The following is a 72,089-nucleotide window of genomic DNA, read 5'->3' on the forward strand; positions in this document are numbered from 1 at the left end:
CGGAGATGATAATGACATGCTAGTTCCTCCTCACCGGCATGCTGGAGCACACGCTCGTCCTCCTCTTCGTACGCTACGTGCATAGACGCGGCTCCACCAGCTGCTCGCGTCCTTGGCAGCGCAACGGCATCACGAGGAGGGGCTGCAGACGATGTGAGCGGGCGAGCCTTCGGCTTCATGGCACAGGGATGACGGCGACACGGCGGTGATGGCCGAGAAATTGTTGGCCGGAGCAGGCGGGCGCCGGCATGTACAACAGCGGCGGCGGCATATTGATGAGTGCGCGTGTGGGAGCTTTCTTTAGTTATATATATATATATATATAAGGTTGGTCAAACTTAAAAGAAAACCGTACTAGTACATGTAAACATTCGACTTAGGCAGCGCTTTAATTAGTTAGTACCACAGCCACGATACGGAATCCTGTGCAAGCGCGTGAACTACGACCGCGCGGTCGATCGAACGGTGCGTCACCGTGTCGCGCTCGAAGGACATCCACCGAACCTTTGTGTGTGTGTGTGAAAACAATCCTCGAATATTACTCAACTTTTTTTCCTGTGAAAGTTCTTGACGCTGCAATATTTCCATATATTTGAATTTAGCTCCAGTTCGTGTTTATTTGGATTTGGACATTTTAGGTGTGCCCTAGTTTTTTTAATACTGATTTTGTGTGTGTGACTAAGAGAGAACGTGTGTATGTGTCCATATGCATGTGTGTTGTGGCGGAAGGGCAATGTGGAGACAGTGTGCGTGTGATACAGACATAGAGAGGTGTGAATGTGCAAATGATCATGCATGAGTGAGACATAGACAGATGCCGATACGTTGTGTATACATGAGAGAATAGTTTTCTAGTTTACTTGTGTGTGTGTGTGTGAGAGAGAGAGAGAGAGGGAGAGAGAGACAGAGAGAGGAGCATTCGTAACACAACAACCATCTCTCTCGATTCGTCCGTCCCTTGCACGGTCGCATGCAACACATGCATCAACGCGCACATTTTGACACCCTCACCCGGCCCCTGCCCACCTCAAGGCCCACACAATCTCTTCGTGAATACCCATTTCTCTCCTTAGGTTTGTTTTCTCTCAATATCTGACACACACACACACACACACAGAGACACACGCAACACAACACACACACACACTCCCCCGAGCACACAATTCATCCCCATCCAAGGTTATACGGTGACCACTCTCGCTTGTGCTTCTTTGCACCCCAATATGCACAACACCTCAATCTTCAAAGAGGGCATCAAGCAGATCGAAGACGGCGACCACACCGCGCTAGAGAATGTGGGGTCATTTGGAAGCAGGGTGATGTGACGACGGCTGACTGACTCCTCCCCCACCCTCTCTCTCTCTCTTGCACAAAATTACCAATCCCTCTCTCCCCCGCACAAAATTGTCAATCCCTCAACCCACGAGATCCTTCCCCTCTCGTCCATGTTTTTCCAGCTCTCTCATCAAACATGTTGTCTCTTCTCCTTCCACGTATACAGAATCCAGATGCACACGCATCTCATGTATATTACATGTATCCATCTTTCTCATAGACCTAACTTCTTCCTCTCTCTTTCTCTCTCTATCTCTCTCTTTGTCTCGTTAGGTTTGTCTCCTACTCTCTTGTCCACATACATACAATCTTTCCCGCCCTATCTACTCCATCTTCAAAAGCTCTCTCTGCACGTTTCATTCACACATTGGGATATGTCAAAATGTTGCTTCTATAATGGCTGATGTAGAGTTATGGTTGTTTTTGTTGCATCCTACAAAGTAATAACTATGAAATGCATTTAGATTCTCATTTGACTGGGATTATGTGAGTTTGAGCATGTTGTGAAGTACTATAGACCTTGTATACATCTTGGGATTCGACAATGATTGTAACTATTGAATTGTATAGAGCATTACATTCGAAGTCAATAGCCTAATATATTTATTTCACAATTTCAAGAAATGATTAGTTCACTACAAACTAAAAAAACAAATGTGTACTCCCTCCGTTTTTATTTAAGTCCGCGTATTAGCATTGGTCAAAGTCAAGTTTTGTAAACTCTCAGAAAGCTTATAACAAAAAATATTAACATATACAATAACAAATAAATACCATTAGATTCATTATTGAATGTACTTTCACATCATACATATTTGTTATGGTAAATGTTTATATTTTTCTATAAACTTGGTCAAACTTTAGGAAGTTTGACTTCGGTCAAACCTAATATGCAGAGTTTACTACTACTACTCGCTAGTTGCTTAGCCGAATCACTCAACACGCCACACGGGGAGTCCAGTGTCACAAAATTTTGAGGTCGGCGGGAAAATCTCCCGCGACCCTGATTCGAGCAGTGGGAGGTTACCATCATAGCCTTCGGAACAGGCCTACGGATGACGCTTGGTAGGGGGCTGTTTTCGTAACTTCAGGTTCACTCTACCCAGCCAACCCCACCCCGGCACCCAGAGTAGTACACCTGAATACTCCCCAATTTCTATCCCCACCGCAAAATAGACTTCTCCACGGCACCACAGCCTTCGTGCTCCTCCCCTTTACACCGACGCACTCGTCCACCGCAGCGCATCTGCCTCATCGACGACCTCGTACGCCGCACTAGAGTCGGTCCACCGTCATCGTCGTACACAGAGCCTCTTCCCCGGCATCGTCTTCCACGGTCTCGGATCTGCTTCCCGGAAGCCGATGCCAAGCGCAGAAGTACCACTGTCATGGATAATGAACTGACTCCCGTTGCCGACCATGACTCACATAGGCCGCCGCGACCATCGTTCTCCTCCTCGATTGGTAATGTGTGTATTGAATCACTTAGTAGTACATGTGCAGTTCCAATTTTTTTCATACCTACCCTTCAAATTTCCTGGGTGCTACTGTTCCCATAAAAGTTATTGGTTATAGCCTCCATTGTCCAACAGAATATCAGCTTGTAATTGTGCGTCGCTCATGTATCGCGCTGTGCTTGGGTAGGTTTTTCATCTGCAACCAGTAGTGTGGCAAATGATGGAAAGGTTTTTAGAACTAGCAAGATGCCCATGCTTTGCACGCATCAAGATGCATTTGTATGAGTAGTTTATCTTGTGGGAGAAAATGATGAACGAGGGAAGACCTTATTTGCAAATCTGGAGAGGGGTATGATACGTCTCCAACGTATCTATAATTTTTGATTGCTCCATGCTATATTATCTACTGTTTTGGACTATATTGGGCTTTATTTTCCACTTTTATATTAATTTTGGGACTAACCTATTAACCGCAGGCCCAGCCCAGAATTGCTGTTTTTTTTGCCTATTTCAGTGTCTCGAAGAAACGGAATATCAAACGCAGTCCAAACGGAATGAAACCTTCGGGAATGTGATTTTCTCATCAGATAAGATCCAGGAGGCTTGGACCCTCCATCAAGAAAGCCACGAGGCGATCATGAGGGTGGAGGGTGCCTCCCCCCCTAGGGCGCGCCCCCTGCTTCGTGGGCCCCTCTAAGCTCCACCGACGTACTCCTTCCTCCTATATATACCTACGTACCCCCAAACGATCAGATACGGAGCCAAAAACCTCATTCCACTGCCACAACCTTCTGTACCCACGAGATCCCATCTTGGGGCCTGTTCCGGAGCTCTGCCGGAGGGGGCATCCATCACGGGGGGCTTCTACATCATCATCATAGCCTCTCCGATGAAGTGTGAGTAGTTTACCTCAGACCTTCGGGTCCATAGTTAGTAGCTAGATGGCTTCTTATCTCTTTTTGGATCTCAATACAATGTTCTCCCCCTCTCTCGTGGAGATCTATTCGATGTAATCTTCTTTTTGCGGTGTGTTTGTTGAGACCGATGAATTGTGGGTTTATGATCAAGATTATCTATGAACAATATTTGAATCTTCTCTGAATTCTTTTATGTATGATTGGTTTTCTTTGCAAGGTTCTTCGAATTATCAGTTGGTTTGGCCTACTAGATTGGTTTTTCTTGCAATGGGAGAAGTGCTTAGCTTTGGGTTCAATCTTGCGGTGTCCTTACCCAGTGACAGAAGGGGCGGCAAGGCACGTATTGTATTGTTGCCATCGAGGATAACAAGATGGGGTTTATATCATATTGCATGAATTTATTCCTCTACATCATGTCATCTTGCTTAAGGTGTTACTCTGTTTTCATTAACTTAATACTCTAGATGCATGCTGGATAGCGGTCGATGAGTGGAGTAATAGTAGTAGATGCAGGCAGGAGTCGGTCTACTTGTCTCGGACGTGATGCCTATATACATGATCATACCTAGATATTCTCATAACTATGCTCAATTCTGTCAATTGCTCAACAGTAATTTGTTCACCCACCGTAGAAATACTTATGCTCTTGAGAGAAGCCACTAGTAAAACCTATGGCCCCCAGGTCTATTCTCATCATATCAATCTTCCATCACTTTATTATTGCTTTGCCTTTTACTTTCCATTTTATTCTACCTTGCATCTTTATACCAAAAATACCAAAAATATTATCTATCATCTCTATCAGATCTCACTCTCGTAAGTGATCGTGAAGGGATTGACAACCCCTAATCGCGTTGGTTGCGTTGAGCTACTGTTTTGTGTAGGTACGAGGGACTCGCGCATAGCCTCCTACTGGATTGATACCTTGGTTCTCAAAAACTAAGGGAAATACTTACGCTACTTTGCTGCATCATCCTCTCCTCTTCGAGGAAATCCAACGCAAGCTCAAGAGGTAGCAGGGTATGGGTACCTTGTTTCCTTCCTATCTGTCAGATATAAATCGGACGGCCTATATTGCAAGAAAAAAATATAGAGAACAAAAGTAGAGAGTAAAGGAAGTAGAGATAAATATTAAATATTAAATATTAAATAAATATAACATTAGAGAAGAGAGTAGAGATAGCAGAGACGTCGGGAAAGGATCGCGCGCGCGGCAAAAAGCAGCTGGGCGTGCGCTAGTTTTGGCGCGCAGCATCCGGCGCGCTTTATAAAATCCAACGCCTCCCACCACTCTGTGCCTTGCCACCGCTCTCTCCCCGCTCTGTGCCTCACGACCGCTCTCTCCCCGCTCTTTTTCGCCTCGCCGCCGCCACGCCACCGTGCCGCCGCGTCACCGGGAAACTTGGGGATACCGCGGCGTCCGCGTGCGCCCCTTCGGCGGCTTCTCCACCGAGATCCGGTTCCGCGGGATGCGCCTCGGCCTCGACAGTTTCGACACCGCCAACGAGGCCGCCCACGCGTACGACGCGGCGGTGTGGTTCCTCCGGTGGCCTCATAGAACATTGAACTTCCCCAACGTGCCGACGCGGGAGCGGGCGCAGGAGCTCGCGCCTCTGCCGCGGCTTAGCACCGACGACGATCGCCGCGACAACCGGAGGTGGGAGCACCGTCTCGGCATCGCCGAGATGGACGAGGAAGCCATGGCGCTGTGGCGCCAACACTTCCCGCAGGACATCATCAACGAGCGCGAGTTCTACACGCAAAGGAGGGCGGAGAGGGATAAGAGGAGGGCGGAGCGAGCCGCCTATCGTGAGGACAAGCGTAGGCGAAAAGCGGACGCTCAATTCAACATGACACTAGGAGTAGTGTTGCCCTGGGAATCTGACGACGATTGGTATCTTCACGCCTACAGTCAGACGTCTGAGGAGGACATCACCGAGGAGGAGTCGGACGACGAGGAGTAGTTGAATTATCTTTTTTTATCTATCTATGCTGAGAACTATCCTCTACTCTCTAGTATCTACTTCTAGATCTCAACACTGTAAACGCTTTTTTAAAGCGCCGCGCGTTGTGATTCTATTGGAGATGCTCTAACATGGAAGACAAGTGCTTTAATGTTGCCCACAAGATGCGCGAGTATTACTAGTAGTATATTTTTCTTGCCATGTTGAGATTTTAAAACCACGAGTGCAAACATGCAGAGGAGCAATGAAGACCAAACACGGGATATTCGGGATGTCTTCAAGGAGCGTGGCAAGTTAAAGAGGAGCTGCACCAAACCTGTAAAACGAGCTTTGGTAAGTACACCCTTTCAATTACTTTCGTATAGCCTCGTGTTCTTCGATGTGTATATGTTGTAGTTTCTGTTTCTCTTAAGCGTGGTGTTCTTTGATGTGTAATAAGAAAAGTCTTAATCGTCCTAATGCTTTCGTTTTTAGCTTGATGTAGGAAGTGGGTGTTCTCACCTTGTAGTCTGTTTTTATTTATTTATTCCTTTTGAATTCACTTCTCCGAGTTCTGTTTATCTGACTTCTACTAAATGGATCTAGGTTGCTCTGAGTATTGATCTAAAAAAGAAGTAACTTCATGTCAGGATGCAGTTCCTGTGAGGAGGGAAGTATGGTCAACCTCGAGATCATGTTTCCAAAATGAGGCTGGATTACACACAAGGTGCCTGTTCCCTAATGATGCTGGATTAGACACAAGGTGCAAATTCCCAGATGATGTTGGATTACACACAAGCCAGGTGGAGTCGTCAGCTGTTCGTGTCCTCGTGGCATTAGTAAAGGCTGAAAGAAAGCGTGCAGCAGCCCTTGAGAATGTAGCTGAGTTCCTGAAGAAGCGAAAAGAGCAATCAGATGCTCTCTTCACCCAAGACAAAGAAGAGATGGAAGAAGCCAGAAATAAGCTAGCAGAGGCAGAGTAGGCTAGGTGTCTCCTGCTATCTAAAACTGTTGTCAATACAAAATTTCCTTCATAATAGCTAGGTTCAAATGTTTATCCGGTCAGCATGCCTGTTGTGATGTCCATGCATCTACTGATGTGGCATAAAATGTTTTTTTGGGTCATGTAATAACAGCAATTACTTTCCAAACAATAACAGACGAAGCATTGGACATGGTATAGTTCACGTGCAAGCCCGACATTCCAAGTTCAACTTCCACATCAAACTCATGTTCACAAATATCTGCACATTCATACATAATGTCCACAACCATGATTCACTTCAAAGCCAAAAAAATGTGAGGAGAGTTATAAATAAAGAAAATCCTCTACTAGTTCCTGCTACCAGTGCGAGCACAACAAGTCAAGACCATGCGTATATTAATTATATTTTAGTCATTTTTGTGTTCTAAAATGCCTGTCGGCTCGCAGAAGGACGTGTTGCCGGCACACACGCGGATTCAATGAAGGCAGATGGGGTAGTCTTAAGCTGGTTGCACGCGGCGAGGAGGCGTGCTCAGCCGGGCCTGCAGCGAGTGCGGCCCTCTTGGCCGGCGCGCCGGTTCAATGCCTGCGCTATGAGAGGTCGCGTCCGTGTCAGAGCAATCACTCCCTCCAGTCCTTTTTTGTTTGGGTATAACAAAATCTCGTTTTCCATTCACATTTTACAAGTAAAATTCGTGGACAAACTTTGACCCAAAGTACGATGGGGACTAGTAAACCAGAATGGAGGTAGTAGTTTTTTTAATAAAAGAAGGGTTTCCCCTTCCGATTTTCATTACTGAAAACCAGCATCTAAATCTAAACCATAGTATTTGCCCTAGAACTACCAGGTTCAACATCTCGCAACATAAACCCATACAACCTCCATCGCAAAAAAAACCATACAACCATACGCCAAGGAGGTACATAGTACTATGAATTCCATTTTCGCTCAATACCAATCGTTCTAAAAACTACTTACTACTTATAACGCGCCATTGAAAATCGAAACTCTTAACCCCGCTAAAAAATGATATTTCAAACGTGGCTACTCGATCTGTGGCAACTGGTGAGCCAACGCACTCCAAGTCGTTCACCTGTGGTCCCGACCATCAACTCCTACGGATCAAATTATCACGCGAGCTTACTATTCCTACAAAGGTGCTCCACCACGTACCCGGTACCCGCGAATGCAGCAATCGTGCACCTAGGGTTTTAGGGTTTATTTGTTAACGTCGCCTTTACGTAACACTCATTTGTGCGGGACAGTGAGAGGCCGACTGCTTGCGTGCGCCTCTTCTCTTCGTATATGTACTCCACCGTTTGTCTGGTGTCCAAAAAATTATAATAACTACTAGCAATGTGCCAATGCGTTGCCACACGATCAAAGTAGATTAATACAGTGGCAGAGCTAGATGCAGATTACGCCTGGGGCTGTGCTATGTTGAATGATATACCTCTATGATTTTCTATGCTTTGCATGAGGAAATTACAAAGGAAGTTGTTTCTAGGCCTGGGGCTATAGCCCTAGCTGCCCCAGGCATGTCTCCGCCACTGGATTAATACATATTCACCGATTTGATAGAAAAAAGTCTAGTTTTGAAATACGTATATCACTAAAAATATGTTATGTTTCACTCAAAATATATTCCTTTGGCGGTTTTGATGAGATAAGGGAGGAATGTTGTTGGTTTCAAGATTCGAGAAGTGGTATATATCTAATTTCTACTCTTACTAGCAAGATGCCCGTGCGTTGCACGGAACATCAAGATCTTCTGGGAGAAAAGGATGAACGAGGGAAGGCCTTATCTGCAAATGTGGTGAAGAGTGCGGGTAATTGCCATATTTTCCTTCCTATCCGTCAGATATAAATCAGACGACCTACATTGCAGGATGGCAGGCCCACCATCATCACCAACTCTATTTTTTATCCCTACTCTTATAATAAGCATTGTCGGTGATGATCGTGTGTCTGCCATCCTGCAATATAGGTCGTCCGATCTATATCTGACGGATAGGAAGGAAACTATGGCAATTTTGCAAAAAGATACCCACACCCCTCTCCACATTTGCAAATAAGGCCTTCCCTCATTCATCCTTTTCCCCCACAAGATAAACTACTCATACAAATGCATCTTGATGTTCCGTGCAACGCATAGGCATCTTGCTAGTTGTTGCAAAAAGCCCATGTGTGTGTGAGAGAGAGGGAGAGTGGAGGAGGACGGAGTGCATGTGTGACAAAGACACAAGGCGTGTGTGTGCGATAGGTATCAACTTAAAATGAGGCGATAGTGTGTGTGTGCACGATCGAGAGGGCGTGTCTCAACAAGGGAAGAAAAATCTACATAGATACAAGGAGCGGGAGAGAGACATGTATGCGATGGTGGAAGCACGAGTGTGCGGGTGTATAAACCTATCTAGAGGCTAGCTAGTCGATAAATGTTTGTGAGAGAAAGACGAGTCGGGGTGCGAAAGCGAGAGTTTTGTGTGTGTGAGAGAGAGACGATGGTCGGGAAGGGGAGTGGAAGCAGGAGTTGTGTGTGTATCTGAGAGAGAGAGAGAGAGAGGAGACTGTACTCGGGGTTGTCTGATCGGTAAACAAATGAATAATGTTAGTCTGGGATGGAGACGAAAAGGAGACCGCAACAATTGTTGTGTCTACAGGAGAGATAGAGAGAGAGTAATTTTAGTGGTATGAGTCATATGTAGAGACATATAGGGTGTGTAAGAGAATCCCATAGAGAGAGAGACAAAGTGAAAGGCGAGTGGAGACTGTGTGTTTGGCGGTGAAAAAGAAAGCTTAGGTACCGAGTGATACCAGAGAACAGTAGAGACGTGAGAGATAATGAAAACCGTGTAGTGTATAATGATAGGGAGAGTGTGACACTTCTCAAGGGAGATGTCGAGAGACCATGTTTGCGAGGATAGGAGAAACATGAAGTGAGCGTGCGGGTGAGCTGGAGAAAAGAGAGTGATAGCTACCTGAAGGAGCATGCATGCGAGAGAGATGGGCATGAAAGGAGTGAACAAAAAAGGGATTCAAATATTTGAATTCGAGATGATGATACATGTAATCCATACTCGAACCAAAATTGATCTATCAAACATGCATACTCATATGAATTCACGCACATCTATGTTATTTAATATGTAGATATTACTGATCCATACATTTTAGTAGAACATAATTTGGTTAAAAAATTTCTAATTCAACCTTAAGATTTCGAGATTGTTCTATTTGTAAATCATATTATACATATAAAGGAGCAGAATTCTTTGTTGTGCTTTTGAAAGTATATATAAAAAAATGATGTATATAGAATGTAATTCCAATTGAAAATGGATCCCGCCCGACAAAAGTTAGAATACAAATGGGATTCGAATTGAGTTGGCACGGTAAACGTGCACTCTGCAAAATTTGAACGAAGCAGGGAAAGTCGCAGTAACCGCCGGAAACAAAAATCTGCGAGATGGAAATCACTACTGCCTATCCCTGCCACGCAACGCCTATCTGCTGGATTTCTATAGGTTTCGATAGGGGTAGGTTTGTAAATTCACCCAAACGTGACGTAACCGCCTCTCACCCGGATTCATACATGGTGGGCGCCAAAACATAGTGTGTCCTCGGCCGAAATCGACTCCCTCCCCGGTTCATATTCATACACGGTGGGCGCCAAAAACAAACTCTCGTCGGCAAATATTCGGTGGATGCGAGATTACCGTCCTATCCCCAACTGACTAGTGTTGCTGTGATGTAGTAGAAATTTGAAACGGGGACTAAGTTTGTAAATTTCCTCGCATTTGAGACAAGCGCGCCCTGAATACATGGTTCCCCCCTTCCTCTCTACCCCCCTTTTCCCCATTCATACTCCGTGGGCGCCAAAACACCCTCTCCACCCCACCCTCCTCCGTCCGCCGCCGTCCGCCACCCCATCCACCGCCGTCCTCCTCCACCATGCCGGAGCTGATAACCCGACGCCGCCGTCCATTACAAGAGATCGACCTCTCTCATCCACGGCTTCGGACCAGGATCCTTGCATCCCGTCCTCTCGCTTCATCCCCGCCGTCGTCCACCTTGCCGGCGCCGCTCCTTTGATCGTCTCGTCCACCGTGACCTGCCGCCACCGTCTACCCTCCTAGATCTGCTTCCACGCCGCCGACAGCCATCGCTATCGCAGCACCGTTAAATTCTCAGCAGATGCATACACGGCGCCGCACCAGAGGCGATACTCTTTCGTATCTGCTCAACTTATTTATCGCAGCAAGAAAATAGATCGCCACTGCTTTACTCTGATTTCTTATCTTGGTTGCGAAGTTGCCTTTGTCCGGTTTGCACCTTCAGATCCGCCATGGCACGCTCAACACCATATTCGCAATGCTTATGGTTTTCCCCTTTTATATTCCACACTAGTTAAATCACAGTAGACTAAATTTCAAAATTGGGCCAGTCGATTTTTGAGAGCTCGCCGGAGTTCGCCGGTGAGAAGGAAGGGGCTCGGGTGGGGACGGTAGTTGTGGGGGGCGGTGGTGGGGCCTCGTCGAACAAAGAAAACTCGACGCGGGTGGGGGCGGGGGTAGGGGTGGCGGAGGAACACAAGCGGTGGGGCCGGTGGTTCGGCCGGCGGCCCGTGCAGTTTTCTGTATGAGAAGCATAGTATGTTCCTTGTCAGGAAGGGGAGCAGGGACATCTGCAGTCAACAGCTGATAGAGCTGGCCTGTACGTGATCGATAGGCTTTCAATTAGTAGCGGCAATACAATACCGTAATTTCCAGCCAGTTCCACTTTCCTGATTTATATATCTTGGTTATGGTGTACCCCTGTTATGTACACTATGATCTGCCTAGTTGCTGTGTGCTCTTGTTATCATGGTTTGGCAATAAACTCTCTATACAGTATATTATGAACCTATCATCTGCCAGCTATCCTTACTTCTGGAGCCTATTTTTTGTGTACTTGTGCCAGATTATATAAATGCACGCACCATATTACAGCACACATGAGCTCTCTCATCAGAATCCAGTGATAGCACACAAGTGTTTACAGGGGTGCCCCTATATTAGAATATCATCTTCATTTCAAAGATAATCTCACAGCTATTTATGTTTTCATGGTTCTCAGATATTATAAGCAATTACAGTGAATATCAGAATCTGCGCATCCGAAGAATATTGTGGAACACTCCAATGACTTACAAAATTGGCAGCAAGGCATTGAGTGCCATTCTGGAAGCTATGAAACTCGTACGCTCCCCACCTGTTGATTCTTGTTCAGAATATCATCCTAATGACTATTCTAACCTCGAGGAGTCAAAGGCAGATGGCCTGTCCTGTTCACCCATCAAGGTGCCTGTTCTAATTTGGCAAGGTTTTATTGATTGCGCGTATCTTGCATATGTTGTCTTACATTTCTTCTACTTTGTTGCACCGCCATCTGCTTAGTTTACTCATCATATAACTTGAGATGACATGCCCATCCATTATCAAAACATATTCCATCTGTCATCATACCATGTTTTTCCACTCAAATGTTGTTCTTGTGCATCAGACATCAAAAAGGAAGAGGGTGATTGCCGAACCTGAAGGAGCACCAGCAAAGTCCTTGAAAAACGTGGTGGTGCCGAAGAAATCAGACAGCGCCCCACTTATATTGGTTGTACAACCAGTGACACAAAATGTAGGACCGACTCCAGCTGACTATACCCATACTTCACTGGCCACACCACTAGCCCCACCACACAGGACCTACACTCCAGCAAAAGGTATACCGATTTCATTTGCCATAGCACCAGCCGTACCATAGAAAAATCCCACTCCAGCAAAAAGTACAACAAGTCCACCGGCTGAAGACCTATCCCAACTGCAGAGATGGCCAATTCCTGCAGATTGGAACCCCATTCCATTTATTCCTAGTTTAAAAGACAACGCTTTCAATGTTGTTAGGGACTACGTGCATATATTCCCATCATGGGAAGATTATAGTGAAGACAAACACCATTTTCACATCTTCCTGTCCCACTTACGTGTAAGTGCTATAATTCACGGTGATTATTTTCCTATTTTCTGCTGATTGAACACATCAGTGATTTACATTACATTGTTGTAAGTAGGTGAGAGTCAATATGGATAGTCATGACGAGCAAAGCTTACTTGCGCTTTTCAAGGAAGCATTGCAGCAGTATCGATGTTACCTGAGGAAATCACACTTCGATGGCAAGTCTATAAACGAATTTTCGGTGAAGTCTCCTGTGCTAAATTCAGAAGACATTGAATGGAAAAACCTTGTTATGCACTGGTCTCATTCCCAGGATGAGGTACTGACTATGAAATCACATGACAATTTGAACTTCTACTTTTCCGCATGTGCCTTACGGATCTTTTTTGCAGGAAATCTGCTCGAAGAAGAATTCCAGTTTGACAAGAACGACAGGATATCGCAAATATGCTGCCCGCTGCTTTGCTCTTGTTAGTACCTGTTGTCCTATATCACTGTACTTGCATACATACCTGGTTCATTATGTGACAGCAGTATGCATGATAGCTTGCTTATCAATTGTTCGCTCCAAATTATCTGATCTGTATGAATGGTTACATTAGTGTAGAATATATCCAATGCCAATGTTTTTTAGCTCTGCATTGTTCTTGTAAGTACATGTTGTCCTTTATCAGTGTACTTATAATGACAAGTAGTTGTTCATGTACCATCACTCTGCAGCTTATTTTCCTTTGCCATCCATTTTGTACACATCAGATCTATATTTACTCTTACCATAAGGTTGGTATTGAAGAAGTTTTGCTGTGCATTGCTCTTGGCTGTACCTTTTGCCTGTATCGCTGCACTTACATTTATAGCTACTTGGTTATGTAGCATCACTCTTCATCTTATCTTAAATATTCTCCATTTTTTCGTATATTATCACATCTATATTTACTCTTAACAAAATGTAGAATAAAGGCAATGCTTTTGAAGAAGATTCTGTGGTAAACTTCTTGAATTGCCCCCCCCCCCATCAGCACGGACAAGGCCTTTATAGAGCCTGTCTTCACCAATAATGTAAGTTTGTCCATCTCAAGCCTTCAAACTTTGTTGTATATATTTGGTTAGGCATGAGTGCAACAGCTATTTATTTTTGGTGTTTGCATCAAATTGCTTGTTTAAAGTTTATTATGTAGTTCATAAACAAAAGTTTGTCCTTTCTCAATTTAAGTTTTCAGTTGTACAACCAAGTTCCTTCTTCATACCATGTAAATTAAACTATACAGAGCAAGTGATCTTCTTTTGCACTGCATGTATGTGTCTGTTCTTCATCCGTAATCCAGTGGTGTGGTGAACCTACCCACTACAGCACAATGTCATATTCTGCAATGTCTTAACTACGAACAATGTCATATCATTCTACTATTATTTAAACCGTCTCTTTATTTGCCAATCTGAAATGGTATAAATTGACAGCACACTAACCATTGATACTTATGAGTTCTTGATCTGTAATCCAGTGGTGTCGTGAAGCTGCCAACTCCTTCACAATGTCATTTCCTGCCATGTCTTGACCTGAACAATACCATATTGTGTTAATGCAATTTTAAACTGTGTCACTTTATTCATCAGTAAGAAATGTGATGAATTGTCAGCACTGATACTTTTTTGTGCAAAACCTGTCGTCTGTCTGCTTGTTTATCTTTCAGAGTGAGGAAGATATAAGTGTTGAACAAGCGCAGTCTCATCATCTTGCTCAATTGCTTGCGCTGCAGCTCCCCAGTAGGGCTAACCTTTCTTGAACTCTATTGAAGTGCTGTCGGTTTTGTATATTATTTTGTCGGCGTGTTTATTTGCACTGGTGGTGATCTTTGATGCCCAGTGTATGTAATCTGCTATCTGCTTGTGCTTTATTATCATAGTGGCGAACTTTGATGCCGAGTGGATGTAATATGCCGTAATTTCTTTATTGTATAGTCTAGGTTTTTTCTTATTCACGATGCTGCAGTTATTTTACTGTATATATATCATGTCTTCGCAGTAAACCGGCCAAACCGTAAAATTACGATACATAATCGGGCCGTCATGCAATCACGATGTAGGTTGGGCCTGAAACGTGCCGAACAGCCCATGGGCCGACAGCAGCCCGAAATGAACCCCGGCCCATGATTGTGTGAATCAAATCACGGGCTTTTAACATGCCAAAATTGTCTCGGTCCTTGTTTGGCCCAATCAGATATCGGCTGCGAGCAGGCCGGATGCAAACCGGGCCGTAGTTAGGCCCAACTATATGACGGGCTTTTAACAGGCCGAAATTAATATAGGGCCGAAATGTTAAACGGGCCCTTAACATGCCAAAAGTAATATCAGGCCGAATTACTAAGTGGGCCTTTAGCAAGTGGGCCCAAAAGCATAGTGTCTAGTTGATGGGCCGAATCTGATATGGGCCATAATTGAGCCCAAAGCCTCTTAAAGGGCCGGACCTGTTCTGGGCCGTAATTTGGCCCAGAACATGGTAGGCTTTTAACGGGTCGGATCTCATATGGGCCACTATTAGGCCCGGAGCGTGGCAGGCCATTAATGGACCGGATCAAATATGTGCCGGCATTTGGCCCAAAACATGGCAGCCAGTTAATGGGCCGGCCTACTAGGGTCCTCAAAATCTTGTGGGCCTACAGCTGGGCTGGCCCATTAATGTCGGCAAAATCTCGTGGGCCTTTAGCTGGGCCGGCCCATTATGACCCGCAATAATCTTGTGGGCCTTTACCTGGGCCGTCCCATTATGGCACACAAAAATCTTGTGGGCCTTTACCTGGGTCGGCCCATTATGGCCCGCAAAATCTTGTGGGCCTTTAGCTGGGCCAGCCAATTATGGTCCGCAAAATCCCGTGGGCCTTTAGCTGGGCCGGCCCATTATGGTCCGCAAAATCTTGTGGGCCTTCAGTTGGGCCGGCCCATTTAAACTTAATGGGCCGGTCCACGTGTCAATATATCATAGGCGCGTCTCACCCATTAGATGAGTGACACCTGTGCCAACGCGGACCTGACACGTGTCTCCTCCAGCCAATGATGATTTTACACGTGGAAAATCCCCATTGGTCGGGGCTGTTAACGGGTTATCGGATCCAAAACCCGACCCGATAGCTTAACGGCGTTCCGTTACGGTGGATGCCACGGGTCGGTCACCCTTGACGAAAGCACTTCTGTGATGCGCGATTTATCGTCATGGAAGTGGACACTTCCGTGATGATAATTTTGGTAATGTCATGGAACACTTCTACGACAGCACAGGTATGACTATCTTGATTCTGTCATAAATTTGTCATGGATGTACATGCATGACAAAAAACGCGACCTACCGTGACAAACACGTATCATCACGGAAGTGTATTTTTTTGTAGTGTATGGTGGACTCATATGGAATAACTTTGGGGTTTATGGAAGTGGATGCACAAGCAGTATTCCTGCTTAGTACAAGTGAAGGCTGGAAAGAGACTGGGAAGCGACCAACTAGAGAGCGACAACAATCATGAACATACATTAAAATTAATAAACATTGAGTGCAAGCATGAGTAGGATATAATCCACCATGAACATAAATATCGTGGAGGCTATGTTGATTTTGTTTCAACTACATGCGTGAACATGTGCCAAGTCAAGTCACTCGAATCGTTCAAAGGAGGATACCACCCTATCATACCACATCACAACCATTTTAATAGCATGTTGGCACGCAAGGTAAACCATTATAAACTCCTAGCTAATTAAGCATGGCATGAGCAACTATAATCTCTAATTGTCATTGCAGACATGTTCATTCATAATAGGCTGAATCAGGAACAATGAACTAATCATATTTACAAAAACAATAGAGGTCGAGTTCATGCCAGCTTCTCTCATCTCAATCAGTCCATCATATATCGTCATTATTGCCTTTCACTTGCACGACCGAACAGTGTGGATAATAATAATAGTGCACGTGCATTGGACTAAGTTGGAATCTGCAAGCATCTGGTACAAAGGAGAAGACAAGGTAATATGGGCTCTTTGTTAAATCAACAATAATGCGTATAATATCCACTTCAACATTTTCATTATGGTCTTCTCCTACCGACCCCCAAAGAAAAGAAATAAAACTATTTACACGGGAAAACTCCCAACAAGCAAAAGAAGAACGAGAAATCTTTTGGGGTTTTCTTTTTAATTACTACTACTACAGGCATGGAAAGTAAACTAACTAAAAGTTACAACTAATTTTTTTGGTTTTTCTAAGGTTTCCACAGTTTCCGCGACCAATTAAACATCTACTAGCAAATATTGCAAAGTAACACAGAACAGGAAAGTGTATGCTAGTAATTTTTGCATCGGAAACTTTCCTCGTTTCCCCTATAGCAATCATATCAATAAACCCTTCCACATCATTACGATGTGGTTCCTCTATGCTGCCCGCAAAGGGTATCTTACAGACCCGGCAGAAATCAAATAGTGACATCTCCTTAAACTCATCATATAGATAAAAATCGACTGAAGGTGGTGATCTCGTAGTATGGAAATGAAAATTTTGCATGAAAATATTAGTGAGTAGGAGATACTGTTCGCGCTGGTCGCGGAGGAAGTCGGTGAGGCCCGCATTCTCAGCCAAATAATAAAAATCATCATGAATCCCTGCTGCCCTCAAGAAATCATCACAAGGCCATTCACACGGCCGAAACTCCGCGGTGCGAGGGAGATTATATTTGGGCCTTTTATCCTCTTCACTTTGCTTATCCTTCAAGCTTCGGCTCGAAGAGCCCCTCAAAAATCTCTTCATCAATTTCTAAAAATTTCTGAAATTTTTAGTAACTTAAAATAAAAGTGAACCAAACTCAACAAAATTGATAGCAACTACTCCCACAAGTGCCTAGAGACTATATCATGCATTAGAACTACTTGGGACCATATAAATTTGACATGCAAGCTCAAGAACAGGGTCACCTAGGCAGCAAAAATTGCAATGAATAAAGCACTAGAACAAAAACTAATTGGACCATTGGAGGAGTCACATACCAAGAACAATCCCTCAAAGCAGTTTTGTGAGTAGAGCTTTGAGCAAGGAGATCGAAAATTGCAGCAAGATGAGCTAGAACTCGTGCTTGAGCTAGTTAGTGATTTTTTTGGGAGGAAGAAGGAGTGTGTGGTGGCTGGAATAAGTGGAGGGGGGCCACAAGGGGCCCACGAGGCAGGGGGGCGCGCCTAGGGGGTGGGCGCGCCCTGGACCCTCGTGGCCAGGTGCTTGCTCCCCCTGATGTGTTCTCAGTGCCATATATTCTCAAATATTCTAGAAAAAATCATATTTCATTTTTAGGGCATTTGTAAAACTTTTATTTTGGGGATATTTTTTATTGCACAAATAATTCAAAAAACAGACAGAATATACTATTTTTGCTTTATTTAATCTAAATAACAGAAAGTGAAAGGAGGGTACAGAAGGTTGTGTTTTCTAACTTCATCCATCTCATGCTCATCAAAAGGAATCCACTAACAAGGTTGATCAAGTCTTGTTAACAAACTCATTCCAAATTACTTGAAACCGGAGAATTTTCGAATAGCACTAGGTTACCTCAACGGGGATATGCACATCCCCAACAATAAGAATATCATATTTCTTTTTGACAGTAGGAAGAGGAAATTCAAAACCTCCAATAGTAATAGTTGGAATTTTTCCAATAGAGTTGATACTGTGAACTAGAGGTTGTTTCCTCGGAAAGTGTACCGTATGCTCATTACCATTAACATGAAAAGTGACATTGCCTTTGTTGCAATCAATGACAGCCCCTGCAGTATTCAAAAAGGGTATACCAAGGATAATCGGCATACTATCATCCTCGGGAATATCAAGAATAACAAAGTCCGTTAAGATAGTGACGTTTGCAACACAACAGGCACATCCTCACAAATACCGACATGTATAGCAGTTGATTTATTAGCCATTTGCAAAGATATTTCAGTAGGTGTCAACTTATTCAAATCAAGTCTATGATATAAAGAGAGAGGCATAACATTAACACCGGCTCCAAGATCACATAAAGCAGTTCTAACATAGTTTCTTTTAATGGAGCATGGTATAGTTGGTACTCTTGGATCTCCTAGTTTCTTAGGTATTCCACCTTTAAAAGTATAATTAGCAAGCATGGTGGAAATTTCAGCTTCCGGTAATCCTTCATATATTTAGCATAAGGATTCATTTTAAGGATATCAGTAAAACGCATACGCAAGAAGATAGATCTAATCATTTTAGGAAAGCGCTCAAAATCCTCATCATCCTTTTTTGGGATGGTTTGGGAGGAAAAGGCATGGGTTTCTGAACCCATGGTTCTCTTTCTTTACCGTGCTTCCTAGCAACAAAGTCTCTCTTATCATAACGTTGATTCTTTGATTGTGGGTTATCAAGATCAACAACAGGTTCGATTTCTACATCATTATTATTGCTAGGTGGAGAATCATCATGAAAATCATCATTAACAATATCACTAGGTTCATGTTCATTACCAGATTGTGTTTCAGCATCAGAAATAGAAATATCATTGGGATTCTCAGGTGTGTCTACAACAGGTTCACTAGAAGCATGCAAATTCCTATCATTTTTCTTTTTCTTCCTCTTAGAAGGACTAGCTGCATCAACATTAGTTCTCTGAGAATCTTTCTCAATTCTCTTAAGGTGGCCCTCAGGATACAATGGTTCCTGAGTCATTTTAGTCATAACTCTAACAGCATTATCATTTTTCTTACTATTTAATTCATGGAGCAAATCATTTTTAGCTTTAAGCACTTGTTCTACTTGAGTGGTAACCATAGAAGCATGTTTACTAATGAGTTTAAGTTCACCTTTAACTCTAGACATATAATCACTCAAGTGTTCAATCATATAAGCATTACGTTTCAATTGTCTACCAACATAAGCATTGAAGTTTTCTTGTTTGACAATAAAATTATCAAACTCATCTAAACATTGGCTAGCAGAATTATAACGAGGGATATCACCTTCATCAAATCTATAGAGAGAATTTACCTTTACTACATGTGTCGGGTTATCAAGACCATGTATTTCCTTAACATGCGGCAAATTAAGACCATCTATTTCTTCAATAGGAGGCAAATTCTTAACATCATCAGCTTTAATACCTTTTTCTTCCTTAGATTTCTTTGCCTCTTGCATATCTTCAGGACTGAGAAATAGAATACCCCTTTTCTTCGGAGTTGGCTTAGGAGTTGGTTCAGGAAGTGTCCAATTATTTTCATTAGTCAAGATATTATTCAATAGCAATTCAGCTTGATCAACTGTTCTTTCCCTGAAAACACAACCAGCACAACTATCCAGGTGGTCTCTGGAAGCATCAGTTAGTCCATTATAAAAGATATCAAGTATTTCATTTTTCTTGAGAGGATGATCAGGCAAAGCATTAAGTAATTGGAGAAGCCTCCCCCAAGCTTGTGGGAGACTCTCTTCTTCAATTTGCACAAAATTATATATTTCCCTTAAAGCAGCTTGTTTCTTATGAGAGGGGAAATATTTAGCAGAGAAGTAATAACTCATATCCTGGGGACTACGCACACAACCAGGATCAAGAGAATTAAACCATGTTTTAGCATCACCCTTTAATGAGAACAGAAATAGCTTAAGGATATAATAGTAACGACTTTTCTCATCATTAGTGAATAGGGTGGCTATATCATTTAATTTAGTAAGATGTGCCACAACAGTCTCAGATTCATAGCCATAAAAAGGATCAGATTCAACCAAAGTAATTATCTCAGGATAAACAGAGAAATCATAATCCTTATCAGTAATACAGATATGTGAAGTAGCAAAAGCAGGGTCATATTTCATTCTAGCATTCAAAGACTTTTCTTTTAGCTTAGCTAATAATTTCTTAAGATCATTCCTATCATTGCAAGCAAGAAAGTCTCTAGCAGTTTTTTCATCCATAACATTACCCTCAGGCACAACAGGCAATTCATATCTAGGGGGAGAATCTTCATCATCACTTTCATCAATATTATTTGTTTCAATAATTTCATTCTCTCTAGCCTTAGCAAGTTGTTCATCAAGAAATTCACCTAGTGGCACAGTAGTATCAAGCATAGAAGTAGTTTCATCATAGGTATCATGCATAGCAGAAGTGACATCATCAATAACATGCGACATATCAGAATTAATAGCAAAAGCAGGTTTAGGTGTCGCAAGTTTACTCAAAACAGAAGGTGAATCAAGTGCAGAGCTAGATGGCAGTTCCTTACCTCCCCACGTAGTTGAGGGATAAATCTTAGTTCTTTCGTCTTTCAAGTTCCTCATAGTGACCAGCAGATATAAATCCCAAGTGACTCAAAAAGAGAGCTATGCTCCCCGGCAATGGCACCAGAAAATAGTCTTGATAACCCACAAGTATAGGGGATCGCAACAGTTTTCGAGAGTAGAGTATTCAACCCAAATTTATTGATTCAACACAAGGGGAGCCAAAGAATATTCTCAAGTATTAGCAGTCGAGTTGTCAATTCAACCACACCTGGATAACTTAATATCTGCAGCAAAGTATTTAGTAGTAAAGTAGTTTAGAAGTAACGGTAATAGCAATAAAAGTAACAGTAGTAGTTTTGTAGTAATTGTAACAATGGCAACGGTAAAGTAACTAAGCAAAGAGCAATATGTGAAAAGCTCATAGGCATTGGATTGGTGATGGATAATTAGGTCGGATGCGACTCCTCGTGCAATAGTTATAACATAGGGTGACACAGAACTAGCTCCAATCCATCAATGTAATGTAGGCATGTATTCCGAAAATAGTCATACATGCTTATGGAAAAGAACTTGCATGACATCTTTTGTCCTACCCTCCCATGGCGGCGGGGTCCTATTGGAAACTAAGGGATATTAAGGCCTCCTTTTAATAGAGTACCGGACCAAAGCATTAACACTTAGTGAATACATGAACTCCTCAAACTACGGTCATCACCGGGAGTGGTCCTGATTATTGTCACTTCGGGGTTGCCGGATCATAACACATAGTAGGTGACTATAGACTTGCAAGATAGGATCAAGAACTCACATATATTCATGAAAACAAAATAGGTTCAGATCTGAAATCATGGCACTCGAGCCCTAGTGACAAGCATTAAGCATAGCAAAGTCATAGCAATATCAATCTCAGAACATAGTGGATACTAGGGATCAAACCCTAACAAAACTAACTCAATTACGTGATAAATCTCATCCAACCCATCAGCGTCCAGCAAGCCTACGATGGAATTACTCACGCACGACGGTGAGCATCATGAAATTGGTGATGGAGGAAGGTCGATGATGACGATGGCGACGGACTCCCCTCTCCGGAGCCCCGAACGGACTCCAAAACAGCCCTCCCGAGAGAGTTTAGCGCCTGGCGATGGCTCCGTATCGTAAAACACGATGAATCCTCCTCTCTGATTTTTTTCTTCCCGAACGTGAATATATAGAGTTGGAGTTGAGGTCGGTGGAGCTCCAGGGGGCCCACGAGGCAGGGGGCGCGCCCAGGGGGATAGGCGCGCCCCCACCCTTGTGGACAGGGTGTGGGCCCCCTGGCCTTGATTCTTTCGCCAGTATTTTTTATAAATTCCAAAAATATTCTTCATGAAGTTTCAAGTCATTCCGAGAACTTTTATTTCTGCACAAAAATAACACCATGGCAGTTCTGCTGAAAACAGCGTCAGTCCGGGTTAGTTCCATTCAAATCATGCAAGTTAGAGTCCAAAACAAGGGCAAAAGTGTTTGGAAAAGTAGATACGATGGAGACGTATCACTACGGGCTTCTAGTAAGAACCGTTCTTACCTACGCATCAAAACCACAACGGTGTTTCGTCAAGTTTGCTGTTTTAACCTTCAACAAGGATCGGCCGTAGTCAAATACGATTCAACGAAAGTTGGAGAAACAGACACCCGCCTGCCACCTTTATGCAAAACTAGTTGCATGTCTGTCGGTGGAACCGGTCTCACGAACGTGGTCATGTAAGGTTGGTCCGGGCCGCTTCATCCAACAATACCGTTGAATCAAAATAAGACGTTGGTGGTAAGCAGTATGACTATCACCGCCCACAACTCTTTGTGTTCTACTCGTGCATATCATCTACGCATAGACCTAGCTCAGATGCCATAGTTGGGAAACATAGCATGCAATTTCAAAAAAAATCATATGCTCACACAAGATCTATCTAGGAGATACATAACAACAAGAGGGGGAGAGTATGTCTACGTACCCTCGTAGACCGAAAGCGGAAGCGTTTGTTAACGCGGTTGATGTAGTCGAACTTCTTCTCGTTCCGACCGATCAAGCACCAAAGGTACAGCACCTCCGCATTCTGCACACATTCATCTCTATGACGTCCCTTGAACTCTTTATCCAGCAAAGTGTTGAGGGAGAGTTCCGTCAGCACGACAGTGTGGTGACGGTGATGGTGAAGTAATCCGCGCAGGGCTTCGCCTAAGCACTACGTGAATATGACCGGAGGCGTAAACTGTGGAGGGGGCGCCGCACACGGCTAACAATTGTTGGTGTGTGTTCTAGCGGTGCCCCCCTCATATATATAGGTTGGAGGGGAGGAGAGGCAGCCAAGGGGTGCCCCAAGTAGGAGGAATCCTACTTGGGCACCTCCCAATTCGGCCTCCCCCCTTTCCTATTCCTATTCGGAGTAGGACGGGAAGAGGGGCAAGGGGGAATCCTATTCCCTTTTGCCTTTCCTCCTTCCCCTTTCCTTCTCCAATTTGACCAGCCCATATGGGGGGGCGCACCAGCCCCTTTGTGGCTTATGTGTTTCCCCTCTTGGCCCATAAGGCCCATATCTTTTGTCGGGGGTGCCCGGAACCCCTTCCGGTGACCCGATAAGTACTCGGTGCTTCCGGGAACACTGTCCGAATACCAGCATCCTATATATCAATATTTACCTCTCGACCATTTCGAGACTCCTACTCATGTCCGTGATCTCCTCTGGGACTCCGAACAACAATCGGTCACCAAATCACATATCTCATATAATAACAAAATCATCATCGAACGTTAAGCGTGCGGACCCTACGGGTTCGAGAACTAGTAGACATGATTGAGACACCTCTCCGTTCAATAACCAATAGTGAAACCTGGATGCTCATATTGGCTCTCACATGTTCTACAAAGATCTTTATCGGTCGAACCATTATGACAACATACGTTATTCCCTTTGTCATCGGTATGTTACTTGTCTGAGATTCGATCGTCGGTATCTTCATACCTAGTTCAATCTCGTTACCGGCATGTGTCTTTACTCATTCCGTAATGCATCATTTCGCAACTAACTCATTACTCACATTGCTTGCAAGGCTTCTTATGATGTGCATTACCGAGAGGGCCCAGAGATACCTCTTCGATACTTTGAGTGACAAATCCTAATCTCGATCTATGCCAACCCAACAAACACCTTCGGAGATACCTGTAGAGCATCTTTATAATCACCCAGTTACGTTGTGACGTTTGATAGCACACAAGGCATTCCTCCGGTATCCAGGAGTTGCATAATCTCAGTCGAAGGAATATGTATTTAACATGAAGAAAGCAATAGCAATAAAACTGAACAATCATAATGCTAAGCTAATGAATGGGTCCTGTCCATCACATCATTCTCCTAATGATGTGATCTCGTTCATCAAATGACAACACATGACTATGGTTAGAAAACTTAACCATCTTTGATTAATGAGCTAGTCTATTAGAGGCTTACTAGGGACATGATGTTTTGTCTAGGAGCTCACCGGGGGGCGGCGACGGCGACGGGTCGGGGCAAGGCGACGGGGACGATGGGGACGGGCCGGGTGGGGACGATGGGAGGCCGGGGGCGGGGCGGGGCGCGGCGACTGGGCGGGGTGCGGTGACGGGGACGATGGGGACGGGGACGGGGACGGGGACGGGGACGGCGAGGCGACCAGACGGCGACGGGGGCGGCGGCGACGGCGACGGACGGCGACGGGGGCGGCGACAAGGGGCGGCGGCAACGGGGCAGAGGAGAACGAAACTGTCGAATTTTTTTGAAGGGTTTTCTTATATATAACACACCTTTAGTACCGGTTGGGGGCACCAGCCGATACTAAAGGTCTGTTTTGGCCAGGCGAAGCGGCGGGAAGCGCCCACCTTTAGTACCGGGTGGTAGCACCAACCGGTACTAAAGACCCCCCTTTAGTACCGGTTGGTGCCACGACCCGGTACTAAAGGGTGTGCGCTGTCAGGCGAGGGGCGCAGAAGTTTAGTCCCACCTCACTAGTTTAGGAGCGCCAGGACAAGTTTATAAGCCCCAGCGCGGGCACTGCATTGAGCTCCTCTCAATAGCAGGCCGTCTGGGCCTACCTCTCCTACTCTGCCTATGGGCCTACGGACGGCGCCGGGGGCGGCGGCGACGGTGACGGACGGCAACGGGGGCGGCAACGAGGGGTGGCGGCAACGGGGCAAAGGAGAAGAAGCAGAGGAGAACGAAACTGTCGAATTTTTTTGAAGGGTTTTCTTATATAGAACACACCTTTAGTATCGGTTGGGGGCACCAACCGGTACTCTGTTTTGGCCAGGCGAAGCGGCGGGAAGCGCCCACCTTTAGTACTGGGTGGTAGCACCAACCGGTACTAAAGACCACCCTTTAGTACCGGTTGGTGCCACGACCCGGTACTAAAGGGTGTGCGCTGCCAGGCGAGGGGCGCAGAAGTTTAGTCCCACCTCGCTAGTTTAGGAGCGCCAGGACCAGTTTATAAGCCCTGGCGCGGGCACTGCATTGAGCTCCTCTCAATAGCAGGCCGTCTGGGCCTACCTCTCCTACTCTGCCTATGTGCGCTGCCGTGCGGACCTGCATCCTGGCCCAACTATAGGTTGGGTTTCTAGTCGTATGCAGGCCGCTCTGGCCCAGTAGGCGGGCTTTTTTGTTTTCTTATTTTTTTGCTTTATTTATTTTTGTTTTATTTATTTTTGAGTTGTTTTTTTCTGTATTTAGAGTTTCTTTGTGAATATTTTTGCTTTAGGTACAAAAAATTACAAACTTTCTATTAGTGCCGGCAGTTTATAAATTTGAATAGTTTACATTTTGAATTATTTGAAATTTGTGTGAATCACTAGTTTGTGAATAACTTAACTTTGAAAATAGATTTTTCAGTGATTCTTTTTTCTTATGTTTAATATTAGTGTGTTTTACCATTATATTCAATTTGGTAATGCTTAGGTTACTTAAAAATGAAATGCCTTTGTAACGGATGAGTTTTCATCCAAAACCCTGATACTTCGAAAGAGATTGTCCATTTTGTACACGAAGTGCATCCAGTTTTTGCGGTAACCCTCTCTACTTTTTGGCACATGCTATGTGGGTGAAATTATGATACCATGCCAACTTTCAACCTTTTCTGAGTTCATTTGAAATGCTTTTCAATTTCAGGGTCATTTAGCTAAAAAAATCAGTAAATGCATGAAAGAATTTGTTTGCACATAAAGTTTCTTCGCGTTTCAAATGCCAAAACACATAACTAGCTACCCTAACTATTACAGAGATTCCCTCCTAGGTGTGAAAACACAGAAGAAAGTGATGATAGTGAAGCCAATCACATCCCAGATCTTTGGGTGTGAAACTTTTTCTTCGCGTGTGTCCCTTTGCGTCGTAGCCATGAAAAATCTTCATCATTTAACTGGATGCTCGGGTCAATATTCACTCTGAATGGAGAAATTTCATCAAAATTTTCATAATCTTCTGACATGTATGTCTTGTCATCCACTCCCACGATGTTTCTCTTCCCAGAAAGAACTATGTGGCGCTTTGGCTCATCATATGATGCATTCCCTTTCTTATCTTTTCTTTTTCTCGGCTTGGTAGACATGTCATTCACATAGAAAACCTGTGCCACATCATTAGCTACGACGAATGGTTCGTCTGCATACGCAAGATTGTTGAGATCCACTGTTGTCATTCCATACTGCGGGTCTTCCGTTACCCCGCCTCGTGTCATATTGACCCATTTGCACGGAAACAAAGGCACCTTCAAACCACTTCCATAGTCAAGTTCCCATATCTCCTCTATGTAACCATAATATGTTTCTTTTCCTGTCTTGCTTGTTGCATCAAAGCAGACACCACTGTTTTGGTTCGTGCTCTTCTTATCTTGGGCGATCTTATAAAATGTATTACCATTTATCTCGTACCCTTTGAAAGTCATTATATTCGAAGATGGTAACTGAGATAGCGAGTACGGGTCATCTTCAATAGAGGCGTCATGCATGGTACGTGTCTGCAACCAGTCGGCGAAACTCCTGGTTTGTTCACGTGTAATCCAGTCATCAGACCACTCCGGGTGTTTGGAGCGTAGAAAATTCTTGTGTTCGTCCATATACGGAGCCACCAAGGCGGAATTCTGTAGAACTGTGTAGTGTGCTTTAGTGAGAGAATGTCCGTCCATACATATTATTTGATCCCCTCCTAGCGTGCCTTTTCCATCGATTCTGCCCTTATGCCATGATTCAGGAACACCAATCGGCTTAAGGTCAGGAATATAGTCAATACAAAACTCAATCACCTCCTCATTTTCATGGCCCTTGGAGATGCTTCCTTCTGGCCTAGCATGGTTATGAACATATTTCTTTAAGACTCCCATGAACCTCTCAAAGGGGAACATATTGTGTAGAAATACAGGACCCAAAACGTTAATCTCTTCGCATAGGTGAACTAGGACGTGCGTCATGATGTTGAAGAAGGATGGTGGGAACACCAACTCGAAACTAACAAGACATTGCACCAAATCATTCTCTAACCTTGGTATGATTTCTGGATGGATTACCTTCTGAGAGATTGCATTGAGGATGCACATAGCTTCACAATGGCTAATCGAACGTTATCCGGTAGAAGCCCCCTCAATGCAACCGGAAGCAGTTGCGTCGTAATCACGTGGCAGTCATGAGACTTTAGGTTCTGGAACTTTTTCTCTGCCATGTTTATTATTCCCTTTATATTTGACGAGAAGCCAGACGGTACCTTAATACTGAGCAGGCATTCAAAGAAGATTTCCTTCTCTTCCTTGGTAAGAGCGTAGCTGGCATGACCCTGATGTATGCCGTATTTTCCATGCATACGTTGCTGGTCCTCCCGTGCCTCAGACGTATCTTTTGTCTTTCCATACACGCCCAAGAAGCCAAGCAGGGTCACACAAAGATTCTTCGTCACGTGCATCACGTCAATTGCAGAGCGGACCTCTAGGTCTTTCCAATAGGGAAGGTCCCAAAATATAGATTTCTTCTTCCACATGGGTGCGCGTCCGTCAGCGTCATTCAGAACAGGTTGTCCGCCAGGACCCTTTCCAAAGACTACCTTCAAATCCTTGACCATATCATGTACATCAACACCAGTACGGTGGCGAGGCTTCGTCCGGTGATCCGCCTCACCTTTGAAATGCTTGCCTTTCTTTCTTACGGGATGCCTGCTCGGAAGAAATCGAAGATGTCCTAGGTACACATTCTTCCTACAATTGTCCAAATATATACTGTCGGTATCATCCAAACAGTGCGTGCATGCGCGGTATCCCTTGTTTGTCTATCCTAAAAGGTTACTAAGAGCAGGCCAATCATTGATGGTCACAAACAGCAAGGCCTTTAGGTCAAATTCTTCCCCCATGTGCTCATCCCACGCACGTACACCTGTTCCATTCCACAGTTGTAAGAGTTCTTCAACTAATGGCCTTAGGTACACATCAATGTTGTTGCCGGGTTGCTTAGGGCCTTGGATGAGCACTGGCATCATAATGAGCTTCCTCTTCATGCACAACCAAGGAGGAAGGTTATACAAACATAGAGTCACAGGCCAGGTGCTATGGTTGCTGCTCTGCTCCCCAAAAGGATTAATGCCATCTACGCTTAGACCACGCCATACGTTCCTTGAATCATCTGCAAACTCCTTCCCGTACTTTCTCTTGATTTTTCTCCACTGCGACCCGTCAGCGGGTACTCTCAACTTTCCGTCTTTCTTACGGTCTTCTCTGTGCCATCGTATTGCCTTGGCATGCTCTTTGTTTTGGAACAAGCGTTTCAACCGTGGTATTATAGGAGCATACCACATCACCTTGGCAGGAATCTTCTTCCTGGGTCGCTCGCCCTCGACATCACCAGGGTCATCGCGCCTGATCTTATAGCGCAATGCACCACATACCAGGCAAGTGTTCAGATCCTCGTACTCACCGCGGTAGAGGATGCAGTCATTAGGGCATGCATGTATCTTCTGCACCTCTAACCCTAGAGGGCAGACAACCTTCTTTGCTTCGTACGTACTCTCGGGCAATTCATTGTCCTTTGGAAGCATATTCTTTATCATTACCAGCAACTTTCCAAATCCCTTGTCAGATACACCATTCTCTGCCTTCCATTGCAGCAATTTCAGTGTGGTGCCCAACTTTTTCTTGTTAGCTTCGCAATTCGGGTACAACAATTTCTTGTGATCCTCTAACATGCGCTGCAACTTCTTCTCCAAATCACTTGCGCAGTTTCTCTTTGCATCGGCAATGGCCCGACCTAGATCACCAGCGGGCTCATCTGATGCCTCTTCTTCAGCTTCTTCCCGCATTGCCGGCTCAGCTTCTTCCCCCATTGTTGTATCATCGTATTCAGGGAACCCATGGCCAGGATAGCTGTCGTCGTCCTCTTCTTCTTCATTGTCTTCCATCATAACCCCTCTTTCTCCGTGCTTGGTCCAAACATTATAGTGTGGCATGAAACCGGACTTAAATAGGTGGACGTGAATGGTTCTTGACGTAGAGTAATTGTGATCATTCTTATAGACAAAACATGGACAAGGCATAAAACCATCCGCTCGCTTGTTTGCCTCAGCTGCAAGCAGAAAAGTTTGCACGCCATTAATGAACTCGGGAGAGCATCGGTCATCGTACATCCATTGTCGGCTCATCTTCATTACACAACACCGAAAAGACCAAATTAATACAAGTTCATACATAAAGTTCATACAAGACTTAAATGCAACAAACAAATAACTCTCTAGCTAAAGCATTTAAATGCAACAACAAATGCGATCAAGATTGCAACTAAGGTAACAATTGATCCAACAACATAATGATACCAAGCCTCACTATCAATGGCATATTTTCTAATCTTTCTAATCTTCAAGCGCATTTTCTCCATCTTGATCTTGTGATCATCGACGACATCGGCAACATGCAACTCCAATTCCATCTCCCCCCCCCCTCAATTCTTTTCAATTTTTCTTTCAAATACTCGTTTTCTCTTTCAACTAAATTTAACCTCTCGACAATAGGGTCGGTTGGAATTTCCGGTTCACAAACCTCCTGGACAAAAATATCTATGTCAACTTGATGGACATAATTTGTCATAAACACGAAATGCAACAACTACTTTTAAAAGAGAATATACCACATCCGAATCATAACAAGGACGAGGGCCGACCGGGACGGATATCAAAACCATGGCACCATGTATAACAAACAACGTACGGGTAAGATAATTATACGAGTAACTATATATCCAAATCACACAAACATCAATTTGGTAATGTAAAACATTCATGAACAAGAGGCTCACCACAAGGTGGTGCCGGCGACGGAACGGTGCGGGCGATCGACTGTGGTTACGACGGAGATTTAGAAGGCACTAAGTAAACCACACCTACATATGCAAACCAAGTGTTATTTTTGACCTCAAATTGCATATAAATCAAATACTAGCACATATATTTCCTCCCAAATTACTAAACTCATAAATTAATCACTATACAAAGCATTGCAAGAGCTAATCTAGCAATGAGAGATGAAAGGACAAAGTTGCTAACCTTTTTGATCATTTGAATGGATGGGGGCCTTCAAATCTTGACAAAATTTGGGCAAAATGTGTGATGAGCTCGAGAGGTAGAGGGGAAGAACAGAGAGGAGAGGGGAAAGGGGAAGAACAGAGCGAGCTCGAGTGGACGAAGGGTTTATGTACGACGACCTTTAGCACCGGTTTGTGCCACGAACCGGTACTAAAGGTGCTGGAGGGGCCCCGGACTGACAACATCCTGCCACCACTCACTTTAGTACCGGTCCGTGGCACGAACCGGTGCTAAAGGTCGGCCACGAACCGGTACTAATGAAAGCGGCGGGCTAGCCGTTGGAATCGGCACTAATGCACACATTAGTGCCGGCTCAAAAGCAAACCGTCACTAATGTGCTTGATATTAGACCCTTTTTCTACTAGTGTACCATCCTTCTCCCAGGACTAGGTGATGAGTCCCGTGTATCTGCGTCCAGATGCACAGCAGCCACGCGAGGCTAAGAGCATCTCCAGCCGTTCGGCCCCCCAGGACGCCGAAAAGGCGCCGTCTGGGGCCGAACCGACATTTAATTTCGGCGTGGGGGCGATTGTGTTCCCAGTTGCCCCCAAAATCAGTGCAAACATGGCACAAACACAGCGCAAACTCGCGTGATTTGAATCAAATTTGTACAAACACGGCACAAATTCGGTGATTTCATTCAAATTTGTACGAAACAGAAAACAACTACGCCTAGCCCTACTACGCCGCTGCCGCCGCCCGCCTTCTACATGTCGAGGAGCCTGTAGAACCGGGTGTAGTCGCGGTCGTCCTCGTCGTTGTCGCCGCCGCCGCCCTGTGTCCCGCCCGAGCTGCCGCCATCCCTGCTGCACCCCTGACCAGGGTCACCGATGCGTGGGGGGTTGGACGGCCCGCGCGCGTCCTCCTCCTCGTCGCTATCGAGGACGACGACACCGTCCTCGTCGCGTCCGCGGCGCCGAGCTTTGATCTCCTCGTAGGCCCGGCGCTGGTGCTCCACCTGCTTGCGGACGTAGTCCGCCTTCGCCCACTTTGAGGGCGGTCTCGTCGTCGGTGGCCATCTCCGTGTGCTCCTTCTTGACGGGGAGCAACCCTGGCTCGGTCTTCGGCCGGACGAGGCGGAGGGAACAAGGGAGGGTGGCCGCCCTCGTTGATGACGAGGGTGCCGCTGTGGGTGTGGCGCCCAAGCGGCGTCTCCTGCGGCTCCGGCTTGACAGAGCGGAGCGCCGGTGACCCAGAGGAGCGCGAACCGGAACCCTACGATGAGGAGGTTGCCGCCTCCATTCACCGCGGCATCCAGGAACTACCACAGCGGCTAGAGAAGGACGGGGGCGCCGGGTACTCGAGGCGCGGCGTGTTTCCGGTCTCGATGTGGTCGAGGACGGCTTTGAGGGTGCGGTCGGGCCCGCCCCACCATTCGCGCCGCCCGTCGGCATTGAGGCGGACGCAGGGGATGGCGCCGTTTGCGGAGGCGACCTGGTCGGCGTGGTGGCGGTCGAAGTACATCATCCACAGCGTGTGGCTGACGGCGGCGTACCTCGGCTCGTTCCACTGCGCCTCCGATAGCGGCGAACGGATGCGCGCGATCTCGGCGCGCCGTTCAGCCCCGATGGGCACCAGGGGCACTGGACGCCGCCGACGCTCAGCCTCCATGAGCCCGGCACCAACATGTCTGGGGGCGCCAGGTAGTCGGCCTCGTAGAGGAGGCGCGCCTTGCCCTCGCGCAGATGGCATCGGCTGAAGCCGTTCGCCGCCGCGGCGTCGCCTGGGTAACGCTCGGCCATTGTTCGTTGGCGGGGGAAGAGGGAGAGAGTGGCTTCTGTGGCGAGACGAGGCGAGAGAGGTGGTGAGTTGTGGTGGCTGTGGCGTTCACCGGCGGGGAGGTCGGCTTTTACAGCCGACGCGGGGCGGTGAGAAGCTGCCCGTCGGGTGCCGTGTGACGGGAGCGGGCGGGACGCGCGTCGCGGTGCCTTCACTGCGCCGCCCGTGAGGCATCAATGGAAGGTTAATTCCCACGGGAAGCGAGGCGATGAGGACGACGAAGCGGCGTGTCGCTGACTCGGCGGGCCCATTCCCGTTCACGCCAAAATCAGTTTCCCTGGCGCCCCGGGTTCAGCCTGGGTCCGCCGGCGCCAGTTTCGGGTCTAACCAGTGAAAATGGGCTCCTGGGGCGCGACTGGGCCGAATTTTTGACGCCGGTACTAAAAAATGGCCTTGGGGAGGCCTGTTGGGGGCGCGGCTAGAGATGCTTTGAAGATCCAGGAACTGGTTCATTGTTCGTTGCTTGTGTGCATTCCATGGGATAAGATTTGGTACAAATAAACCACAATAAAGTCGCCATTTGACCTCCCATCATCAACGCAGTCTGCCCAATCTGCAACCATACATACACCCAACAAGGTTGATGACGAGCACCGAATGGTTAGCTGGGCAGACACATTTCCCTTCACAAACCGAAGAATTCTCTTCATAGCCTTCCAATGAACATCAGTGGGGCGAGCCAAACACTGAGACATCAAAATTATAGTTTCGTAAAAGCAGCCAATGCAAGAGTTACAATTCACACATATTTGGAACCTTAACAACCATACACTTGAGGAGCTTACAAAATTGGCAGTAAGCGGAAGAAGTTTCTAGCTGTCGACTGATTTTTGCTGAGGGAGTATTCACCAGTGTTTAGCAGAGATCAGATATTCGCCGCATTTTATAGTAAATTAGATACTGCAACATGCATTTCCCTCGTCAGAAAGGTCTTCACTAAGCATTACAGAGGTTTCAAGATTTTCATCCTACAGAAGTGATATGTTAAGAGTATGCTGAAATTGATGACATTGTTGCCATCCGAGATGGCGCCACATATCACTTCATCAGATATAAGAGAATACTAGATCATTGATGGCGCGCGTTGCTGCGCCCATCTATTTTGATGGTTGGGTTATATGATAGCTCATAAAGATATAGACACAAACATGGATGTTAAGATGGTTTTATGTTTGCAAGATTCCCATTTTATCGTACTACAGAGTAATACTATGAGAAGCCTGCCTAGTTTGATTATGCCCATCTTGAGTAAATAATAAAGAAATTAATTGAATATAATTGGTAGCAACATAAAGTAGATTCAAATGGTTCAGTTTACTTACAATTAACATTGTCACCGAGTGAAAATTCAGATTATATAAACCAGAGCAGAACCTAAATAAATCAAACTAACCAAAAAGAATAGAACAAGGCCCTCACTGATATTCCAAACACACTGGTCATACTCTGTTCTTCCATGCTAGAGTCGATGAATACAACATTCAGAAAAATAAAACCTAGTTATCTATCAGCTGGTCAATTTTTGTCTATTGTAGTATGGTTTGTTTTGATAATAAAGAGCACCTTTTAGGGTTATCAGATGACCAATCCTGCAATATTAAAACAAAGAACTGAAGTGGCCGCAAAATAGAGATGCAATCCCAACTTCCAGGGAATCATAATCTTTGTATTATTAATCAGTAGGTGTAGCTAGTCCCTTTACATGGCACCGTTCGTAAGGGGAAACAATGCTTATGATGCTGTCAGCTGGATGTTAGCTGTTTCTTTCCGAACAATCTGAATATTACACTAAAGAATCATGTCATCAAGTGTCATAATACTCATAAATAAGATGATAAGTACAAAGGATTCTTGTATGAAATTGGTCAACCAAAAGAATGGGAGATAATCGCTGGTAGGATGCTTTCTCTTCACTTAAACATGTATGTCTTACTCAGTGTAATAGTATCAGCCTGCAAGGTAATACTTATAACATCGGGAGATATAGTTGATAAAGCATATAAAAATTACAGAAGAGGGTAAACACAACAAAGTTCATGCAGGACAGTACGTACTTAATTTGATGCCAAATAATCATTTCTTTGGATCTTTTTTTTAACAATACATTCAGCAAAAACTTGGCAAGTCACATTTCATAAGCTTTGACTAACAGGGATAAGATAAATCAGTAACCACTTTGCCAGTTTAAGTTTAACTTGTAAAAGTGAATAAACAAAGCACGATGTTGTCCACGCTAAATTAGTAGTACTGATTTGTATATCCAAATTCCTAGTTCCTACCCGTACGAAGATTATCTAAGCACTGAGAAGTGGATTGATCGATTATGGAACATCAACAACAAATTCTGCCATGGAAAATGATATGCGATGAAGCATAATTCAGCAAAGGGCAGGGAGGAGCAATGGTGGTGGTAACTCTCGAGCCTCCTTGCACCCGTATCAGGTCGCCGTGGAGGAAAGAAAGAAAACCAGCAGTACGCATTAGTAGAAAACAGGGCTTTGGTCACAGCTTAATATACACATAGTCCCGGTTGCATTACAAACCGGGACTAATGTGTTTGAGCGGCTAAAAGCATTAGTCCCGGTTCAAATGAGACCTTTAGTCCCAGTTTGAGACACGAACCGGGACTAAAGGGTGCGATGCCCTTTAGTCCTGCTTCGTGTCTCAAAGCGGTACTAAAGAGTTCATGTCTCAAACTCAAACTCTACCCCCCCCCCCCCCCAGTGTATCGCCATTTCAGTTTTGAAAAAAAACAAAAAAAAATGATAAAAACTTCAAAAAATAAATTCCCGCGAGATGTAGTTATATTACTACATCTACTAGTCAGAAAAATTAAAAAACTTAAATTTGGACATGTTTTGCAAAAAAAATGTTATGAAAAAGTAAAACGGCTATAACTTTTGCATACGATGTCGGAAAAAAACGTATAATATATCAAAATGTTCAGCACCAAAATCCGCATCCGATTTTGACCGCCATAGCCCTGATTGCAAATTTTTAGAATCCTCAAATTCTAAAAGGAAAAAAAGTTATGCTCAAATTTCAGTTTTTTTTTTAATTTTGGTTAAATCTGGTCAAACAATAATTATTTAGTAAATTTCTTGAATAAGTAGGATTGACATTTTAAACAGTGAAACGTTCATAATTATGGTCAAACTCAAATAGTGAAACGTGTGACTTCATGCTCAAGCTAAACTCCTAAGGGCTAATAGGATTGACATCTTACTATTGTCAGGAAAACAACAAGTGCAAACTTGGAAACGAGGGGGAATAGAATCCGAAAGTTAAGCGTGCTCAGGCTGGAGTAGTGAGAGGATGGGTGACCGGCCGGCAAGTTAGATGATTTGCAATGATAAGGGGTGATTAGAGACTAGAGGTTAAATTGAGCAATGATGAGGGGTGATTAGAGATTGAATTGTAAAATAATTCAGAAATTTGAAAATCGGAAAAAATTATTTAAAAAAAATAAAAATATCGTAAAATTTCCTTTAGTCCCGGTTGGTGTTACCAACCAGGACAAAAGGTGGAGCTCCAGCCGGCGGCCATGTGGAGGGCCTTTAGTCCCGGTTCGTATAAGAACCGAGACTAAAGGGGGGGGGGGGGGCTTTAGTACCGACCCTTTAGTCCCGGTTCCAGAACCAGGACTAAAGGCCCTCTGGAACCGGGACAAATGGGCCTTTTTCTACTAGTGACGTAGCTTGAATTCTACCTTGTATAGAACTTGCAAGCATTCGAATAACATTGGACCGGATTACAAAATATGTAGTATAATATTGTTGCATGGTCAAATAATTGTGCAGGGGAGCAGCAAGCGTTACTGTATAGATTTGAAACATAGAAACCGGTGGATCACCTTCCAAATGGTTAATGCCTAAACTTTCTAATCCAACAGAACACCTGCATTTTTTGTGAGCACAAAGAACTGTATCAATAAACAAAACAAATTCTAAAAATGAAGGAAGAATTGGGGGAAGAGGAGGTGCATGAAGGAGAGACAATTGGAACGAATTGGAGACCTGAACATCACCCATCGCTGCTGGAGATTGGTTTGCAAGAGTGGGGAGAGTGGGAAAGGAGCAGCGGCCTGTCTGGGTTATATGGCGTGCGTTAGTTGAATGTAGAATATGAGTCGCCATATGTAACTGACGTGCAGTAATGAATGGCCGGACCATCGACTGCTGTTAATGGGTGATTAATCTTTTAATCAATGATTGTTGATGATAGAACTCAATTGGTTGTTCGGGGCCACACACCATCCTTCCGCGCCTTGAAACCGAACGGATCGAAGTAGTCGAGCAGATCTCATGCCATCGCCAGGCGAACCCAGAGCAGCCGCCAGGGGATCCGTCGCTCTGGCAGCGGTCGGACACGGGTCGGGGCGTCGGGAGCCATGGGAAGAGCCGCCACGCCAAAGGTCGGAGAGGAGCGGCCTGTTTTTTGGCTGCTATAGGCCCATTAGGCCCAAATTAACCCGAGACGCCCAAAAAAGTAGCCAGAGCAGCGGCCCAACACAGTTTGCGGTCGCGTTAATAGCGCAGAAAACCTGATCAGATGCGATTCACAAAGAATCTAGCGTCCCAGAATGCTCAAAACTGACGATGGGATGGCTGAGAATGCTGATGGCCTGAAAGGGCAGGAAAAGTGCCCAATTATAATATATCTAAATAGCACATTACCAATCTAATCGAACAACTCATAGATCTTTAAGTATCCGATCTAGCAAAAATAATGGACAAATATCACGACTTCTGACTGAAGACGCAAAAAGGAAGCGCATTTTGACAGCCATATAAATGGTTTTCATCATTACAAAAAGCATTTAAATGCCTATCACTGTACGGTATAGAATAGGGGAAAAACATTTCTCAGTTTCTTTGCTACACTACTAGAGAAAAGGCTAGCAGCAGCGCGGGTTTTAGGCCTATCAGCAGCGCGGGTGCCCGCGCTATCAATAAGGCGCTACAACTAACTCTTAGTAGTAGCGCTGCCTGTACCCGCGCTACTACTATTGACTATAGCAGCAACACTTTTCAGGAACGCGCTGCTATTAGTTAGCTGTAGCGATTTCCTGGTCCCGCGTTACTGTTATATTTTTCATCATTTTCCCATTCCAGCTTCGATAAACTGCAATTTTCAGATACTAGGTACTACTAGATATCAATTTCATAAAGCATTATAGGTACTAGGTAGTACTCCCTCGGTTCGAAATTACTCGTCGTGGTTTTAGTTCAAATTTGAACTCAAACCACGACGAGTAATTTGGAACCGAGGGAGTACTAGATAACAATTTCATATATACTCAACATGCATCCTCAAGCAGTACAAGGTGACATCGACGGCAATCATCATATTTAGTTCTAGATGATATCAACGACAATCATCGTATGTAGTTCTACATGATGTCGACAACGATCATCATATGTAGTTCTAGATGATATAGCCACACACACATATGTAGTTCTAGATGATATCGACGACGATTATCATCCTCAAGCCTGGGCGGTGGGTGTTCCTGATAGTAATTAGGATGGCCTGTCCAACATGAAGATTATTGCCAACGAGGAATCTCTTCCACCCAACCGAGTTCAAGTGTGTGCGACCATCTGTGTCCATGCGGTAAGTACAGGTGGTGACGGAGCCCCTCGCGGTAAGGCGTAGTCCAACTAAGCCTTCTTCATCAGGCTCGATACCACAACTCACAGATAGGTTCTTTGGCAATCTCTGAATAAGAAAAACATATCAATTAATAAATAGCCTCACAAATACTCTTGCAAATATATTTCTATTAAGTCTAGATTTCTACACTATCAAAAGACACAGTACTATGCATTTGTACGAATTAATCATGAATTCTACTAATAAGTATATATGGATTATCTACACTATTAATAGTTTCTTAGATTCTACACTAATAAGCATGTGATCAGACTCTACATTAAAGTATATCATCGACTAGATTCCACAAAGCATATCATTGGACTCTACACTAAGCATATCATCGGATTCACTAAGCATATAATCGGATAATTTGCATTTGTAAGTATAACAATAAAGCATATATATATATATCATCAAATTACTACATGCGGTACGTATAACATACCATTTCATGCCAATCGACCATGGTACTTGTCAGGCGGGTCACGAATGGCACCCCGACAAAGTCATCACGTGGCGGAATTATGTCCCATAGGTTGCACACCTCCTTCTCGCTTAGCCTCATTCTTTGAGCTATGATGGCCTCATGAAGTGGGTTCTCATCATCTTTATTGAGTGGGTCTTCATCATCTTCATCATCTTCATCATCTTCCACCAGGTTGATATAAATGACAACCAGCTTGGGTCATTCTGCTCTGAAGGAGAATCTGATCAACTCACCACCAGTAAGACGCATGCGAGCGAGGAAACGGGCCCATCCATCTCCTCCAATCTGCGACATATTGCGTCCTTTCTCGACCTCCATAGTGTACGGCCCCCCAGGAGCCTCAAATGTCACAGTGTCTCCTGTCAGCTTGTTGAATTTCAACCTCACATTGCATGGGACGATCTGTGTAAGAAAAGCAAAATGACACAATGCAGTAATGCCAACACTAAAAATAAAATAGTTATTACATTTCATCTAATTTCTTACCGCCGCATGACGAAAACTCGGATGGAAGTAGATGCCGAACAGCTTGCCAGTTGCAAGGATGCTGGCGCACCTTGACTTGCACAGTCGACATAGTGGTGCTGATGGTGGCGCCATTTTCCTAAAGCAATATGAGCAAAGGATTAACGATTCACTTCACAGGAAAGAAAAACAGTAGCATGTGATATTTTTGGTTCTTCCGCGAGAAACAATTTTATGGACAATTATAATCCTAATTTGGCCCCTATTGCCTAAGATAATTGTTTAAACAAACAAGTGGCAAATTTAACTAAATTGGCACCTACATTTTGCCAAAAAATAACTTATTACAAAAAAACTAAATCGAGCATACTAAATCAACTAAATCAACTAGCATACTAAATCCACTAGCATACTTAATCAAAATGTTCTAAATCAACTAGCCTACTAAATCAACTAAATCAACTAGCCTACTAAATAAACTAAATCAAAATGTTCTAAATCAACTAAATCAACTAGCCTACTAAATCAACTGAATCATATCAACTAAATCAAAATGTTACATATGAAAGCCTACTAAATCAAAATGTATCAGGGAGGAGGGACAAGGAGGGGCGACTCGAGGAGGGAGAAGATAGTAGGACGGAGGAGGAAGGCGGGGCGAGGAGGGGCCGGCCTGCGGCGAGTGGAGGAAGGACGGATCGAGGAGGAAGGCGGAGCGAGGAGGGGCCGGCCTGCGGCGAGTGGAGAGAGGACGGAGGAGGAGGCCGGTACCGAGTCCAGCGAGGAGGATGAGGCGACAGCGGCGCAGATCGGGGGAGGGGCGACGGGGGATGACCGGCGGCGCGGGGGGTGAGGAGGAGACCGAATGAGTGTGTGTGAGTGTGATCTGTGAATGAGGCTAGTGAGTGGGGGGAGATGGGATGGCATAGCAGTAGCACGCTATAGGTGAATGCGCTACTGCTAAACGACCTATCAGTAGCGCTGTTTAGTTTAGCGCGCTGCTGCTATAACTGGCCTCGCGTCGGCATCATGGGAATTTTAGCAGTAGCGCTTCTTGGAGTGCACGCGCTACTGATAAACTTGTTTCAGCAGCGAGTTTCTATAGCCCGCGCTACTGCTACTTAGCAGCAGCGCTTGATTTTAAAGCGCGCTGCTGGTAAGATTCTGTGTATAGGCTTTTCCCTAGTAGTGCTAGCAGAGTTTGAATCAGAAACTGTGCGTCCGTGCATATTTTAGAAGTAAAATGGGAGTGTTAGAAGTCTTCATGCAAATAATTGCTTCTCATTTACTCAGGAACTTCGAATGGCACATTAGAAAGGTCACAGAGAGAAAACATATAAACACACTGATGTACTCGTATATCCTTCGTGCATGTGTCCAAATTGCACCCATGACCATGGCATCTTCGGAGCCGGTTATTTCCTGGGTTTTTCTTCTTTGCCACCTTTGTACCCTCCTTCGAGCTCATATACGAAGTTCTCAACTACCGCCTTCGGATTGTAAGACTGCTCATGATCTCATATTTGGAAAGGTTTCATGGCTGCTCTAGTCAGTCTTGCGTACATGTCTATCTACTGGCCATCCTCCCTTCATATTTGCAATTGCACTGCAAACCAACTAATTGAAAGGGTCAAGTGCGGATTTGATATGACTTGTTAGGAGGAACACAATTTTAGCATCACACATACCTGCTTGTTCTCGTGCTCCTCAGAATCTTCAAAGTCATTCCTGTCTTTCAGAAGCTTGTTGTGTGAATTCTATGGTCACACAGGGGGGTTTGTGGTCTGCATGATGCAATGGTACAAACCAGCCATTGTCGTCAGAAGGTTGCAATTGAATCATTGCTTTACTCATTCAGGCATCTCTTTTCAATACCCTCAAGTCAATGTCAACTGTCTATAATTCTCGCTAGCATGGTATAGGACTAATTATAAATGAGCACCTATATCCAGAATTTACCTGACATACGAGTTCCTGGGGGCAGCAGTTATTGTCACCGTTGGTGTTACTACATCCATAATGGATACCATAACTAACTTCACCAGAATACAGATTCTGGAATTCATATGACTCTGCTAAAGAATTGAATTCAGTACCAACTGTATTTATCAGATGTTTAATAGCCACTGAACATAAGTTTTTCAGCGACTGAAAGACACAGTTCAAAGGAATAAGGATAGACATGGTCTGGACAGGGCAGATAACTTACCCCCCCCCCCCCCCCCCCCCACACACACACACACACAATTTTTTTTTCAGAAGTACAAGGGTGTGTAACTGAAACTATTAAGAATCAAGGATCACTACAGTATAATCTATCCTAGCAGATTATGTAGCTGGAAGCTAATCTGAATACAGAATCAGTACCTTCTCTTGTACCCTGACGGTTCATTGCCGCAACAACTTTTTTTGTACGAAACCTGTGTTGCTGTTCCAATGTATTCACTCAAATATTTTCAATTCAAAAAAAGATTCACTCAAAATTTATCACCCCATAACACCCTCCATCAGCGAAATTCATGAACTGGAAACAATTGCATATAAGTTCATGTACAGTGCCTTTCAAAGTGAACGCAAATCTGATTGTTCATTCCATCTTTGTATGGTCAGACAACCATGTGAAGGAACCATTTGTAACTGTCTTAATTAAAATCTAAGAGTTGGCATTCAAATGTAAGTTTACATACAGGTAAAACGGATTATCTAAAAAATGATAGCTAAGAAGTTTTATCATTCTCACACAAGGCAGAAATTAAAAGCAGATAAAAAAAAAGGCAACTAGTGAGCTACCATAGATTCATACATATACTTATATCATACAGATCAACCAATATATTGGAGAAGCACATTTTACAAAACCAACTCGCTTCCTCCAAAAGATCCCTGGAAACATAAAGACATGGCAACCTCATCTAAGGTTGCTATGCATCAAAAGTAACTAGATAGAAGCTAACCCAGGATGGGCACTACAAGTTTATCCAGGCTTAGTTGCCTTTTTGCAGGACTTAGCTGCTCTCCAAAGATCAATCGGAACGGAAGGATAGGCAGTAGCTCATACTTGCGGGACTAAATTTTGCGGGACATGGCTGCTCTCTCCAACACATCCACAATGATATCAGGCGAAGATCTTTTGAGTTGTACATACCCTTGGCTTGCAATCACATCATTCATTCTATTCAAAGAGAACATAAATTCGATGCAAGCATCTTTGAGATTGCTGCAATTGTGCTGGTCAGCTAGAGCTAAGATGGTTGCCACATTCTCAACATCAAGACTCTTGCATAGCATGCCTTCACATATCAGCTTCATCCTTTCCATGGCATACTTATCTGCAGCCACAAGTAAGTGCTTAACCATTTCTCTTTTGTCATCATCCTCGAGATCGTCCATGGAAGGCATTGAATCCGTGTAGATGAAGTGAAGAAATGACTTGAAAACAGCAGGCTGCATGTCATCAATAGTTATGTCCTGCGCCCCTTTGTCCCCCATCGGCCCGTAGAACTCGGCGTCGAAGACCGCTGATTGCGTCGCAAGCAAAACCTTATGAGCAGAAAAAACCTCCCCCTGCACCTTGAAAGTCACGTCTGCTCCTTTCTTCCCATCTAGTAATTTTGCAAGATTATCCAAAAGATGGGACGGCGGAACATGGGCCTCGAGTGGTTCCTTGATAACACTGACTTCACACTCGATCACGAGACAATCGTTTCTCAGGTACATCCACTCTACTTCAGTGGTGGTCTTCATGAACTTTGTTATGCCCAAAGATAGCCTTTTAGGGTCGAACACTAGTGGCTCTGTGAAGGAGCACACAACAATCGACTTCCCCTCAACCGGCTCACACAATCATGAAGTTAAAAGTGGCTCTCACCTCAGCGTTCTTGGTCAAGAACTCGAGAAAGAGGGAGGCGTAACCTTCGCCTGCCTCGCTTTTGTATCCGTCGGGGTAGTAGCGGATGCACCATTCGTAGCCGCCGACGGAGAATGCCGGAGAACGGAGGAATTTGCCTCTACCGATGCCCTTGAGAAGGCTGTAACCGGCGATCTCAAACGCGACCGTGGCCCGCATCGTCTGCGTCTCTGCTGTGCACCTCGACGGCATCCTCGATATTGAGCACTGCGATGCTGCCATTGTGGGATTGGGGGGGGGGGGGGGGGGGGGTGCGCCGGGTTGGAACTCTGGATTAAGGCCGGCGGCGCCGGGTTGCCTCAGAGGGGAGACTGGGGAGCGGCGGCGCGACGGAAGAAAGTGAGCGCCGGGATTGGGGGAAGTTCGAGACGAGGGTTTGGACAAAGGATGTGCGTATCCCCCGTTCGTAAGCCATCCGACGGCGGAAGCATCCACTGGCAACGAGAACCAGCGACGCCTCGGCCCATAAGCAGCCCACAATCACCACATAAAAGAAGAAGAAAAAAAAGGTCTCACCTCCCCGTCGCCGAACGAGCTCATGGCGCGGCCTCGCCGTCGCCATAGGAGCGGTCTCCATATCGTTGTCGCGCCGCTGCAGGCCGATTAGCTGATAACTGAATTTAGCTTTCAGACTTGATGACTGAATTAGCCCATGTCGCTGTAGCATTTCCACTTTTGCTACTTGTACATTTTCAGACATGATAACTGAATTCAGTTTGGCAAAAGAGATTAAGCATTCCATTTGCTACTTGTACATCTTCAGGCTTGATAACTGAATTTAGTTTGGCAAAAAGAGATTGAGCAATCCAATCAGTGTTCTAGTACTTAGTAAGCTGCTTGTGTAGAATTGAACAGAACCAAATGGAATTTGAGCATCTGCAAACTTCTGGACTAAACTGGATGCCAAATGTTGCCCAGAACTGAAATTTTACTGAAGCGAATGCAATAGTTTCCCAGAACTGAACCTAAACATAACTGAATGGCAACTAGTGCCCATAATTGAACTGAACTGGTGCACAAGTTAGATTACATGATTGCCCAAAGAGTAGTATTTCACCAGAATCTATTAATAATAATGTCGTCTGTGATTGGTCCCTGTTAATTAAATAAAGAAATAAAGGTTATTTTAAAAATTACAATGTCTACAATTGTAAATTAACCCTTGTTGTCTTTTACGGTCCCACTTCTTGTTTCTCATGTCCATCGCTTTAACGCATAGTGTGGAGGTAGAGACTTGATATTCATCAAATCAAGAACTTTAAGAGCATGACCACACAATATCCTCATTCTATCAAATTGTCAGCAGCTGCATGCAACTGTTTGCTTCAAAGGATCACGGATAACTTTATGCTCCTCCTCAAAGGTAAAATCTCCTGCTAGATATTCATTACAACCATCCAATGCCTTGGTGCAAGCTGCCAGGGATCTTTCATATTCACCTTGAAAGGCTTCAGATATACTATGTGTATAGAGCTTGCTAGCCTGCACCAACATAGGTGGTGGTCTCCTCATACTTCCTCCGTCCGGAAATACTTGTCATCAAAATGAATAAAAATGGATGTATCTAGATGTATTTTAGTTTTAGATACATCCCTTTTTGTCCATTTTGATGACAAGTATTTTCGGACGGAGGGAGTACATATTTTAGGCAACCTTTTCCTTGAATCAAATTCCGAAATTCAGCTCATTATTCCTTTTTCCCTGCACCACCCTTTCAAAATGATTAAAGAACACGACATATCAAAATCAGATTAGAAATGGGTTTTCAAGTCATTGTTCAGGCTCTCACTCAAGTGTGTCACTCCCTCAACCATTCCCTCCAGATTCCTCCCAATCCCTCTCTCAGTTTTTGTACGGCTAACCCCTCCCTGAATTATGTACAAATAAAAGTGAAGAGGCTTAAGTAGTGCCTATTTCTTACAGGATTGTGCTTTTGTAGCTAACATACGCAGAGGCTTCACTGAACATATGCTTGTACAATAGAAGTACTACTAACTGAAAAATTAAATCTATAATTGTCTGCTCCTGATCTCACAGTAGTTTGGTTCAAGACTTCAACTTCATTTTCTACTGAAATTCTCTAAATCAAAGACGAACTGCTGTGCAACCAAGGTTCATGTCAAGAAACCATTTGTAAATGTCTCTAACTGGAAATCTAACAGCTGGCATTCAAAATTGAAGTTCTTCATATAGGTAAAACAGATTATCTCAACAGTGATAGCCAAGAAACTCAAAGTTTTATCATTCTTCACATAAGCCAGATATTAAAGTGAGCAAATAATAGAGGCAACTAGTGAGGTACCGCAAATTCACATATACTTATATCAGATGGGGCAACCAATACACTGTAGACATACATTTTACAAAACCAACTCGCTTCCTCCAAAAGATCTCTGAAACTGAAAGAGATGGCACCTCATCTCAGGTGGCTATGTATCAAAAAGTAGCTAGATGGATTGATGGAAGCTAACCCAGGACGAGCATGTTAAATATAGCAAGACTTGGTTGTTTTCTTCAATCCAACATTTAAGGCGAAGATCAGGACTGAAGGATTAGCAGTAGCTCATGCCATGTTGGCGCACTAAATCTTGCAGGACTTAGCTGCTCTCTCCAACACATCCACGATGACATCAGGAGAAGATCTTTTGAGGTGTAGATAACCTTGGCTTGAGATCACATCTTTCATTCTATTTGAAGAGAGCATAAATTCAATGCAAGCATCTTTGAGGTTGTTGCATCTTTGATCAGGGTTGGGGTTGCATATCACTGATGGGGGCAAGTTTTTGCTGGGACCGGGGAGGCGTTTCTGCTACTACTGGCGGGGCATTTTGCCGTGCCCAAAATGCTACCACCATTGTTGGTTGGGAGCCACGGCACTGTCGCCACTGGTGTTGCTTCGGTCAATGTTTTGTTGCGATTGACGAAGGCGAGTGTCGGCAGCGATTCTCGACGGCGAGGCAAATAGGTGAGGGCGGCACAGTGAATTCTAGAGGAATTGAAAACAGGTGAATCTGCATCATGGGAAAACACCAAGAATTTTCCTTCAGAATTTGGCGCATGGTCTAATTGTGACATAAAACAAGGTGTAGCATAAAAAAGCATAAACACACGGGTTTGAAAATATTACTCTAGAATTGCATGCAAAGGGGAAAAAAATCATATAGTTGCCAATCCTAGAAACCAAATAACCTCAACAGGAATATTCCAAAAATCCTGTAAATTCCTTTGAACCAAAAGGCTTAAATGATAAATCTCACAACTTTTCTTATAATACAAGTATGTCAGCAACAACTGAGAATGGTGCGCGCATTTCCTTTTAATACGCTCCTATGTAAGTGCATTCACCTGAAAGAGGAACGGAGATAATGACACACAGAGTAACAATGTTGATAATAGAATAAAACTGAAGGGGAAGAAGAGGACTGAGAATCAGAAGTTAAGCTAACAAAATTTATCAATTTAGATTAAGCTAATCTCAATACTTTTTGTCGCCAGCGAAGAAACTTTCCCTATTTACATCAAATTTTTTTAGTACTTGCCATTTGCATCAAATTACCGAAACATAATGAGGCACATCGTTACCTTCAAGTAGTATACTTTTAGGCCAATATCCTACCTCAGAAAAACAAAATCAGACATGTAACCGTGACTTGCCTCAGAAGGCTGCATCAATGACATTAGCATCTTTAACTGCCTGTTTCATGGGAAAGGCAAGTTGCTGTTTCAATCTGATTCACTCGCTATATTAAATTCAGAAAAAGATTAACCCCACAATTCTCTTCGCACGACATCCTGTATGATCAAAGTTCATGAACATGAAGTAAGTGCATAAAAGAATTTATCTGTGCAGATTCATGTACAGTGCCTTTCAAAGGGGCTGATTGTTAATTCCATCTTTGTTGGCTCAGCCAACCATGTCAAGAAACCATTTGCAACTGTCTCTAATTCAAAATACAGCAGTTAGCATTCAAATATAAAATTTTCATACAGGTAAAACGGATTGTCTCAAAAGTGAAAGCCAAGAACTCAAAATTTTATCATTCTTGACATAAGCCAGATTGTCTCAAAAGTGGAAGCCAAGAACCCAAAGTTCAAACATTCAACATTGCATATAGACAGTCAAAATTATCAACAAATTAACATCTTAGAAAACAGAATCTACAACGGACTAAGCAAAGAAAGAAAACCATTCTCGCTTCCTCGGTGAAGAGTCTAGCACACAATTGTGCCACTGATAGATCCCGATAGTCTGCTAGCCAGCACTATAATCTTATTGAACTTAGAACCAGACTGCATACTAACTCAGTTTGGGCAGCACTGGTAGAAAAAAGAGTTTGGACAGAGGCAAAATAATTGTTCCCCGTTAGAGGGCTCTTTGGTTCGCATATAATTCTAAAAATTCAGAACTACAAAAATATAGGATCCGGATGTCATGCCATAGTGAATTTTAGAGAATTCAGAAACACATGAATGGACCTGTAATAGAAGGTGTTCTGTTGCAGCACATGAAAAAACACAGGAGTTTCTTAAAAGATTAGGTGCATGGTATAGTTGTCACAGAAACAAAGGTATGGCAATTTCCTCTGAAATCGCATGCAAAGTCAGCCATAGGAAAAATTCCTCTACTTTCCTATCCTACAAAGCAACAACCTCCATATCTTACTAGAACACACAGTCATACCACTGATAGATCCAGAGCACTACAATCATATTGTACTCTGAACCAAGAAACTTCCAATATGTAAAAGGAAACAATCGAGAGGAAATTGAGTGACATCTTTGCAATCAATCCAGAGAAACAAACTGTACAGCTGTCAATAATGATTTTAGCTGGATATGCAGAAGTATCTGGTGTCCACGAAACACTTAAGAGGCACCTACGTTGAACCCCTTCATGATACAATTCAGAAAAGTGAAGTGGCAATATGACTGAAACAAGTATACCCCTTCATGATACAGAGAGGTTTATTGAACTAAAGAAACCAAACTATTACTGCATGGATCACATAAAAACAATGAAGGGTTTAGTTTCAAATAAAATAGTATCAGTGCATCAAATTTTGCAATGCCCGCTGCATAGAAGAAAGGCACACAAAAAGGTGTAGAGATCAACCACATTTGGAACTATTCCTAGATAAATATGGTCAAGCAGTGGTTTTTTTTTTGGCATAGAAACAACGGATGCAAAACGAAATTGTGTACAAACTTAACCGAAATCACCCGTATGAAGGTATCACGAACATATTACCTCACTTCTTTTCTCGTTAGCTGCTAGATTCTGTCGGCAGAGCGAGATCCACGAACCGGTGCCATTATCGCCTTGCCAGGTGAACTCCAGCTTCGGGCGTAGGGCTAAAAACGTAGGGGATTCGATCCACCCCGGAGTAGGGTGATACCCACTCAATACCTAGGGATTAAACCTCTAGATTCCTCTCAATCGCTCTCTCGGTTTTTGTACACTTAATCCCTCCCTAAATTATGTACAAACACAAGTATAGAGGTTTAAGTAGTTGCCTATTTCTTACAGGATTGTGCTTGTGTAGCGAACATACACAGAGACTTCACCGAACGTATGCTAGTATAATAGAAGTGCTACTAACTGAAACTTAAATCTACAATTGCCTGTTCTCTGATCTCAAAGTAGTATAATAGAAGTGCTACTAACTGAAACATAAATCTACAATTGCCTGTTCTCTGATCTCAAAGTAGTATAATAGAAGTGCTACTAACTGAAACTTAAATCTACAATTGCTTGTTCTCTGATCTCAAAGTAGTTTGGTTCAGTTCATATTCTAACTGATTTTCTGAATCGAAGACACTGCTGTGCTGCCAAGGTTCATGTCAAGAAATCATTTGTAAATGTCTCTAATTAAAATCTAACAGTTGGCATCCAAATGTAAGTTCTCCATACAGGTAAATAGATTTATCTCAAAAGTGATGTCCAAGAACTCAAAGTTTTATCTTAGTTCACACAGGACAGAAATTAAAGTAAGCAGATAAAAAAGGCAACTAGGTGAGCTACCATAGATTCATCTATACTTATATCAGACAGGACAACCAATACAACAGAAACATACATTTTATAGGACCAACTCGGTTCCTCCAAAAGATCTCTGGAAACTGAAAGACATGGCAACCTCATCTCAGGTGGCTATATGTGCCAAAAATAACTAGATAGAAAATGAGCGTGCTGAATTTAGCAAGACTTAATTGCCTTCTCGAACCCAACATAAGCATCCACCTCCAAAGATCTACGGAGACTGAAGGATAAGCAGCAGCTTATACCAGGTAGGCGTACTAAATTTTGCAGGACCTAGCTGCTCTCTCAAACACATCTACAATGACATCAGGAGAATATCTTTTGAGGTGTGCATACCCTGGCTTGCCATCACATCATTCATTCTGTTCGAAGAGAGCATAAATTCGATGCAAGCATCTTTGAGGTTGCTGCAATGGTGCTGGTCAGCTAGAGCTAATATGGCAGCCACAGTCTCAACATCAAGACTCTTGCATAGCATGCCTTCACATATCCTCTTCATCCTTTCCATCCCATACTTATCTGCAGCCACGAGTAAGTGCTTAACCATTTCTATTTTGTCATCATCCTCAAGATCTCTCATGGAAGGCATTGAATCTGTGTAGATGAAGTGAAGAAATGCCCTGAAAACAGCAGGCTGCATGTCATCAATTGTTATGTCAAGGCTGCTTGGTTTGCTGCCAAAATTTGGGTTGCCAATAGGTAAGCAAACCAAAATTTTGTCTAGCAATTGGTTGGCACCTAGCCAACCTCTTAAAACTAGCAAAATTTTGGCAAGTTTTATAGCTGTCACTTGTTGGAAATGCCAAATGTTGGCTTGCCAATTTTTGTCTGCCAGCCAATCATGCCCGTTCTGCGCCCCCTTGTTCCCCAGTGGCCCATAGAACTCTGCTTCGAAGACTGGTGATCGCATCGCAAGCAAAATCTTATGAGCAGAAAATACCTCCCCTTGAACCTTAAATGTCACGTCCGCTCCTTTCTTCCCCTCTAGCAATGTTGCAAGATTATCCGAAAGGTCAGAGGGCGGCACATGGACATCAAATGTTTCCTTGATAACAGTGACCTCACACTCGATCACGAGACAATCGTTCCACAGGTTCGCCCACTCTACTTCAGCAGTGGTCTTCATGAACCTCCGCAAGCCCCAGGATGGCCTTTCACGGTCGAACACTTGTGGCTCTTCGGAGGAGGGCACCACAGTCGACTGCCCCTTAACCGGCTCCACAAGCATCAAATTGTAGGTCGCCCTCACCTCGGCGTTCTTGGTCAAGAGCTTGAGGAAGACAGAGACGCAACCTTCGCTCGCCTCGTCTGGGCTTCCGTCGGGGTAGTAGCGGATGCACCATTCGTAGCCGCCGACGGAGAATGCCGGAGAACGGAGGTATTTGCCTCTACCGAGGCCCTTGTGAAGGCTGTAGCCAGCGATCTCGAACGCAACCGTGGCCCGCGACGTTTGCGTCTCTGCTGTGCACCTCGCCGGCACCCTCACTATTGAACTCTGCGAACCTTCCATTGTGGGAGATCGGGGGAGGGGGGTGGGGATGGGGCGGGTCGAAACTCTCGATCAAGGCCGGCGGCGGTGGAAGAAGTGGCGTTGCCTCAGAGGCCGGCGGCGGTGGAAGAAGGTGCGAGACGAGGGTTTGGGAAAAGGGAAAAGTTTTGTGCTGAGGTGAGAAATTGTGATGTACGCTTCTACTACCAGTACTTCACCACTTCATTCATGTAAAAAAAAACTTTTCTCAAGAAGTTCTCATATTTTTCTCCTTGGCGAGTACTGGGCGCCGGCGCGCATTGGCCTGTCTCCTTCTCTCTCCACGCGCAGCGCAGGCACTGCCCCCATCGACTGGACATCCTCCCGGCCGCGGGCCACCACCCTCTCACCTAGACCTCCTTCCTCGCTCGCCGTCCTCGTAACCGCCACAGCATCTGTCCTCACCAGTCCAACACAAAGCCATCACTCCCGTAGCAAAAACGACGGCGTCTTGAAGCACGCCAACGCCCCCTGTCGTTGCAGCACCTAGCAGCCACCGTCGCTGCACTCTCGTGCCGTCGGCCGCAGCTCTCAACGTCGCCGCTCGCACCATTGACGCGTCAGTTGAAGCTTTTTCTCACAACGGTTGAAGCTTTTACCATGCCGATTGAAGTTTTTTACGCAGATTGAAGCTTCCCCCGTGCCGATTGAAGCTTTTTTTAATCTACGATCGAAACTTGTTCTGTAAACGGTTGCAACTTTTTTCATCTTGCAGTGCCCGGTTGAAACTTTATATAACTTTCGGTTGAATCTTTTTTCACCTAAGGTTGAAGCTCTTTTCATGGCAGTTGCAACTTTTTCAGTCCGACAATGGCTGGTTGAAGCTTCCCCTGTTGATGGTTGAAGCTTTTTCTATCTAGGCTTGAAGCTTTTTTTTGGCAATGGTTGCAACACTAAATGAGTGGTTGTAACTTTTGTATCTCTTGTTCTAGCTTTTGGCTAGTGCACTGTGGTTCGGTTGTAGCTTTTGCCAAAGCCGGTTGTAGCTTCCTACGTTGCCGGTTGTAGCACTGTCCTCATCTCGTTTCACAGTGTTCTGTTTTGGTTGAAGCAAAAAAAAGGTCGTCGCTCGCACCGCCGCCATCGGTTGCAGAAGCCCGACAAGGAAGCTTAGAGTAGTAGCAGGGTTGGGCCGTTGCAGCAGCGGTGGTGAGGGGCGTGCAAACGGTGGTTCTGGAGGGGAGGTAGAGATAGAGGAGGGGTGAGAGGTCAAGCTCGAGGGTGCCGTGTCCATGGCTGTTCGAGGAGAGAGGCTCGCCGGCAACGATGGAGCACGCGAGGTTGGTGCCGAGCAGGCCATGGAGATGCGTTGGTGGATGGTGCGAAGAAGAAGGGAAAAAGAAGAGAGATGCGTTGGTGGATGGTGTGAGGAGGAAGACACTCAGGAAGGGATAAGGTGGGCTTACAGGGGAGCAAGCGCGCTGGTCCGCATGATCGCTTCTCATCCAGCACATCGCGCAGCGGAACGGTTCGGCCGGCGCGCCGGGTGAAAACTTTTTTCTTTCTCCTTTTCCTGCATACCAAATGGCTGCAAAAGTTTTACTATTTGGTTTCCAACCCTCTATTATTTTTCCTTTTCATTTTTGCAAAGAAGTACAAAACTAAATAGTGTGTTTTTTTCGGGTGTAAATAGTGTGTTATTAGTACTAGCAAAATGGCACGTGCCTTGTAATGGGATTTTTTTTCATAATCTCCAACGATCATGACCGTATTTTGTTGGACACCAAGATACACTATCACCCTCATTTTCGTCAAATCATGAATAACTTTTGAGAAATCATGAACATTTTAAACTCGTGAGCATATATGAAATCGTGATTTTTTTTACAAATTTTCAAACATTTTCTAAATTCTTGAACATTTTTTGAATTCATGAACATTTTATACTATTTGCGAACCTTTTTTTTTCAAATTGTGAACATTATAATAAAACATTTTTCTTGAATAGGCGAACATTTCTACAATCAACGAACATTTTTTTGAAATTGGTGGAATAATTTTTAAACTGATGAATATTTTTGATTTAACGAACATGTTTTGAAATGCATGATCATTTTTTGAATCAGCAAAACATTTATGAACCAATAAACTATTTTGTAAATCATGAACATGTTTTGAATTTTTAGGAAAAAATTTAGATCATGAAGATTTTTTGAATTGACAAAATTTTGTTCACTTTCATTAACATTTTTAATACACGATTTAAAAAAATCATAAACATTTTCTGATTTCCAAAACATTTGTTTTCAAAATTGTGAACATTTTTTGAGTATGCGAATATTTTTTTTAAAACATGCGAAGGTTTGAATCCACAAACATTTTATTTCAAATTTCCCATTTTTTTAATTTTTGGAACCTTTTTTAAGTCTCAAAATATTTTAAAGTAGAAAAAGCAACGACGAAAAAGGAAAACAAAAAATCAAAAACAGGTCGCCCGGACATGGGCCAGCCCAAACAGGCGCGCTATGTCTTCTCTCAGCACGCAGAGCGCAGTATAGTAGGTTCCTACTGCATGGGCCGCCCAAGTGGGGATTTCCTTGTGTGTAACTTTTTTTTATCATTTATAGGTGGCATCGGTGAGTAATATTTTGCAAATTTTGTGGGCAATTTCGATGACGTACTGCCAGAAGCAATGTCCCCTTTATTATTATGTATAGATTTTAGTTTTGCGGAGTGTTGTTGACAAGACTTAATCAACTCGAGTTTCTCATGCTTCAAAGGCCAAGATAATATAATAAAATTGTCTAGCCCTAAAATAAAGCTAGCCATGAAAGCCTTTCCTTCAAAAAAAAATTGTCCAACCCTAACAAGACCATACTTACAAAGTACCCCTTTTGACATTTTGGTAGTTTGATTTAAACTACCAAAACACATATATTTAGGAACAGAGGGAGTAGAAAATAACACGCTAGTTATTGGGTATATCAATGATGTATTCCTTCTGCACCCGGCACGTGAGAAAAGCTCAATGCTGCCTTTGGATCTCTGAAACATTTCGAGATCCAGGGAAACGTTCTTGATGCAATAGACGAGAAGTCACCGGTCAAAGCCAGAAGTCGGCGACAACAAAATAAAGATCAGATCGTTGCCCCGAAGAAGAAACAATCATCCTTGCTATTTCCAGACAAAGCTGGGGAGGCCTAACCTCACTAGCTTCCCGACGAAGCCAAAGTTGGCTATGCTTCGCCGAACAGAGAAGCCAGATGACCAAAACAGAAATAGTCACTATCCACTCCATTGAACGATGTCGTCGAAGACCACCTAAATGAAACAGACAAAAGCAGAGCTCTATTCTGGTCCTGATCAAAGCTCCACATGTTCTCCTTCGATGCCAATCAACATCACCGAAACGTAGATGGGATGGGAGAACTTATTCCATGTTGTTGATGACGCCGTCACCTCTGCCCCGCTAGCCAGACACCTAGACTAAACCCAATTCAGTCCTAGGACAGCTCAAGCTCCAAGACCAATCATATTGGGCCGGGGTTTTCCTCCACCTCGCCAGCGCACCAAGGCACCCGAAAGTGATACGTCTCCAACGTATCTATAATTTTTGATTGTTCCATGCTATTATATTATCTATCTTGGATGTTTTATATGCATTTATATGCTATTTTATATGATTTTTGGGACCAACCTATTAACCTAGAGCCTAGTGTCGGTTTCTGTTTTTTCCTTGTTTTTGAGTTTTACAGAAAAGGAATATCAAACGGAGTCCAAATGACCTGAAAATTTACGGTGATTTTTTATGGACCAGAAGAAGCCCCTGAAGCAAAAGAGTTGGGCCAGAAGAGCCACGAGGCCTTCACACGGGTGGAGGGTGCGCCCTCCGACCTTGTAGTTGACTCGTGGACCCCCCTTACTTGTTCTCGACGCCAAAAATTCCTATAAATATAGAAACCCCCAGAAATAAACCTAGGCCGGGAGTTCCGCCGCCGCAAGCCTCTGTAGCCACCAAAAACCAATCGAGACCCTATTCCGGCACCCTGTCAGAGGAGGAAATCATCACTGGTGGCCATCTTCATCATCTCGGCGCTCTCCATGATGAGGAGGGAGTTGCTCACCCTTGGGGCTTGATGTTGGAAATATGCCCTAGAGGCAATAACAAATTGGTTATTATTATATTTCCTTGTTCATGATAATCGTTTATTATCCATGCTAGAATTGTATTGATAGGAAACTCAGATACATGTGTGGATACATAAACAACACCATGTCCCTAGTAAGCCTCTAGTTGACTAGCTCATTCATCAATAGATGGTTACGGTTTCCTGACCATGGACATTGGATGTCGTTGATAACGGGATCACATCATTAGGAGAATGATGTGATGGACAAGACCCAATCCTAAGCCTAGCACAAGATCGTGTAGTTCGTATGCTAAAGCTTTTCTAATGTCAAGTATCATTTCCTTAGACCATGAGATTATGCAACTCCCAGATACCGTAGGAGTGCTTTGGGTGTGCCAAACGTCACAACGTAACTGGGTGGCTATAAAGGTGCACTACGGGTATCTCCGAAAGTGTCTGTTGGGTTGGCACGAATCGGGACTCGGATTTGTCACTCCGTGTAACGGAGAGGTATCTCTGGGCCCACTCGGTAGGACATCATCATAATGTGCACAATGTGACCAAGGAGTTGATCACGGGATGATGTGTTACGGAACGAGTAAATAGACTTGTCAGTAATGAGATTGAACAAGGTATCGGGATACCGACGATCGAATCTTGGGCAAGTACTATACCGCTAGACAAAGGGAATTGTATACGGGATTGATTGAATCCTTGACATCGTGGTTCATCCGATGAGATCATCGTGGAGCATGTGGAAACCAACATGGGTATCCAGATCCCGCTGTTGGTTATTGACCGGAGAGTTGTCTCGGCCATGTCTGCATGACTCCCGAGCCCATAGGGTCTACATACTTAAGGTTCCATGACGCTAGGGTTATAGGGAAAGTATGTACGCGGTTACCGAATGTTGTTCGGAGTCCCGGATGAGATCCCGGACGTCACGAGGAGTTCCGGAATGGTCCAAAGGTAAAGATTTATTTATGGGAAGTCCCGTTTTGGTCACCGGAAAGGTTTCGGGTGCTATCGATAACGTACCGGGACCACCGGGAGGGTCCCAGGGGGTCCACCAGTTGGGCCACCAGCCCCGGAGGCCTACATGGGCCAATAGTGGGAAGGGACCAGCCCCTAGGTGGGCTGGGGCGCCTCCCACCAAGGCCCAAGGCGCCTCCAAGAGGGGAAGGGGGCAAACCCTAGGGCAGATGGGCCCTAAGGCCCACCACAGGTGCGCCTTCCCCTCTTCACCTTGTGGCCGCCACCCTATATGGGATCTGGGGCTGCCGCACCCCTTGGGGTGGGAACCCTAGAGGGGGCGCAGCCCCTCCCCTCCCCCTATATATATACTTGAGGTATGGGGGCTGCCCAACACACGATTTGATCTCTCTTTTGGCGCAGCCCTACCTCTCTCCCTCCTCGTCTCTCGTAGTGCTTGGCGAAGCCCTGCTGGAGTTCCGCGCTCCTCCACCACCACCACACCGTCGTGCTGCTGCTGGACGGAGTCTTCCCAACCTCTCCTTCTCCCATTGATGGATCAAGGCGTGGGAGACGTCACCGGGCTGCACGTGTGTTGAACGCGGAGGCGCCGTGGTTCGGTGCTTAGATCGGAATCAACCGCGATATGAATCGCTGCAAGTACGACTCCTTCATCCACGTTCTTGCAACGCTTCCGCTTAGCGATATACAAGGGTATGTAGATGCACTCTCCTTCCCCTCGTTGCTAGATTACTCCATAGATTGATCTTGGTGATGCGTAGAAAATTTTAAATTTCTGCTACGATCCCCAACAGTGGCATCATGAGCTAGGTCTATGCGTAGTTTCTATGCACGAGTAGAACACAAAGCAGTTGTGGGTGTCGATATTGTCAATTTACTTGCTGTTACTAGTCTTATCTTGATTCGGCGGCATCGTGGGATGAAGCGGCCCAGACCGACCTTACATGTACGCTTACGTGAGACTGGTTCCACCGACTGACATGCACTAGTTGCATAAGGTGGCTAGCGGGTGTCTGTCTCTCCCACTTTAGTCGGATCGGATTCGATGAAAAGGGTCCTTATGAAGGGTAAATAGAAATTGGCATATCACGTTGTGGTTTTGGCGTAGGTAAGAAACGTTCTTGCTAGAAACCTATAGCAGCCACGTAAAAACTTGCAACAACAATTAGAGGACGTCTAACTTGTTTTTGCAGCATGTGTCGTGTGATGTGATATGGCCAAAAGGATATGATGAATGATATATGTGATGTATGAGATTGATCATGTTCTTGTAATAGGAATCACGACTTGCATGTCGATGAGTATGACAACCGGCAGGAGCCATAGGAGTTGTCTTAATTTATTTATGACCCGCGTGTCAACATAAATGTCATGTAATTACTTTACTTTATTGCTAAAGCGTTAGCCATAGTAGTAGAAGTAATAGATGACGAGACAACTTCAAGAAGACACGATGATGGAGATCATGGTGTCATGTCGGTGACAACGATGATCATGGAGCCTCGAAGATGGAGATCAAAAGGAGCAAATGATATTGGCCATATCATGTCACTATTTGATTGCATGTAATGTTTATCATGTTTTACATCTTATTTGCTTAGAACGACGGCAGCTTAAATAAGATGATCCCTCGTAATAATTTCAAGAAAGTGTTCCCCCTAACTGTGCACCGTTGCGAAGGTTCGTTGTTTCGAAGCACCACGTGATGATCGGGTGTGATAGATTCTAACGTTCGAATACAATGGGTGTAAGCCAGATTTACACACGCAATACACTTAGGTTGACTTGACGAGCCTAGCATGTACAGACATGGCCTCGGAACACGAAAGATCGAAAGGTCGAGCATGAGTCGTATAGAAGATACGATCAACATGAAGATGTTCACCGATGTTGACTAGTCCGTCTCACATGATGATCGGACACGACCTAGTTGACTCGGATCATGTTTCACTTAGATGACTAGAGGGATGTCTATCTGAGTGGGAGTTCATTAAATATTTTGATTAGATGAACTTAATTATCATGAACATAGTCTAAATTGTATTTGCAAATATGTTGTAGATAAATAGCTCACGTTGTAGCTCCCTGTTTCAATATGTTCCTAGAGAAAGACCAAGTTGAAAGATATTGTAAGCAATGATGCGGACTGGGTCCATAGTCCGAGGAGTGTCCTCACTGCTACACGGAAGGCTTACGTCTTTGATGCACCGCTCGATGTGCAAACCCCTACAACTCGTCTATGGATGTTGTGAACACCTGACAGACACATCCTGATGACTACTTGATAGTTTAGTGCACCATACTTTACGGCTTAGAATCGGGATCCCAATGATGTTTTGAACGCCATAAGACGCATGAGATGTTCCAAGAGCTGAAATTGGGATTTCAGGCTCATGCCCGTGTTGAGAGGTATGAGACCTCTGACAAGTTCTTTTGCCAACAAGATGGAGGAGAATAGCTCAGCTAGTGAGCATGTGCTCAGAATGTCTGGGTGCTACAATCACGTAAATCAAGTGGGAGTTAAACTACCAGATAAGACAGTGATTGATAGAGTTCTCTAGCCACTATCACTAAGCTACTAGATCTTCGTGATGAACTATGACATGCAAGGGATGGAGTTGATCCCGGAGCTGTTCGCGGAACTTAAGACCGCAAAAGGTAGAAATTAAGAAGGAGCATCAAGTGTTGATGGTTTAACAAGACCACTGGTTTCAAGAAGGGCAAGGGCTAGAAGGGAAACTTCATGGATGGCAAACCAGTTGCCGCTCCAGTGAAGGAACCCAAGGTTGAACCCAAACCCGAGACTAAGTGCTTCTATTGTAAGGGGAACGGTCACTGGTAGCGGAATTACCCCAAATGCATGGTAGATAAGAAGGCTGGCAACTTCAACAAAGTATATACGTATTATTGATGTGTACCTCACTTGTACTCCTGGTAGCACCTGGGTATTGGATACTGGTTCAGTTGCTATTATTGGTGACTTGCAGCAAAAGCTACGGACTAAACGGAGACTGGCTAAGGGCGAGGTGACGATGTGTGTTGGTAGTGTTTCCGAAGTTGATGAGATCACCATCGCACGCTCCATCTGCCTTCGGGATTAGTATTGAACCTAGATAAATGTTATCAGGTGTCTACGTTGAGCATGAATATGATTAGATCATGTTCATTGCAATACGGTTATTCATTTAAGTTAGAGAATAATGGTTATTCTGTTTACATGAATAATACCTTTCATGGTCATGCACCCTATGTGAATGGTTCATTGAATCTCGGTCGTGGTAATACGCATGTTCACGCCAAAAGATGTAGAGTTAATAATGATAGTACCACTTTCTTGTGGCACTGCCGCTTAGGTCATATTGGTGTAAGATGCATGAAGAAACTCCATGTCGATGGATGTTTGGAGTCACTTGATTTTGAATCGCTTGACACAATGCCATGCCTCATGGGTAGGATGACTAAGACCCCGTTTTCAGGTACAATGAAACGAGCAAGTGACTTGTTGGAAATCATATATGTTGATGCGTGTGATCCAATGAGAATTGAAGCGTGTGGTGGATATCGCTATTTTCTCATCTTCACTGACGATTTGAGTAGACTTAGGTATATTTACTTAATGAAGCACAAGTCTGAAACATTTGAAAAGTTCAAGCGGTTTCAGAGTGAAGTTAAGAACCATCATAACAAGAAGATCAAATTCCTACGATCTGATCAATGAGAATTTCTGAGTTATGAGTTTGGCAATCACTTAAGACATTGTGGAATTGTTTCACAGTTGAAGCCACCTGGAACACCACAGGGTAATGGTCTGTCTGGACGTCGTAATCGAACCTTATGAGATATGGTGCGATCTATGATGTCTCTTACCGATCTACCATTTTCATTTTGAGGATATGCGTTAGGGACAGCTGCATTCACTTTAGATAGGACACAATCTAAGTCCGTTGAGTCGACGTCGTATGAATATGGTTTGGCAAGAAACAAAAATTGTCGTTTCTTAATGTTTGGGGCTTCGATGCTTAAGGCTTCAGCCGGAGAAGCTCGAACCCAAAAGCGGACAAACACATCTTCATAGGATACCCAAAGGTGACAGTTGGGTATACCTTCTATCTCAGATCCGAGGGAAAATTATTTGTCGCTAAGAACGGGTCCTTTCTCGAGAAGGAGTTTCTCTCAAAAGAATTGAGTGGGAGGAAGATAGAACTTGATGAGGTTGTTGAACCTCTACTTCAACCAGAAAGTGGTGCAACACAGAAAGATGTTTTCTGTGGCACCTACGTCTGTTGAATAGGAAGTTAATGATAGTGATCATGAAGCTTCAGATCAAGTTGCTATCGAACCTCATAGGTCGACAAGGATATGTACTACTCCTGAGTGGTACGGTAATCCTGTCTTAGATATCATGTTGTTAGACAACAATGAACCTACGAGCTATGGAGAAGCGATGGTGGGCCCGTATTTCGACAAATGGTTAGAAGCCATGAAATCCGAGATAGGGTCCATGTATCAGAACAAAGTATGGACTTTGGTGGACTTGCCCAATGATCGGCAAGTCATTGAGATAAATGGACCTTTAAGAAGAAGACGGACGTGGGTGGTAATGTTACCGTCTATGAAGCTCGACTTGTGGGAAAGAGTCTTTTCACAAGTTCAAGGAGTTGACTATGATGAGAATTTCTCACCTGTAGCGATGCTTAAGTCCGTCGGAATCATGTTAGCATTAGCTGTATTTTTCGATTATGAAATCTAACAGATGGATGTCAAAGCAAGTTTTCTTACCAGTTTTCGTAAGAAAAGGTTGTATGTGATACAATAAAAGGTTTTGTCGATCCTAAGGATGCTAAAAGGTATGCTGGCTCCAGCAATCCTTCTATGGACTAGAGCAAGCATCTCGGAGTCGGAATATATGCTTTGATGGAGTGATCAAAGCTTTTAGGTTTATACAATGTTTGCTAGAAACTTGTATTTACAAGAAAGTGAGCGGGAGCACTACAACATTTCTGATAAGTATATGTGGATGACACATTGATGATTCGAAATAATGTAGAATTTCTGGAAAGCATAAACGGGTGTTTGAAGAGTGTTTTTCAAAGGAAGACCTGGATAAAGCTGCTTACATATTGGGCATCAAGATCTATAGAGATAGATCAAGACGCCTGATGATACTTTCAAAGAACACACACCTTGACATGTTTTTGAAGGAGTTCAAAATAGATCAGTCAAAGAAGGGGTTCTTACCTGAGTTGTAAGGTGTGAAGTTGAGTAAGACTCAAAGATTGACCACGGCAGAAGAAAGAGGAAGGACGAAGGTTGTCCCCTATGCTTTTGTCATAGGCTCTATACGATATGCCATGCTGAGTACCGCACCTGATGTGTGCCTTGCCACATGTCTGGCAAGAGGGTACAAAGGTGATCTAGGAGTAGATCACCAGATAGAGGTCAAAATTATCCTTAGAGGAATAAGGAAATGTTTCTCGGTTATGGAGGTGATAAAGAGTTCGACGTAAAGAGTTACGTTGATGCAAGCTTAACACCTATCCGGATAGCTCTGAGTAGAGATACCGGATACGTATAATGGAGCAAAAATTTGGAATAGCTCCAAGTGGAATGTGGTAGCGGCATCTACGATATGACATAAAGTTTTGCAAAATACATAGGGATCTGAATATTGCAGACCTATTGACTACAACCTCTCTCACAAGCATAACATGATCAAACCCAGAACTCATTGAGTGTTAATCACATAGTGATGTGAACTAGATTATTGAGTCTAGTAAACTCTTTGGATGTTGGTCACATGGCGATGTGACCAGTGAGTGTTAATCACATGGCGATGTGAACTAGATTATTGACTCTAGTGCAAGTGGGAGACTGTTGGAAATATGCCCTAGAGGCAATAACAAATTGGTTATTATTATATTTCCTTGTTCATGATAATCGTTTATTATCCATGCTAGAATTGTATTGATAGGAAACTCAGATACATGTGTGGATACATAGACAACACCATGTCCCTAGTAAGCCTCTAGTTGACTAGCTCGTTGATCAATAGATGGTTACGGTTTCCTGACCATGGACATTGGATGTCGTTGATAACGGGATCACATCATTAGGAGAATGATGTGATGGACAAGACCCAATCCTAAGCCTAGCACAAGATCGTGTAGTTCGTATGCTAAAGCTTTTCTAATGTCAAGTATCATTTCCTTAGACCATGAGATTGTGCAACTTCCGAATACCGTAGGAGTGCTTTGGGTGTGCCAAACGTCACAACGTAACTGGGTGGCTATAAAGGTGCACTACGGGTATCTCCGAAAGTGTCTGTTGGGTTGGCACGAATCGAGACTGGGATTTGTCACTCCGTGTAACGGAGAGGTATCTCTGGGCCCACTCGGTAGGACATCATCATAATGTGCACAACGTGACCAAGGAGTTGATCACGGGATGATGTGTTACGGAACGAGTAAAGAGACTTTCCGGTAACGAGATTGAACAAGGTATCGGGATACCAACGATCGAATCTCGGGCAAGTACTATACCGCTAGACAAAGGGAATTGTATACGGGATTGATTGAATCCTTGACATCGTGGTTCATTCGATGAGATCATCGGTGAGCATGTGGGAACCAACATGGTTATCCAGATCCCGCTGTTGGTTATTGACCGGAGAGTTGTCTCGGCCATGTCTACATGACTCCCGAGCCCGTAGGGTCTACACACTTAAGGTTCGATGACGCTAGGGTTATAGGGAAAGTATGTACGCGGTTACCGAATGTTGTTCGGAGTCCCGGATGAGATCCCGGACGTCACGAGGAGTTCCGGAATGGTCCGGAGGTAAAGATTTATATATGGGAAGTCCCGTTTTGGTCACCGGAAAGGTTTCGGGTGCTATCGGTAACGTACCGGGACCACCGGGAGGGTCCCGGGGGTCCACCAGGTGGGCCACCAGCCCCGGAGGCCTACATGGGCCAATAGTGGGAAGGGACCAGCCCCTAGGTGGGCTGGGGCGCCTCCCACCAAGGCCCAAGGCACCTCCATGAGGGGAAGGGGCAAACCCTAGGGCAGATGGGCCCTAAGGCCCACCACAGGTGCGCCTTCCCCTATCCCCCTTGTGGCCGCCACCCTAGATGGGATCTGGGGCTGCCGCACCCCTTGGGGTGGGAACCCTAGAGGGGGCGCAGCCCCTCCCCTCCCCCTATATATATACTTGAGGTATGGGGGCTGCCCAACACACGATTTGATCTCTCTTTTGGCGCAACCCTACCTCTCTCCCTCCTCGTCTCTCGTAGTGCTTGGCGAAGCCCTGCTGGAGTTCCGCGCTCCTCCACCACCACCACGCCGTCGTGCTGCTGCTGGACGGAGTCTTCCCAACCTCTCCTTCTCCCCTTGCTGGATCAAGGCGTGGGAGACGTCACCGGGTTGCACGTGTGTTGAACGCGGAGGCGCCGTGGTTCGGCGCTTAGATCAGAATCAACCGCGATCTGAATCACTGCGAGTACGACTCCTTCATCCGTGTTCTTGCAACGCTTCCGCTTAGCGATCTACAAGGGTATGTAGATGCACTCTCCTTCCCCTTGTTGCTAGATTACTCCATAGATTGATCTTGGTGATGCGTAGAAAATTTTAAATTTCTGCTACGATCCCCAACACTAGATTACTCCGTCGTATCTACTTTTCCAAACACTTGTGCCCTTGTTTTGGACTCTAACTTGTATGATTTGAATGGAACTTACCCGGACTGACGCTGTTTTCAGCAGAATTGCTATGGTGTTATTTATGTGCAGAAACAAAAGTTCTCAGAATGACCTAAAACTTCACGGAACATCTATTCAGAAATAATAAAAAATCCTTGCAGAAGATGAAGACCAGGGGGCCCACCACCTGTCCACGAGGATGGGGAGCGCGCCTGCCCCCCTAGGGCACGCCCCCTACGTCATGGGCCCCCTGAAGTTCCTCCGACCTCAACTCCAACTCTATATATTTGGTTTCAGGGAGAAAAAAAATTAGAGAGAAGGATTCATCGCGTTTTACGATACAGAGCCGCCGCCAAGCCCTAAAACCTCTCGGGAGGGCTGATCTGGAGTCCGTTCGGGGCTCTGGAGAGGGGAATCCGTCGCCATCGTCATCATCAACCATCCTCCATCACCAATTTCATGATGCTCACCGCCGTGCGTGAGTAATTCCATCGTAGGCTTGCTAGACGGTGATGGGTTGGATGAGATTTATCATGTAATCGAGTTAGTTTTGTTAGGGTTTGATCCCTAGTATCCACTATGTTCTGAGATTGATGTTGCTATGACTTTGCTATGCTTAATGCTTGTCACTAGGGCCCGAGTGCCATGATTTCAGATCTGAACCTATTATGTTTTCATCAATATATGAGAGTTCTTGATCCTATCTTGCAAGTCTATAGTCACCTATTATGTGTTATGATCCATTAACCCCGAAGTGACAATAATTGGGACAGTTACCGGTGATGACCATAGTTTGAGGAGTTCATGTATTCACTATGTGCTAATGCTTTGTTCCGGTACTCTATTAAAAGGAGGCCTTAATATCCCCTTAGTTTCCATTAGGACCCCGCTGCCATGGGAGGGTAGGACAAAATATGTCATGCAAGTTCTTTTCCGTAAGCACGTATGACTATATTCGGAATACATGCCTATATTACATTGATGAATTGGAGCTAGTTCTGTGTCACCCTAGGTTATGACTGTTACATGATGAACCGCATCCGGCATAATTCTCCATCACCGATCCATTGCGTTCGAGGTTTCCATATATTGTTCTTCGCTTATTTACTTTTCCGTTGCTATTGCTATCATCATTACAAAATACCAAAAACACTACTTTTACTACTGTTACCTTTTGCTACCGTTACCACTACTATCATATTACTTTGCTACTAAATACTTTGCTGCAGATATTAAGTTTCCAGGTGTGGTTGAATTGACAACTCAGTTGCTAATACTTGAGAATATTCTTTGGCTCCCCTTGTGTCGAATCAATAAATTTGGTTTGAATACTCTACCCTCGAAAACAGTTGCGATCCCCTATACTTGTGGGTTATCAAGACTATTTTTTGGCGCCATTGCCCAGGAGCATAGCTCTATTCTTTGAGTCACTTGGGATTTATATCTGCTTATCATTATGAAGAACTTAAGAGATCCAAAAACCAAGATTTATCCCTCAACTACGAGGGGAGGTAAGGAACTGCCATCTAGCTCTGCACTTGATTCACCTTCTGTTTTGAGTAAGCTTGCTACACCTAAACCTGCTTCTGCTATTCGTTCTGATATGTCGCATGTTATTGATGATGCCACTTCTGCTATGCATGATACTTATGATGAAACTACTTCTATGCTTGATACTACTGTGCCACTTGGTGAATTTCTTGATGAACAACTTGCTAGGGCTAGAGAGAATGAAAATATTGAATCTGATAATAGTGATGAAAGTGATGATGAAGACTTGCCCGTTATTCCTAAGGGTTATGTTTTTGATAAAGAAGCTTCTTTAGCTATTTTAGCTTGCAAAGATAGTTATGAACTTAAGAGGTTATTAGCTAAATGGAATAAGCAATCTCTAAATGCTAGGATGAAACCTGACCCTGCTTTTGCTACTTCACCTATCTTTGTTACTGATAAGGATTATGAATTCTCTGTTGATCCTGATATAATTACTTTGGTTGAATCTGATCCTTTTCATGGCTATGAATCTGAAACTGTTGTGGCACATCTTACAAAATTAAATGATATAGCCACCTACTACCTCTTGAGCACTGCGTTGGATTTCACCGAAGAGGAGATGATGATGCAGCAAAGTAGCGTAAGTATTTCCCTCAGTTTTTGAGAACCAAGGTATCAATCCAGTAGGAGGCTACGCGCGAGTCCCTCGTACCTACGCGAAAACAATAGCTCAACGCAACCAACAAGCTTAGGGGTTGTCAATCCCTTCACGGTCACTTACGAAAGTGAGATCTGATAGAGATGATAAATAATATTTTTGGTATAGAGATGCAAAGTGAAAAGTAAAAGGCAAAGTAAAAGCAAAGAAATAATAAAGTGATGGAGATTGATATGATGAGAAAGAGACCCAGGGGCCATAGGTTTCACTAGTGGCTTCTCTCAAGAGCATAAGTATTCTACGGTGGGTGAACAAATTACTGTTGAGCAATTGACAGAATTGAGCATAGTTATGAGAATATCTAGGTATGATCATGTATATAGGCATCACGTCCGAGACAAGTAGACCGACTCCTGCCTGCATCTACTATTATTACTCCACTCATCGACCGCTATCCAGCATGCATCTAGAGTATTAAGTTAAAAACAGAGTAACGCCTTAAGCAAGATGACATGATGTAGAGAGATAGTTTCATGCAATATGATAAAAACCCCATCTTATTATCCTCGATGGCAACGATACAATACGTGCCTTGCTACCCCTTCTGTCACTGGGAAAGGACACTGCAAGATCGAACCCAAAGCTAAGCACTTCTCCCATGGCAAGAACAACCAATCTAGTAGGCCAAACCAAACTGATAATTCAAAGAGACTTGCAAAGATAACCAATCATACATAAAATAATTCAGAGAAGATTCAAATATTATTCATAGATAGACTGGATCATAAACCCACAATTCATCAGTCTCAACAAACACACCGCAAAAAGAAGATTACATCGAATAGATCTCCACGAGAGAGGGGGAGAACATTGTATTGAGATCCAAAAAGAGAGAAGAAGCCATCTAGCTACTAACTATGGACCCGTAGGTCTGAAGTAAACTACTCACACTTCATCGGAGGGGCTTGGATGATGATGTAGAAGCCCTCTGTGATCGATGCCCCCTCCGGCGGAGCTCCGGAACAGGCCCCAAGACGAGATCTCGTGGATACAGAAAGTTGTGGCGGTGGAATTAGGTTTTTGGCTCCGTATCTGATCGTTTGGGGGTACATGGATATATATATAGGAGGAAGAAGTACGTCGGTGGAGCAACAGGGAGCCCACGAGGCAGGGGGGTGCGCCCTAGGGGGGTGCCCTCCACCCTCGTGACCGCCTCGTGGCTTTCTTGACGGAGGGTCCAAGTCTCCTGGATCTTATCTGATGAGAAAATCACGTTTCCGACGGTTTCATTCCGTTTGGACTCCGTTTGATATTCCTTTTCTTCAAAACCCTAAAACAGGCAAAAAACAACAATTCTGGGCTGGGCCTCCGGTTAATAGGTTAGTCCCAAAAATAATATAAAAGTGGATAATAAAGCCCAATAATGTCCAAAACAGTAGATAATATAGCATGGAGCAATCAAAAATTATAGGTACATTGGAGACATATCAAGCATCCCCAAGCTTAATTCCTGCTCGTCCTCGAGTAGGTAAATGATAAAAACAAAATTTTTGATGCGGAGTGCTACTTGGCATAATTTCAAGGTAAATCTTCTTAATTGTTGTATGAATATTCAGATTCAAAAGATTCAAGACAAAAGTTCATGTTGACATAAAAATAATAATACTTCAAGCATACTAACAAAGCAATTATGTCTTCTCAAAATAACATGGCCAAATAAAGCTATCCCTACAAAATCATATAGTCTGGCTATGATCTATCTTCACCAACAAAGTATTTAAATCATGCACAACCCCGATGACAAGCCAAGCAATTGTTTCATACTTTTGACATTTTCAAAACTTTTTCGATCTTCACGCAATACATGAGCGTGAGCCATGGATATAGCACTATAGGTGGAATAGAATGGTGGTTGTGGAGAAGACAAAAAGGGAGAAGATAGTCTCACATCAACTAGGCGTATCAACAGGCTATGGAGATGCCCATCAATAGATATCAATGTGAGTGAGTAGGGATTGCCATGCAACGGATGCACTAGAGCTATAAGTATATGGAAGCTCAACAAAAGAAACTAAGTGGGTGTGCATCCAACTCGCTTGCTCACGAAGATCTAGGGCATTTTGAGGAAGCCCATCATTGGAATATACAAGCCAAGTTCTATAATGAAAAATTCCCACTAGTATATGAAAGTGACAGAATGAGAGACTCTCTATCATGAAGATCATGGTGCTACTTTGAAGCACAAGTGTGGTAAAAGGATAGTACATTGTCCCTTCTCTCTTTTTCTCTCATTTTTTTATTTGGGCCTTTCTCTTTTTTTATGGCCTCTTTTCTCTTTTTTTTATTTGGGCTTCTTTGGCCTCTTTTATTTTTTATTTTTCGTCCGGAGTCTCATCCCAACTTGTGGGGGAATCATAGTCTCCATCTTCCTTTCCTCACTTGGGACAATGCTCTAAAAATGATGATCATCACACTTTTTATTTTTCTTACAACTCAACAATTACAACTCAATACTTAGAACAAAATATGACTCTATATGAATGCCTCCGGCGGTGTACCGGGATATGCAATGAATCAAGAGTGAGATGTATGAAAGAATTATGAACGGTGGCTTTGCCACGAATATGATGTCAACTACATGATCATGCTAGCAATATGACAATGATGGAGCGTGTCATAATGAACAGAACGGTGGAAATTTGCAATGCAATATATCTCGGAATGACTATGGAAATGCCATGATAGGTAGGTGTGGTGGCTGTTTTGAGGAAGGTATTTGGTGGGTGTATGATACCGGCGAAAAGTGCGCGGTATTAGAGAGGCTAGCAATGGTAGAAGGAAGGAAAGTGCGTATAATCCATGGACTCAACATTAGTCATAAAGAACTCATATACTTATTGCAAAATTCTAGAAGTTATCAAAGCAAAGTATTACGCGCATGCTCCTAGGGGGATAGATTGGTAGGAAAAGACCATCGCTCGTCCCCGACCACCACTCATAAGGAAGACAATCAATAAATAAATCATGCTCCGACTTCATCACATAATGGTTCACCATACGTGCATGCTACGGGAATCACAAACTTTAACACAAGCATTTCTCAAATTCACAACTACTCAACTAGCATGACTCTAGTATCACCATCCTCATATCTCAAAACAATTATCAAGCATCAATTTTTTTTCTTAGTATTCAACACACTCAAAAGAAAGTTTTACAAATCTTGAATACCAAGAATATTATTATTAAGAAAATTACCATGCTATTAAGACTCTCAAAATAATCTAAGTGAAGCATGAGATATCAATAGTTTCTATAAAACAAATCCACCACCGTGCTCTAAAAGATATAAGTGAAGCACTAGAGCAAAATCATATAACTCAAAAGATATAAGTGAAGCATATAGAGTATTCTATCAAATTCCAAATTATGTATGGCTCTCTCAAAAGGTGTGTACAGCAAGGATGATTGTGGTAGGCTAACAAGCAAATACTCAAATCATAAAATATGCTCCAATCAAAACACATACCATGTGGTGAATAAAAATATAGCTCCAAGTAAAGTTACCGATAGAAGTATACGAAAGAGGGGATGCCTTCCGGGGCATCCCCAAGCTTTGGCTTTTAGGTGTCCTTAGATTATCTTGGGGTGCCATGGGCATCCCCAAGCTTAGGCTCTTGCCACTCCTTGTTCCACAATCCATCAAATCTTTACCAAAAACTTGAAAACTCCACAACACAAAACTTAAAGTAGAAAATCTCGTGAGCTCCGTTAGCGAAATAAAACAAAATACCACTTCAAGGTACTGTAATGAACTCATTCTTTATTTATATGGGTTTTATACCTACTGTATTCCAACTTCTCTATGGTTCATAAACTAGTATACTAGCCATAGATTCATCAAAATAAGCAAACAACACACGAAAAACAGAATCTGTCAAAAACAGAACAGTCTGTAGTTATCTGTAGCTAGTGCAAGATCTGGAACCCCAAAAATTCTAAAATAAATTGCTGGACGTGAGGAATTTATCTATTAATCATCTTCAAAAAGAATTAACTAAATAGCACTCTCCAGATAAAAATGACAGCAGTTCTCGTGAGCGCTAAAGTTTCTGTTTTTTACAGCAAGTTCAACAAGACTTTCCCCAAGTCTTCCCAACGGTTCTACTTGGAACAAACACTAATTAAACACAAAAAACACAACCAAAACAGATGCTAAATAATCTATTTATTACTAATCAGGAGCAAAAAGCAAGGAATAAAAATAAAATTGGGTTGCCTCCCAACAAGCGCTATCATTTAACGCCCCTAACTAGGCATAACAAACAAGAATAGATCTAGGTATTTCCATCTTTGGTAGGCAATCCATAAGTGGCTCTCATAATAGATTCATAAGTAATTTAATTTTATTTCTAGGAAAGTGTTACATGCCCTTTTTTAATGGAAATTGGAATCTAATATTCCCTTCCTTCATATCAATAATTGCACCAACCGTTCTAAGGAAAGGTCTACCGAGAATAATAGGGCAAGAAGGATTGCAATCTATATCAAGAACGATAAAATCTACGGGCACATAATTCCTATTTGCAACAATAAGAACATCATTAATTCTTCCCATAGGTTTCTTAATAGTGGAAGCCGCAAGATGCAAGTTTAGAGAGCAATCATCAAAATTACGGAAATCTAGCAAATCACACAAAGTTTTGGGAATAGTAGAGACACTAACCCCCAAATCACACAAAGCATAAAACTCATGATCTTTAATTTTAATTTTAATAGTAGGTTCCCAATCATCATAAAGTTTTCTAGGGATATAAACTTCCAATTCAAGTTTTTCTTCATAAGATTGCATCAAGGCATCAATGATATGTTTAGCAAATAATTTCATAAGTTCATCCATCTTTCCACTCAAAACATTAATTTCTTCTATCGCATGCACCTTTTTATTAATAGATCTTTCAGTATGCCATTGAGAATAATTAAACACAATATTTTCTAGGAGTTTAGTAGCATCTCCTAAAGTGATTTCCATAAAAGTGCCTCCCGCGGCCGAATCTAAAAGATTTCTAGAAGCAAAATTCAATCCGGCATAAAATTTTTGTATAATCATCCACAAATTCAAACCATGAGTAGGGCAATTACGTATCATTAATTTCATTCTCTCCCAAGCTTGTGCAACATGTTCATGAGCAAGTTGCTTAAAATTCATAATATCATTTCTAAGAGAGATGATCTTAGCGGGAGGAAAATACTTGGAGATAAAAACATCTTTGCACTTGTTCCATGAGTCAATACTATTTTTAGGCAAAGATGAAAACCAAGCTTTAACACGATCTCTAAGCGAAAAAGGAAATAGCTTCAATTTAACAATATCATTATCGACATCTTTCTTCTTTTGCATGTCACACAAATCAACAAAGCTATTAAGATGGGTAGCGGCATCTTCACTAGGAAGGCCGGAGAATGGATCTTTCATGACAAGATTCAACAAAGCAGTATTAATTCCACAAGATTCAGCATCGGTAGGAGGAGCAATCGGAGTGCTAAGGAAATCATTATTGTTGGTATTGGTGAAGTCACATAATTTAGTATTATCTTGAGCCATTGCGACAAACAAGCAAACTAACACACAAGCGAACAAAAAGGCAAATGAGCAAAAAGAGGCAAATAGAGAAAGAGAGGGGGGATAGAGAGAGGGGGGGGCAAATAAAACGACAAGGGTGAATTGGGGAGAGGAAAACGAGAGGCAAATGGCAAATAATGTAATGCGGGAGATAGGGATTGTGATGGGTACTTGGTATGTTGACTTTTGCGCAGACTCCCCGGCAACAGCGCCAGGAATTCTTCTTTCTACCTCTTGAGCACTAAGTTGGATTTCCCCCAAGAGGAGAGGATGATGCAGCAAAGTAGCATAAGTATTTCCCTTAGTTTTTGAGACCAAGGTATCAATCCAGTAGGAGGCTACACGCGAGTCCCTCGTACCTACACAAAAACAATAGCTCAACGCAACCAACGTGCTTAGGGGTTGTCAATCCCTTCACGGTCACTTATGAAAGTGACATCTGATAGAGATGATAAATAATATTTTTGGTATAGAGATGCAAAGTGAAAAGTAAAAGGCAAAGTAAAAGCAAAGAAATAATAAAGTGATGGAGATTGATATGATGAGAAAGAGACCCAAGGGCCATAGGTTTCACTAGTGGCTTCTCTCAAGAGCATAAGTATTCTACGGTGGGTGAACAAATTACTGTTGAGCAATTGACAGAATTGAGCATAGTTATGAGAATATCTAGGTATGATCATGTATATAGGCATCACGTCCGAGACAAGTAGACCGACTCCTGCCTGCATCTACTACTATTACTCCACTCATCGACCGCTATCCAACATGCATCTAGAGTATTAAGTTAAAAACAGAGTAACTCCTTAAGCAAGATGACATGATGTAGAGGGATAGTTTCATGCAATATGATAAAAAAAAACTCATCTTGTTATCCTCGATGGCAACGATACAATACGTGCCTTGCTGCCCCTTCTGTCACTAGGAAAGGACACTGCAAGATCGAACCCAAAGCTAAGCACTTCTCCCGTGGCAAGTGTCGGTGTCAAAACCGGCGGATCTCGGGTAGGGGGTCCCGAACTGTGCGTCTAAAGCGGATGGTAACAGGAGACAGGGAACACGATGTTTTACCCAGGTTCGGGCCCTCTTAATGGAGGTAACACCCTACGTCCTGCTTGATTAATATTGATGATATGGGTAGTACAAGAGTAGATCTACCACGAGATCGGAGAGGCTAAACCCTAGAAGCTAGCCTATGGTATGAT

The 72,089-nt window shown here is 43.8% G+C and overlaps 1 protein-coding gene and 1 pseudogene across 1 annotated transcript; both read right to left on the minus strand.

Annotated features, from left to right (window-relative positions):
• Window positions 1–41,643: 41,643 nt before the first annotated feature.
• Window positions 41,644–43,026, minus strand: LOC123106478 (BTB/POZ and MATH domain-containing protein 1-like; annotated as a pseudogene).
• Window positions 43,027–45,271: 2,245 nt separating this feature from the next.
• On the minus strand, window positions 45,272–50,368 carry LOC123106479 (BTB/POZ and MATH domain-containing protein 2-like). Its single transcript, XM_044528631.1, has 2 exons — window positions 49,164–50,368; window positions 45,272–45,448 (listed from the first exon to the last, which is right to left on the minus strand). Exons 1-2 carry the CDS (start codon window positions 50,335–50,337, stop codon window positions 45,369–45,371), a joined length of 1,254 nt encoding a protein of 417 aa, XP_044384566.1. The 5' UTR covers window positions 50,338–50,368; the 3' UTR covers window positions 45,272–45,368.
• Window positions 50,369–72,089: the final 21,721 nt, after the last annotated feature.

The sequence above is a fragment of the Triticum aestivum genome, chromosome 5A (genome assembly GCF_018294505.1).
Source record: "Triticum aestivum cultivar Chinese Spring chromosome 5A, IWGSC CS RefSeq v2.1, whole genome shotgun sequence".
NCBI lineage: Eukaryota > Viridiplantae > Streptophyta > Magnoliopsida > Poales > Poaceae > Triticum > Triticum aestivum.

Excerpts from the sequence above, each read along its gene's own strand:
- LOC123106479 (XM_044528631.1), bottom strand. The coding sequence starts at position 50,337 with ATGGAAGGTTCGCAGAGTTCAATAGTGAGGGTGCCGGCGAGGTGCACA. Across the intron at positions 45,449-49,163 it reads TGATGTGATGGCAAGCCAGG|GTTATCTACACCTCAAAAGA; the intron begins GTATGCACACCT and ends TCTCAAGCCAAG.